The sequence below is a fragment of the Pseudophryne corroboree genome, unplaced genomic scaffold (assembly GCF_028390025.1).
Source record: "Pseudophryne corroboree isolate aPseCor3 unplaced genomic scaffold, aPseCor3.hap2 scaffold_1340, whole genome shotgun sequence".
In the NCBI taxonomy this organism is placed as follows: domain Eukaryota; kingdom Metazoa; phylum Chordata; class Amphibia; order Anura; family Myobatrachidae; genus Pseudophryne; species Pseudophryne corroboree.
Genome location: NW_026967966.1, coordinates 1 through 69904, shown reverse-complemented (window position 1 = coordinate 69904; position 69904 = coordinate 1). Strand labels below are relative to the sequence as shown.

The 69904-nt window shown below is 38.5% G+C and overlaps 31 non-coding genes and 2 pseudogenes across 31 annotated transcripts; all 33 read right to left on the bottom strand.

Annotated features, from left to right (window-relative positions):
- Nucleotides 1–29587: 29587 nt before the first annotated feature.
- On the bottom strand, nt 29588–29750 carry LOC134994936 (U1 spliceosomal RNA). Its single transcript, XR_010197864.1, has one exon. It is a non-coding gene; the product is annotated as a U1 spliceosomal RNA (small nuclear RNA).
- Nucleotides 29751–29902: 152 nt separating this feature from the next.
- LOC134994913 (U1 spliceosomal RNA) lies at nt 29903–30066 on the bottom strand. Its single transcript, XR_010197843.1, has one exon. It is a non-coding gene; the product is annotated as a U1 spliceosomal RNA (small nuclear RNA).
- A 671-nt stretch (nt 30067–30737) lies between these two features.
- On the bottom strand, nt 30738–30900 carry LOC134994927 (U1 spliceosomal RNA). The gene has a single exon (XR_010197856.1). It is a non-coding gene; the product is annotated as a U1 spliceosomal RNA (small nuclear RNA).
- A 152-nt stretch (nt 30901–31052) lies between these two features.
- Nucleotides 31053–31216, bottom strand: LOC134994921 (U1 spliceosomal RNA). Its single transcript, XR_010197850.1, has one exon. It is a non-coding gene; the product is annotated as a U1 spliceosomal RNA (small nuclear RNA).
- Nucleotides 31217–31887: 671 nt separating this feature from the next.
- Nucleotides 31888–32050, bottom strand: LOC134994930 (U1 spliceosomal RNA). The gene has a single exon (XR_010197859.1). It is a non-coding gene; the product is annotated as a U1 spliceosomal RNA (small nuclear RNA).
- A 152-nt stretch (nt 32051–32202) lies between these two features.
- LOC134994917 (U1 spliceosomal RNA) lies at nt 32203–32366 on the bottom strand. Its single transcript, XR_010197846.1, has one exon. It is a non-coding gene; the product is annotated as a U1 spliceosomal RNA (small nuclear RNA).
- Nucleotides 32367–33037: 671 nt separating this feature from the next.
- On the bottom strand, nt 33038–33200 carry LOC134994929 (U1 spliceosomal RNA). Its single transcript, XR_010197858.1, has one exon. It is a non-coding gene; the product is annotated as a U1 spliceosomal RNA (small nuclear RNA).
- Nucleotides 33201–33352: 152 nt separating this feature from the next.
- LOC134994912 (U1 spliceosomal RNA) lies at nt 33353–33516 on the bottom strand. Its single transcript, XR_010197842.1, has one exon. It is a non-coding gene; the product is annotated as a U1 spliceosomal RNA (small nuclear RNA).
- Nucleotides 33517–34187: 671 nt separating this feature from the next.
- Nucleotides 34188–34350, bottom strand: LOC134994933 (U1 spliceosomal RNA). The gene has a single exon (XR_010197862.1). It is a non-coding gene; the product is annotated as a U1 spliceosomal RNA (small nuclear RNA).
- Nucleotides 34351–34502: 152 nt separating this feature from the next.
- On the bottom strand, nt 34503–34666 carry LOC134994922 (U1 spliceosomal RNA). Its single transcript, XR_010197851.1, has one exon. It is a non-coding gene; the product is annotated as a U1 spliceosomal RNA (small nuclear RNA).
- Nucleotides 34667–35337: 671 nt separating this feature from the next.
- On the bottom strand, nt 35338–35500 carry LOC134994926 (U1 spliceosomal RNA). Its single transcript, XR_010197855.1, has one exon. It is a non-coding gene; the product is annotated as a U1 spliceosomal RNA (small nuclear RNA).
- Nucleotides 35501–35652: 152 nt separating this feature from the next.
- Nucleotides 35653–35816, bottom strand: LOC134994915 (U1 spliceosomal RNA). Its single transcript, XR_010197845.1, has one exon. It is a non-coding gene; the product is annotated as a U1 spliceosomal RNA (small nuclear RNA).
- Nucleotides 35817–36487: 671 nt separating this feature from the next.
- LOC134994928 (U1 spliceosomal RNA) lies at nt 36488–36650 on the bottom strand. Its single transcript, XR_010197857.1, has one exon. It is a non-coding gene; the product is annotated as a U1 spliceosomal RNA (small nuclear RNA).
- Nucleotides 36651–36802: 152 nt separating this feature from the next.
- On the bottom strand, nt 36803–36966 carry LOC134994918 (U1 spliceosomal RNA). The gene has a single exon (XR_010197847.1). It is a non-coding gene; the product is annotated as a U1 spliceosomal RNA (small nuclear RNA).
- A 671-nt stretch (nt 36967–37637) lies between these two features.
- Nucleotides 37638–37800, bottom strand: LOC134994924 (U1 spliceosomal RNA). The gene has a single exon (XR_010197853.1). It is a non-coding gene; the product is annotated as a U1 spliceosomal RNA (small nuclear RNA).
- A 152-nt stretch (nt 37801–37952) lies between these two features.
- On the bottom strand, nt 37953–38116 carry LOC134994919 (U1 spliceosomal RNA). The gene has a single exon (XR_010197848.1). It is a non-coding gene; the product is annotated as a U1 spliceosomal RNA (small nuclear RNA).
- A 692-nt stretch (nt 38117–38808) lies between these two features.
- LOC134994937 (U1 spliceosomal RNA) lies at nt 38809–38950 on the bottom strand (annotated as a pseudogene).
- Nucleotides 38951–39102: 152 nt separating this feature from the next.
- LOC134994920 (U1 spliceosomal RNA) lies at nt 39103–39266 on the bottom strand. Its single transcript, XR_010197849.1, has one exon. It is a non-coding gene; the product is annotated as a U1 spliceosomal RNA (small nuclear RNA).
- A 672-nt stretch (nt 39267–39938) lies between these two features.
- On the bottom strand, nt 39939–40101 carry LOC134994932 (U1 spliceosomal RNA). The gene has a single exon (XR_010197861.1). It is a non-coding gene; the product is annotated as a U1 spliceosomal RNA (small nuclear RNA).
- A 152-nt stretch (nt 40102–40253) lies between these two features.
- On the bottom strand, nt 40254–40417 carry LOC134994911 (U1 spliceosomal RNA). Its single transcript, XR_010197841.1, has one exon. It is a non-coding gene; the product is annotated as a U1 spliceosomal RNA (small nuclear RNA).
- Nucleotides 40418–41088: 671 nt separating this feature from the next.
- LOC134994925 (U1 spliceosomal RNA) lies at nt 41089–41251 on the bottom strand. Its single transcript, XR_010197854.1, has one exon. It is a non-coding gene; the product is annotated as a U1 spliceosomal RNA (small nuclear RNA).
- Nucleotides 41252–41403: 152 nt separating this feature from the next.
- LOC134994910 (U1 spliceosomal RNA) lies at nt 41404–41567 on the bottom strand. Its single transcript, XR_010197840.1, has one exon. It is a non-coding gene; the product is annotated as a U1 spliceosomal RNA (small nuclear RNA).
- A 665-nt stretch (nt 41568–42232) lies between these two features.
- On the bottom strand, nt 42233–42395 carry LOC134994931 (U1 spliceosomal RNA). Its single transcript, XR_010197860.1, has one exon. It is a non-coding gene; the product is annotated as a U1 spliceosomal RNA (small nuclear RNA).
- Nucleotides 42396–42547: 152 nt separating this feature from the next.
- On the bottom strand, nt 42548–42711 carry LOC134994939 (U1 spliceosomal RNA). The gene has a single exon (XR_010197866.1). It is a non-coding gene; the product is annotated as a U1 spliceosomal RNA (small nuclear RNA).
- Nucleotides 42712–43403: 692 nt separating this feature from the next.
- On the bottom strand, nt 43404–43545 carry LOC134994934 (U1 spliceosomal RNA; annotated as a pseudogene).
- A 152-nt stretch (nt 43546–43697) lies between these two features.
- LOC134994923 (U1 spliceosomal RNA) lies at nt 43698–43861 on the bottom strand. The gene has a single exon (XR_010197852.1). It is a non-coding gene; the product is annotated as a U1 spliceosomal RNA (small nuclear RNA).
- Nucleotides 43862–48508: 4647 nt separating this feature from the next.
- On the bottom strand, nt 48509–48582 carry TRNAN-AUU (transfer RNA asparagine (anticodon AUU)). The gene has a single exon. It is a non-coding gene; the product is annotated as a tRNA-Asn (tRNA).
- A 9287-nt stretch (nt 48583–57869) lies between these two features.
- On the bottom strand, nt 57870–57943 carry TRNAN-AUU (transfer RNA asparagine (anticodon AUU)). The gene has a single exon. It is a non-coding gene; the product is annotated as a tRNA-Asn (tRNA).
- A 1095-nt stretch (nt 57944–59038) lies between these two features.
- On the bottom strand, nt 59039–59112 carry TRNAN-AUU (transfer RNA asparagine (anticodon AUU)). Its single transcript has one exon. It is a non-coding gene; the product is annotated as a tRNA-Asn (tRNA).
- Nucleotides 59113–61376: 2264 nt separating this feature from the next.
- Nucleotides 61377–61450, bottom strand: TRNAN-AUU (transfer RNA asparagine (anticodon AUU)). Its single transcript has one exon. It is a non-coding gene; the product is annotated as a tRNA-Asn (tRNA).
- Nucleotides 61451–62545: 1095 nt separating this feature from the next.
- Nucleotides 62546–62619, bottom strand: TRNAN-AUU (transfer RNA asparagine (anticodon AUU)). Its single transcript has one exon. It is a non-coding gene; the product is annotated as a tRNA-Asn (tRNA).
- Nucleotides 62620–64884: 2265 nt separating this feature from the next.
- Nucleotides 64885–64958, bottom strand: TRNAY-AUA (transfer RNA tyrosine (anticodon AUA)). The gene has a single exon. It is a non-coding gene; the product is annotated as a tRNA-Tyr (tRNA).
- Nucleotides 64959–67219: 2261 nt separating this feature from the next.
- Nucleotides 67220–67293, bottom strand: TRNAN-GUU (transfer RNA asparagine (anticodon GUU)). The gene has a single exon. It is a non-coding gene; the product is annotated as a tRNA-Asn (tRNA).
- Between the last annotated feature and the right edge of the window lie 2611 nt (nt 67294–69904).

Genomic DNA, 69904 nt, shown 5'->3' with positions numbered 1-69904 from the left:
GAAATAATCCCATTAGACAGCGGACTCCCATCTAAGCCATGCATGGTGACACACCTACCCAAAGGTAACTGAGGAATGCCTAAGGCCTTAGCCCAAGTTAAATCCATAAAGTTTCCTGCAGCTCCACTGTCAACAAAAGCCGACACCAAAGAACTGAGGCTGCCAAAGGAAACTTTAACTGGGACTAAAAGGGAGTTATTCGAGGAGATAAGCTGCAGACCTAGGTGAACCCCCTCACAATTCACCTGGTCAAAGCGTTTCCCGACTTGTTCGGACAATTACGAGCAAAATGTCCCTTACCCCCACAGTACAGACAAAGACCAGAATTTTGCCTTCTGGCTCTTTCTTCAGGAGACAGCCGGGAGAGACCCATCTGCATGGTCTCCTCTACGTCTTCAGGAATGGAATATACACACGGACTTGTCCTTACAGGTGCTCCTTTTTCAGCCCTCCGCTCTCTGAGACGACGATCAATCTTAATAGAAAGCTCCATGAGTATATCGAGAGTCTCAGGAGCAGGGTACTGAAGGAGACTGTCTTTTATAGACTCTGATAAGCCGAGGCGAAACTGACTGCGCAGGGCTGGGTCATTCCAGCCACAGTCGTTCGACCAACGGCGAAACTCCGTACAATAAACCTCTGCAGGATTTCTACCCTGTCTGAGAGGGCGCAACTGACTTTCAGCGGACGCCTCTCTATCAGGGTCATCATACAAGAGCCCTAAAGACTCAAAAAAAGCGTCAATTGACAACAATGCCGGATCCTCTGCTCTTAAACCAAATGCCCAGGTCTGAGGATCCCCCTGGAGCAAAGAAATAATAAACCCGACCCGCTGAGATTCAGTACCCGAGGAAGTCGGTCTTAAACGAAAATAAAGTTTACAGGATTCTTTAAAATTAAAAAACTCTTTTCTATCACCAGAAAAACGGTCAGGCAAATGCATCTTTGGTTCAGGGACTACCCTTGGGGAAGCTCGCAAAAGATCTTCCTGCGACTTCACCCGAAGAGAAAGATCCTGAACCATCTGAGTAAGTTCTTGAATCTGGCTGACTAAGAGCTGACCAGGATTTGGCCCTAAACCTGTTGGATTCATGAGGCCGATAAACTCTCACAAAACTGAATGAGAAAAAATTAAACCCCGTTTAATTTTAAGTTTTGGTATGGCCGGTAATAATGTTATGATTCCAGCACTCTGGTCAGAGAAGATCTTATGGCAAGGACTGGAGCACTGGAACGGAATGCTGGGGAAGGGAGCAGGACAGGAAAATAGCCCCTGGCGCCCTAACTCTGTTGTCTCACCCGTGTTGTCAGAAATCCCCTGCAAGACTATGGTTTCTTGAGCCCTTGGCAGCCGCGTTTGAAGGGCGGATTATGTCTGCCCAACTTCGATGCCCCCCCGGTCTTAATGAGAGACAAAGGGAAACCTGAGACAGGGTGATAACAAGAGGCCCTCTAACTAAACAACCAGGCCAGGGGCTAAGCAAACTCAAAACTATAATATGTGCGGAGAAACCGCCAGGAAACAGGACAACCAAAATATCCACTTGTCCAATTCTCCTACCCGGCACCGCCAAGTACCAGAGAGGACTTGTGGAAGCGGAACCATCCGCAAATGCTCCAAACACAAAATATAAAAGGTAAAGCGGCTGAGCCGCAACACACGGCAGAGCCGCAACTCACGAACACCACTGGATATAAAACGGTGATCAGTCAGGACTCCAGGGAACCAAACGACCTCTTGGGATGAGATGACAACTCCCGAATACCGGACTTCTGCGGACTGGAATGACCGGATACAGCAGGACTGGAAACAGACTCTCAGCAAACAAAGGCAGCATGCAGGAAGCTATTACCGGCGTCTGTGAGAAGCCCTGGGAGTGTATTTAACAAGGAGTCCTCCAATCAGCTGCTAAAGGCTGATTAGAATAAATGCCGTGCAGCTGCCTTGCTGCACGGCCAGAGAGCAGGTGAATATCTTAATTTCCTAAAGCCTAGCAACGGGGAACGCGGTCCGCCAGTGGCGTCCCCGTTGCTAGGGTCCGTGCGGCTCAGCGCGCCCGGCGTCTAGCGTTGCTAGGGAGCCGGCGGCTGTACGTGCACGGCGTCTCTAGTTGCTAGGCGCCGGGCCGCGCAGACCATCAAGCGGACCCCGGCGCCTAACAGTATGACTCCCAAAAACAACAACCGCGTCATTGGGACCAACTGCGATTTTGGCAAGTTTAGGAGCCAACCATGTTGTTGAAGAACTGTCAGGGAGAGTGCAATGTTTTGCACCAACTGGTCCCTGGATCTCACCTTTATCAGGAAATCATCCAAGTACGGGATAATTGTGACTCCTTGCTTGCGAAGGAGAACCATAATTTCCGCCATCACCCTGGTGAAAATCCTCGGAGCCGTGGACAGACCAAACGGCAATGTCTGAAATTGGTAATGACAATCCTGAATTGCAAACCTTAGGTAGCTTGAGGCAGTGGCTAAATGGGAACATGTAAGTAGGCATCCTTTATGTCTACCAAAACCATGAAATCTCCGTCCTCCGGACTGGAGATCACTGCCCTGAGAAATTCCATCTTGAAATTTAATTTCTTTAGGAAGAAATTGAGGGATTTCAGATTTAAGATTGGTCTGACTGAGCCGTCCGGCTTCGGGACCACGAAGAGGCTTGAATAAAAACCTTCTCCCTGCTGACTAAGGCCAATTTGAACAATCGGTGAGGGGGAACGTCTTGAAACCCCAGTTTGTACCCTTGGGACACTATTTGTAAAACCCACGAGTCCAGGTCCGAATGAATCCAGAACTGACTGAAGAGTTTTAGACGTGCCCCCACTGGTGTGGGCTCCTGCAAGAAAGCCCCAGTGTCATGCAGTGGATTTGGCAGAAGCAGAGGACAATCTCTGGTCCTGCGATCTTGAAGAGGCTACAGACCTCTTCCTTTTCCTTCCTCTACCTGCAAAGAAAGGGGAATCTAAACTTCTTGCATATCTATTGGGCCAAAATGACTGCGGTAGATAATGATGCGTCTTCATCCGTTGACAGGGAACATAGGGCAAGAAGGTTGACTTACCATTGAAATGAGGATGCATCTTGCTGCCTTTCCAATGAAGCAAGTTTAATTTAGTAATAGGTGAAAAACCATCCTTACAAAGGTGTTAATCAGAGACTTGGCTTTGTGGACACTTTTCAGAGAACAAATTTGTTAGCATAAAAATAAAGCCAGAAAATGAAGAGCTGTTTAATCACTCAATTGGATTTTTCTGCCAGCATATTTTTTTTCTCTGCAACCCACTGCTAAATTGTGCTTCCTAGCTGTTTTTATAAAATCACTGAATCAAATCTAACTCTGATTACATCAGAGAAGGCCAGGTACCCTACACCATAACAGGGGGTTTGAAATTTTGACTTGTCTACTTAAAGATCACCAAAATCTGATAACAAGGTCAATTAGGTCCCTGGGTGGGATTGAACCACCAACCTTATGGTTAATAGCCGTACATACTAACTGATTGCGCCACAGAGACACTTTGCGAAAGACCATACTGACAAAGGCTAATAAGCATTCATCTAAAACGTTTCCTAGAAAAACTTTAAAAAGTCAATAATCTGGAGAGTTTTTGTAAGATGTTTCTTCCATCAACCAACGAAGAAACACATTGGTACTTTCCCATGATGAGTGAGTGCTTCAGGATCTCTTGCACTTACATGTGCAGCAGAGTACTGCAATGGAAGCATGCTGGGCCCATAACCCAGAGGTAGGCAGATTGAAACTATCCTCTGCTATTTGCATTTTTTTTTGTTAATTAAAGTAATCCAAAACTGGGATTGATATTTTGGCTCTTTTATTTTTACTTAAAGTACAATAACTTTAACCATTTTAATTTGTTTTAATAGTATATTGACAGTATTGTTTTCTTTCAAAAATCCACTTCATTTTCTTTACCCTATTATTAAAATGGTAATTGACAAAAACAAACTACATTGTCACCAGAAGAGCAATACAAAATGTACAAGTGATATATTAAAATCATCTTTCCAGCTTGAATTTCAATGATGCATTGGGGCAACGATTTTGTGAGAAACATCTTCACCCTTAAATAAAGATTTTCTTAATTCCTTACCTGTGTGCTAATTAGATATCACCTTGTTTTCACATTAAACAGACTTCCACATGAGAAAGCAGCAAGGATGCAGTGGCGTTAATGTTTCCTGGTGTCAACCTGTATTATTTCAGTAGACATTGAAATGAGGATGCATCTTGCTGCCTTTCCAATGAAGCAAGTTTAATTTAGTAATAGGTGAAAAACCATCCTTACAAAGGTGTTAATCAGAGACTTGGCTTTGTGGACACTTTTCAGAGAACAAATTTGTTAGCATAAAAATAAAGCCAGAAAATAAAGAGCTGTTTAATCACTCAATTGGATTTTTCTGCCAGCATATTTTTTTTCTCTGCAAACCACTGCTAAATTGTGCTTCCTAGCTGTTTTTATAAAATCACTGAATCAAATCTAACTCTGATTACATCAGAGAAGGCCAGGTACCCTACACCATAACAGGGGGTTTGAAATTTTGACTTGTCTACTTAAAGATCACCAAAATCTGATAACAAGGTCAATTAGGTCCCTGGGTGGGATTGAACCACCAACCTTTTGGTTAATAGCCGTACATACTAACTGATTGCGCCACAGAGACACTTTGCAAAAGTACATACTGACAAAGGCTAATAAGCATTCATCTAAAACGTTTCCTAGAAAAACTTTAAAAAGTCAATAATCTGGAGAGTTTTTGTAAGATGTTTCTTCCATCAACCAACGAAGAAACACATTGGTACTTTCCCATGATGAGTGAGTGCTTCAGGATCTCTTGCACTTACATGTGCAGCAGAGTACAGCAATGGAAGCATGCTGGGCCCATAACCCAGAGGTAGGCAGATTGAAACTATCCTCTGCTATATGCATTTTTTTGTTTGTTAATTAAAGTAATCCAAAACTGGGATTGATATTTTGGCTCTTTTATTTTTACTTAAAGTACAACAACTTTTACCATTTTAATTTATTTTAATAGTATATTGACAGTATTGTTTTCTTTCAAAAATCCACTTCATTTTCTTTACCCTATTATTAAAATGGTAATTGACAAAAACAAACTACATTGTCACCAGAAGAGCAATACAAAATGTACAAGTGATATATTAAAATCATATTTCCAGCTTGAATTTCAATGATGCATTGGGGCAACGATTTTGTGAGAAACATCTTCACCCTTAAATAAAGATTTTCTTAATTCCTTACCCGTGTGCTAATTAGATATCACCTTGTTTTCATATTAAACAGACTTCCACATGAGAAAGCAGCAAGGATGCAGTGGCGTTAATGTTTCCTGGTGTCAACTTGTATTATTTCAGTAGACATTGAAATGAGGATGCATCTTGCTGCCTTTCCAATGAAGCAAGTTTAATTTAGTAATAGGTGAAAAACCATCCTTACAAAGGTGTTAATCAGAGACTTGGCTTTGTGGACACTTTTCAGAGAACAAATTTGTTAGCATAAAAATAAAGCCAGAAAATGAAGAGCTGTTTAATCACTCAATTGGATTTTTCTGCCAGCATATTTTTTTTCTCTGCAACCCACTGCTAAATTGTGCTTCCTAGCTGTTTTTATAAAATCACTGAATCAAATCTAACTCTGATTACATCAGAGAAGGCCAGGTACCCTACACCGTAACAGGGGGTTTGAAATTTTGACTTGTCTACTTAAAGATCACCAAAATCTGATAACAAGGGAAATTAGGTCCCTGGGTGGGATTGAACCACCAACCTTATGGTAAATAGCCGTACATACTAACTGATTGCGCCACAGAGACACTTTGCAAAAGTCCTTACTGACAAAGGCTAATAAGCATTCATCTAAAACGTTTCCTAGAAAAACTTTAAAAAGTCAATAATCTGGAGAGTTTTTGTAAGATGTTTCTTCCATCAACCAATGAAGAAACACATTGGTACTTTCCCATGATGAGTGAGTGCTTCAGGATCTCTTGCACTTACATGTGCAGCAGAGTACTGCAATGGAAGCATGCTGGGCCCATAACCCAGAGGTAGGCAGATTGAAACTATCCTCTGCTATATGCATTTTTTTTTGTTAATTAAAGTAATCCAAAACTGGGACTGATATTTTGTCTTTTATTTTTACTTAAAGTACAATAACTTTTACCATTTTAATTTGTTTTAATAGTATATTGACAGTATTGTTTTCTTTCAAAAATCCACTTCATTTTCTTTACCCTATTATTAAAATGGTAATTGACAAAAACAAACTACATTGTCACCAGAAGAGCAATACAAAATGTACAAGTGATATTTTAAAATCATCTTTCCAGCTTGAATTTCAATGATGCATTGGGGCAACGATTTTGTGAGAAAACATCTTCACCCTTAAATAAAGATTTTCTTAATTCCTTACCTGTGTGCTAATTAGATATCACCTTGTTTTCACATTAAACAGACTTCCACATGAGAAAGCAGCAAGGATGCAGTGGCGTTAATGTTTCCTGGTGTCAACCTGTATTATTTCAGTAGACATTGAAATGAGGATACATCTTGCTGCCTTTCCAATGAAGCAAGTTTAATTTAGTAATAGGTGAAAAACCATCCCTACAAAGGTGTTAATCAGAGACTTGGCTTTGTGGACACTTTTCAGAGAACAAATTTGTTAGCATAAAAATAAAGCCAGAAAATGAAGAGCTGTTGAATCACGCAATTTGATTTTTTTGCCAGCATATTTCTTTTTCTCTGCAACCCACTGCTAAATTGTGCTTCCTAGCTGTTTTTATAAAATCACTGAATCAAATCTAACTCTGATTACATCAGAGAAGGCCAGGTACCCTACACCATAACAGGGGGTATGAAATTTGACTTGTCTACTTAAAGATCACCAAAATCTGATAACAAGGTCAATTACGTCCCTGGGTGGGATTGAACCACCAACCTTTTGGTTAATAGCCGTACACACTAACTGATTGCGCCACAGAGACACTTTTCAAAAGTACATACTGACAAATGCTAATAAGCATTCATCTAAAACGTTTCCTAGAAAAACTTAAAAAAGTCAATAATCTGGAGCGTTTTTGTAAGATGTTTCTTCTATCAACCAACGAAGAAACACATTGGTACTTTCCCATGATGAATGAGTGATTCAGGATCTCTTGCACTTACATGTGCAGCAGAGTACAGCAATGGAAGCATGCTGGGCCCATAACCCAGAGGTAGGCAGATTGAAACTATCCTCTGCTATATGCATTTTTTTTTTGTTAATTAAAGTAATCCAAAACTGGGATTGATATTTTGGCTCTTTTATTTTTACTTAAAGTACAATAACTTTTACCATTTTAATTTGTTTTAATAGTATATTGACAGTATTGTTTTCTTTCAAAAATCCACTTCATTTTCTTTACCCTATTATTAAAATGGTAATTGACAAAAACAAACTACATTGTCACCAGAAGAGCAATACAAAATGTACAAGTGATATATTAAAATCATCTTTCCAGCTTGAATTTCAATGATGCATTGGGTCAACAAATTTGTGAGAAACATCTTCACCCTTAAATAAAGATTTTCTTAATTCCTTACCTGTGTGCTAATTAGATATCACCTTGTTTTCACATTAAACAGACTTCCACATGAGAAAGCAGCAAGGAAGCAGTGGCGTTAATGTTTCCTGGTATCAACTTGTATTATTTCAGTAGACATTGAAATGAGGATGCATCTTGCTGCCTTTCCAATGAAGCAAGTTTAATTTAGTAATAGGTGAAAAACCATCCTTACAAAGGTGTTAATCAGAGACTTGGCTTTGTGGACACTTTTCAGAGAACAAATTTGTTAGCATAAAAATAAAGCCAGAAAATGAAGAGCTGTTTAATCACTGGATTGGATTTTTCTGCCAGCATATTTTTTTTCTCTGCAACCCACTGCTAAATTGTGCTTCCTAGCTGTTTTTTTTATAAAATCACTGAATAAAATCTAACTCTGATTACATCAGAGAAGGCCATGTACCCTACACCATAAGAGGGGGTTTGAAATTTTGACTTGTCTACTTAAATATCACCAAAATCTGATCACAAGTTTAATTACGTCCCTAGGTGGGATTGAACCACCAACCTTTCGGTTAATAGCCAAACACACTAACCGATTGCGCCACAGAGACACTTTGCAAAAAGTGCATACTGACAAAGGCTAATAAGCATACATCTAGAACGTTTCCTAGAAAAACATTAAAAAATCAATAATCTGGAGAGTTTTTGTAAGATGTTTCTTCTATCAACCAACGAAGAAACACATTGGTACTTTCCCATGATGAGTGAGTGCTTCAGGATCTCTTGCACTTACATGTGCAGCAGAGTACAGCAATGGAAGCATGCTGGGCCCATAACCCAGAGGTAGGCAGATTGAAACTATCCTCTGCTATATGCATTTTTTTTGTTAATTAAAGTAATCCAAAACTGGGATTGATATTTTGGCTCTTTTATTTTTACTTAAAGTACAATAACTTTTACCATTTTAATTTGTTTTAATAGTATATTGACAGTATTGTTTTCTTTCAAAAATCCACTTCATTTTCTTTACCCTATTATTAAAATGGTAATTGACAAAAACAAACTACATTGTCACCAGAAGAGCAATACAAAATGTACAAGTGATATATTAAAATCATCTTTCCAGCTTGAATTTCAATGATGCATTGGGGCAACGATTTTGTGAGAAACATCTTCACCCTTAAATAAAGATTTTCTTAATTCCTTACCTGTGTGCTAATTAGATATCACCTTGTTTTCACATTAAACAGACTTCCACATGAGAAAGCAGCAAGGATGCAGTGGCGTTAATGTTTCCTGGTGTCAACCTGTATTATTTCAGTAGACATTGAAATGAGGATGCATCTTGCTGCCTTTCCAATGAAGCAAGTTTAATTTAGTAATAGGTGAAAAACCATCCTTACAAAGGTGTTAATCAGAGACTTGGCTTTGTGGACACTTTTCAGAGAACAAATTTGTTAGCATAAAAATAAAGCCAGAAAATAAAGAGCTGTTTAATCACTCAATTGGATTTTTCTGCCAGCATATTTTTTTTCTCTGCAAACCACTGCTAAATTGTGCTTCCTAGCTGTTTTTATAAAATCACTGAATCAAATCTAACTCTGATTACATCAGAGAAGGCCAGGTACCCTACACCATAACAGGGGATTTGAAATTTTGACTTGTCTACTTAAAGATCACCAAAATCTGATAACAAGGTCAATTAGGTCCCTGGGTGGGATTGAACCACCAACCTTTTGGTTAATAGCCGTACATACTAACTGATTGCGCCACAGAGACACTTTGCAAAAGTACATACTGACAAAGGCTAATAAGCATTCATCTAAAACGTTTCCTAGAAAAACTTTAAAAAGTCAATAATCTGGAGAGTTTTTGTAAGATGTTTCTTCCATCAACCAACGAAGAAACACATTGGTACTTTCCCATGATGAGTGAGTGCTTCAGGATCTCTTGCACTTACATGTGCAGCAGAGTACAGCAATGGAAGCATGCTGGGCCCATAACCCAGAGGTAGGCAGATTGAAACTATCCTCTGCTATATGCATTTTTTTGTTTGTTAATTAAAGTAATCCAAAACTGGGATTGATATTTTGGCTCTTTTATTTTTACTTAAAGTACAACAACTTTTACCATTTTAATTTATTTTAATAGTATATTGACAGTATTGTTTTCTTTCAAAAATCCACTTCATTTTCTTTACCCTATTATTAAAATGGTAATTGACAAAAACAAACTACATTGTCACCAGAAGAGCAATACAAAATGTACAAGTGATATATTAAAATCATATTTCCAGCTTGAATTTCAATGATGCATTGGGGCAACGATTTTGTGAGAAACATCTTCACCCTTAAATAAAGATTTTCTTAATTCCTTACCCGTGTGCTAATTAGATATCACCTTGTTTTCATATTAAACAGACTTCCACATGAGAAAGCAGCAAGGATGCAGTGGCGTTAATGTTTCCTGGTGTCAACTTGTATTATTTCAGTAGACATTGAAATGAGGATGCATCTTGCTGCCTTTCCAATGAAGCAAGTTTAATTTAGTAATAGGTGAAAAACCATCCTTACAAAGGTGTTAATCAGAGACTTGGCTTTGTGGACACTTTTCAGAGAACAAATTTGTTAGCATAAAAATAAAGCCAGAAAATGAAGAGCTGTTTAATCACTCAATTGGATTTTTCTGCCAGCATATTTTTTTTCTCTGCAACCCACTGCTAAATTGTGCTTCCTAGCTGTTTTTATAAAATCACTGAATCAAATCTAACTCTGATTACATCAGAGAAGGCCAGGTACCCTACACCGTAACAGGGGGTTTGAAATTTTGACTTGTCTACTTAAAGATCACCAAAATCTGATAACAAGGGAAATTAGGTCCCTGGGTGGGATTGAACCACCAACCTTATGGTAAATAGCCGTACATACTAACTGATTGCGCCACAGAGACACTTTGCAAAAGTCCTTACTGACAAAGGCTAATAAGCATTCATCTAAAACGTTTCCTAGAAAAACTTTAAAAAGTCAATAATCTGGAGAGTTTTTGTAAGATGTTTCTTCCATCAACCAATGAAGAAACACATTGGTACTTTCCCATGATGAGTGAGTGCTTCAGGATCTCTTGCACTTACATGTGCAGCAGAGTACTGCAATGGAAGCATGCTGGGCCCATAACCCAGAGGTAGGCAGATTGAAACTATCCTCTGCTATATGCATTTTTTTTTGTTAATTAAAGTAATCCAAAACTGGGACTGATATTTTGTCTTTTATTTTTACTTAAAGTACAATAACTTTTACCATTTTAATTTGTTTTAATAGTATATTGACAGTATTGTTTTCTTTCAAAAATCCACTTCATTTTCTTTACCCTATTATTAAAATGGTAATTGACAAAAACAAACTACATTGTCACCAGAAGAGCAATACAAAATGTACAAGTGATATTTTAAAATCATCTTTCCAGCTTGAATTTCAATGATGCATTGGGGCAACGATTTTGTGAGAAAACATCTTCACCCTTAAATAAAGATTTTCTTAATTCCTTACCTGTGTGCTAATTAGATATCACCTTGTTTTCACATTAAACAGACTTCCACATGAGAAAGCAGCAAGGATGCAGTGGCGTTAATGTTTCCTGGTGTCAACCTGTATTATTTCAGTAGACATTGAAATGAGGATACATCTTGCTGCCTTTCCAATGAAGCAAGTTTAATTTAGTAATAGGTGAAAAACCATCCCTACAAAGGTGTTAATCAGAGACTTGGCTTTGTGGACACTTTTCAGAGAACAAATTTGTTAGCATAAAAATAAAGCCAGAAAATGAAGAGCTGTTGAATCACGCAATTTGATTTTTTTGCCAGCATATTTCTTTTTCTCTGCAACCCACTGCTAAATTGTGCTTCCTAGCTGTTTTTATAAAATCACTGAATCAAATCTAACTCTGATTACATCAGAGAAGGCCAGGTACCCTACACCATAACAGGGGGTATGAAATTTGACTTGTCTACTTAAAGATCACCAAAATCTGATAACAAGGTCAATTACGTCCCTGGGTGGGATTGAACCACCAACCTTTTGGTTAATAGCCGTACACACTAACTGATTGCGCCACAGAGACACTTTTCAAAAGTACATACTGACAAATGCTAATAAGCATTCATCTAAAACGTTTCCTAGAAAAACTTAAAAAAGTCAATAATCTGGAGCGTTTTTGTAAGATGTTTCTTCTATCAACCAACGAAGAAACACATTGGTACTTTCCCATGATGAATGAGTGATTCAGGATCTCTTGCACTTACATGTGCAGCAGAGTACAGCAATGGAAGCATGCTGGGCCCATAACCCAGAGGTAGGCAGATTGAAACTATCCTCTGCTATATGCATTTTTTTTTTGTTAATTAAAGTAATCCAAAACTGGGATTGATATTTTGGCTCTTTTATTTTTACTTAAAGTACAATAACTTTTACCATTTTAATTTGTTTTAATAGTATATTGACAGTATTGTTTTCTTTCAAAAATCCACTTCATTTTCTTTACCCTATTATTAAAATGGTAATTGACAAAAACAAACTACATTGTCACCAGAAGAGCAATACAAAATGTACAAGTGATATATTAAAATCATCTTTCCAGCTTGAATTTCAATGATGCATTGGGTCAACAAATTTGTGAGAAACATCTTCACCCTTAAATAAAGATTTTCTTAATTCCTTACCTGTGTGCTAATTAGATATCACCTTGTTTTCACATTAAACAGACTTCCACATGAGAAAGCAGCAAGGAAGCAGTGGCGTTAATGTTTCCTGGTATCAACTTGTATTATTTCAGTAGACATTGAAATGAGGATGCATCTTGCTGCCTTTCCAATGAAGCAAGTTTAATTTAGTAATAGGTGAAAAACCATCCTTACAAAGGTGTTAATCAGAGACTTGGCTTTGTGGACACTTTTCAGAGAACAAATTTGTTAGCATAAAAATAAAGCCAGAAAATGAAGAGCTGTTTAATCACTGGATTGGATTTTTCTGCCAGCATATTTTTTTTCTCTGCAACCCACTGCTAAATTGTGCTTCCTAGCTGTTTTTTTATAAAATCACTGAATAAAATCTAACTCTGATTACATCAGAGAAGGCCATGTACCCTACACCATAAGAGGGGGTTTGAAATTTTGACTTGTCTACTTAAATATCACCAAAATCTGATCACAAGTTTAATTACGTCCCTAGGTGGGATTGAACCACCAACCTTTCGGTTAATAGCCAAACACACTAACCGATTGCGCCACAGAGACACTTTGCAAAAAGTGCATACTGACAAAGGCTAATAAGCATACATCTAGAACGTTTCCTAGAAAAACATTAAAAAATCAATAATCTGGAGAGTTTTTGTAAGATGTTTCTTCTATCAACCAACGAAGAAACACATTGGTACTTTCCCATGATGAGTGAGTGCTTCAGGATCTCTTGCACTTACATGTGCAGCAGAGTACAGCAATGGAAGCATGCTGGGCCCATAACCCAGAGGTAGGCAGATTGAAACTATCCTCTGCTATATGCATTTTTTTTGTTAATTAAAGTAATCCAAAACTGGGATTGATATTTTGGCTCTTTTATTTTTACTTAAAGTACAATAACTTTTACCATTTTAATTTGTTTTAATAGTATATTGACAGTATTGTTTTCTTTCAAAAATCCACTTAATTTTCTTTACCCTATTATTAAAATGGTAATTGACAAAAACAAACTACATTGTCACCAGAAGAGCAATACAAAATGTACAAGTGATATATTAAAATCATCTTTCCAGCTTGAATTTCAATGATGCATTGGGGAAACGATTTTGTGAGAAACATCTTCACCCTTAAATAAAGATTTCTTAATTCCTTACCTGTGTGATAATTAGATATCACCTTGTTTTCGCATTAAACAGACTTCCACATGAGAAAGCAGCAAGGATGCAGTGGCGTTAATGTTTCCTGGTGTCAACTTGTATTATTTCAGTAGACATTGAAATGAGGATGCATCTTGCTGCCTTTCCAATGAAGCAAGTTTAATTTAGTAATAGGTGAAAAACCATCCTTACAAAGGTGTTAATCAGAGACTTGGCTTTGTGGACACTTTTCAGAGAACAAATTTGTTAGCATAAAAATAAAGCCAGAAAATGAAGAGCTGTTTAATCACTCAATTGAATTTTTCTGCCAGCATATTTTTTTTCTCTGCAAACCACTGCTAAATTGTGCTTCCTAGCTGTTTTTATAAAATCAATGAATCAAATCTAACTCTGATTACATCAGAGAAGGCCAGGTACCCTACACCATAAGAGGGGGTTTGAAATTTTGACTTGTCAATTTAAAGATCACCAAAATCTGATAACAAGATCAATTACATCCCTGGGTGGGATTTAACCACCAACCTTTTAGTTAATAGCCGTACACACTAACTGATTGTGCCACAGAGACACTTTGCGAAAGTGCATACTGACAAAGGCTAATAAGCATTCATCTAAAACGTTTCCTAGAAAAACTTTAAAAAGTCAATAATCTGGAGAGTTTTTGTAAGATGTTTCTTCCATCAACCAACGAAGAAACACATTGGTACTTTCCCATGATGAGTGAGTGCTTCAGGATCTCTTGCACTTACATGTGCAGCAGAGTACAGCAATGGAAGCATGCTGGGCTCATAACCCAGAGGTAGGCAGATTGAAACTATCCTCTGCTGTATGCTTTTTTTTTTAATTAAAGTAATCCAAAACTGGGATTGATATTTTGGCTCTTTTATTTTTACTTAAAGTACAATAACTTTTACCATTTTAATTTGTTTTAATAGTATATTGACAGTATTGTTTTCTTTCAAAAATACACTTAATTTTCTTTACCCTATTATTAAAATGGTAATTGACAAAAACAAACTACATTGTCACCAGAAGAGCAATACAAAATGTACAAGTGATATATTAAAATCATCTTTCCAGCTTGAATTTCAATGATGCATTGGGGCAACGATTTTGTGAGAAACATCTTCACCCTTAAATAAAGATTTTCTTAATTCCTTACCTGTGTGCTAATTAGATATCACCTTGTTTTCGCATTAAACAGACTTCCACATGAGAAAGCAGCAAGGATGCAGTGGCGTTAATGTTTCCTGGTGTCAACTTGTATTATTTCAGTAGACATTGAAATGAGGATGCATCTTGCTGCCTTTCCAATGAAGCAAGTTTAATTTAGTAATCGATGAAAAACCATCCCTACAAAGGTGTTAATCAGAGACTTGGCTTTGTGGACACTTTTCAGAGAACAAATTTGTTAGCATAAAAATAAAGCCAGAAAATGAAGAGCTGTTTAATCACTCAATTGGATTTGTTTTGCCAGCATATTTTTTTTCTCTGCAACCCACTGCTAAATTGTGCTTCCTAGCTGTTTTTTATAAAATCACTGAATCAAATCTAACTCTGATTACATCAAAGAAGGCCAGGTACCCTACACAATAAGAGGGGGTTTGAAATTTTGACTTGTCTACTTAAATATCACCAAAATCTGATCACAAGGTCAATTACGTTCCTGGGTGGGATTGAACCACCAACCTTTTGGTTATTAGCCTTACACACTAACCAATTGCACCACAGAGACACATTGCAAGAAGTACATACTGACAAAGGCTAATAAGCATTCATCAAGAACGTTTCCTAGAAAAACTTTAAAAAGTCAATAATCTGGAGAGTTTTTGTAAGATGTTTCTTCCATCAACCAACAAAGAAACACATTGGTACTTTCCCATGATAAGTGAGTGCTTCAGGATCTCTTGCACTTACATGTGCAGCAGAGTACTGCAATGGAAGCATGCTGGGCCCATAACCCAGAGATAGGCAGATTGAAACTATCCTCTGCTATATGCATTTTTTTTTTGTTAATTAAAGTAATCCAAAACTGGGATTGATATTTTGTCTCTTTTATTTTTACTTAAAGTACAATAACTTTTACCATTTTAATTTGTTTTAATAGTATATTGACAGTATTGTTTTCTTTCAAAAATCCACTTCATTTTCTTTACCCTATTATTAAAATGGTAATTGACAAAAACAAACTATATTGTCACCAGAAGAGCAATACAAAATGTACAAGTGATATATTAAATTCATCTTTCCAGCATGAATTTCAATGATGCATTGGGTCAACAATTTTGTGAGAAACATCTTCACCCTTAAATAAAGATTTTCTTAATTCCTTACCTGTGTGCTAATTAGATATCACCTTGTTTTCACATTAAACAGACTTCCACATGAGAAAGCAGCAAGGATGCAGTGGCGTTAATGTTTCCTGGTGTCAACTTGTATTATTTCAGTAGACATTGAAATGAGGATGCATCTTGCTGCCTTTCCAATGAAGCAAGTTTAATTTAGTAATAGGTGAAAAACCATCCTTACAAAGGTGTTAATCAGAGACTTGGCTTTGTGGACACTTTTCAGAGAACAAATTTGTTAGCATAAAAATAAAGCCAGAAAATGAAGAGCTGTTTAATCACTCAATTGGATTTTTCTGCCAGCATATTTTTTTTCTCTGCAACCCACTGCTAAATTGTGCTTCCTAGCTGTTTTTATAAAATCACTGAATCAAATCAAACTCTGATTACATCAGAGAAGGCCAGGTACCCTACACAATAAGAGGGGGTTTGAAATTTTGACTTGTCTACTTAAATATCACCAAAATCTGACCACAAGGTCAATTACGTCCCTGGGTGGGATTGAACCACCAACCTTTTGGTTAATAGCCGAACACACTAACCGATTGCGCCACAGAGACACTTTGTGAAAAGTTCATACTGACAAAGGCTAATAAGCATACATCTAGAACGTTTCCTAGAAAAACATTAAAAAATCAATAATCTGGAGAGTTTTTGTAAGATGTTTCTTCCATCAACCAACAAATAAACACATTGGTACTTTCCCATGATGAGTGAGTGCTTCAGGATCTCTTGCACTTACATGTGCAGCAGAGTACTGCAATGGAAGCATGCTGGACCCATAACCCAGAGGTAGGCAGATTGAAACTATTCTTTGCTATATGCATTTTTTTTTGTTAATTTAAGTAATCAAAACTGGGATTGATATTTTTGCTCTTTTATTTTTACTTAAAGTACAATAACTTTTACCATTTTAATTTGTTTTAATAGTATATTGACAGTATAGTTTTCTTTCAAAAATCCACTTAATTTTCTTTACCCTATTATTAAAATGGTAATTGACAAAAAAAACTACATTGTCACCAGAAGAGCAATACAAAATGTACAAGTGATATATTAAAATCATCTTTCCAGCTTGAATTTCAATGATGCATTGGGGCAACAATTTTGTGAGAAACATCTTCACCCTTAAATAAAGATTTTCGTAATTCCTTACCTGTGTGCTAATTAGATATCACCTTGTTTTCACATTAAACAGACTTCCACATGAGAAAGCAGCAAGGATGCAGTGGCGTTAATGTTTCCTGGTTTCAACCTGTATTATTTCAGTAGACATTGAAATGAGGATGCATCTTGCTGCCTTTCCAATGAAGCAAGTTTAATTTAGTAATAGGTGAAAAACCATCCCTACAAAGGTGTTAATCAGAGACTTGGCTTTGTGGACATTTTTCAGAGAACAAATTTGTTAGCATAAAAATAAAGCCAGAAAATGAAGAGCTGTTTAATCACGCAATTTGATTTTTTTGCCAGCATATTTCTTTTTCTCTGCAACCCACTGCTAAATTGTGCTTCCTAGATGTTTTTATAAAATCACTGAATCAAATCTAACTCTGATTACATCTGAGAAGGCCAGGTACCCTACACAATAACAGGGGGTATGAAATTTGACTTGTCTACTTAAAGATCACCAAAATCTGATAACAAGGTCAATTACGTCCCTGGGTGGGATTGAACCACCAACCTTTTGGTTAATAGCCGTACACACTAACTGATTGCGCCACAGATACACTTTGCAAAAGTACATACTGACAAATGCTAATAAGCATTCATCTAAAACGTTTCCTAGAAAAACTTAAAAAAGTCAATAATCTGGAGAGTTTTTGTAAGATGTTTCTTCTATCAACCAACGAAGAAACACATTGGTACTTTCCCATGATGAGTGAGTGCTTCAGGATCTCTTGCACTTACATGTGCAGCAGAGTACAGCAATGGAAGCATGCTGGGCCCATAACCCAGAGGTAGGCAGATTGAAACTATCCTCTGCTATATGCATTTTTTTTTGTTAATTAAAGTAATCCAAAACTGGGATTGATATTTTGGCTCTTTTATTTTTACTTAAAGTACAATAACTTTTACCATTTTAATTTGTTTTAATAGTATATTGACAGTATTGTTTTCTTTCAAAAATCCACTTCATTTTCTTTACCCTATTATTAAAATGGTAATTGACAAAAACAAACTACATTGTCACCAGAAGAGCAATACAAAATGTACAAGTGATATATTAAATTCATCTTTCCAGCATGAATTTCAATGATGCATTGGGTCAACAATTTTGTGAGAAACATCTTCACCCTTAAATAAAGATTTTCTTAATTCCTTACCCGTGTGCTAATTAGATATCACCTTGTTTTCACATTAAACAGACTTCCACATGAGAAAGCAGCAAGGATGCAGTGGCGTTAATGTTTCCTGGTGTCAACTTGTATTATTTCAGTAGACATTGAAATGAGGATGCATCTTGCTGCCTTTCCAATGAAGCAAGTTTAATTTAGTAATAGGTGAAAAACCATCCTTACAAAGGTGTTAATCAGAGACTTGGCTTTGTGCACACTTTTCAGAGAACAAATTTGTTAGCATAAAAATAAAGCCAGAAAATGAAGAGCTGTTTAATCACTCAATTGGATTTTTCTGCCAGCATATTTTTTTTCTCTGCAACCCACTGCTAAATTGTGCTTCCTAGCTGTTTTTTATAAAATCACTGAATCAAATCTAACTCTGATTACATCAGAGAAGGCCAGGTACCCTACACAATAAGAGGGGGTTTGAAATTTGACTTGTCTACTTAAATATCACCAAAATCTGACCACAAGGTCAATTACGTCCCTTGGTGGGATTGAACCACCAACCTTTTGGTTAATAGCCGAACACACTAACCGATTGCGCCACAGAGACACTTTGCGAAAAGTACATACTGACAAAGGCTAATAAGCATACATCTAGAACGTTTCCTAGAAAAACATTAAAAAATCAATAATCTGGAGAGTTTTTGTAAGATGTTTCTTCCATCAACCAACAAATAAACACATTGGTACTTTCCCATGATGAGTGAGTGCTTCAGGATCTCTTGCACTTACATGTGCAGCAGAGTACTGCAATGGAAGCATGCTGGACCCATAACCCAGAGGTAGGCAGATTGAAACTATTCTTTGCTATATGCATTTTTTTTTGTTAATTTAAGTAATCAAAACTGGGATTGATATTTTTGCTCTTTTATTTTTACTTAAAGTACAATAACTTTTACCATTTTAATTTGTTTTAATAGTATATTGACAGTATTGTTTTCTTTCAAAAATCCACTTCATTTTCTTTACCCTATTATTAAAATGGTAATTGACAAAAAAAACTACATTGTCACCAGAAGAGCAATACAAAATGTACAAGTGATATATTAAAATCATCTTTCCAGCTTGAATTTCAATGATGCATTGGGGCAACAATTTTGTGAGAAACATCTTCACCCTTAAATAAAGATTTTCGTAATTCCTTACCTGTGTGCTAATTAGATATCACCTTGTTTTCACATTAAACAGACTTCCACATGAGAAAGCAGCAAGGATGCAGTGGCGTTAATGTTTCCTGGTTTCAACCTGTATTATTTCAGTAGACATTGAAATGAGGATGCATCTTGCTGCCTTTCCAATGAAGCAAGTTTAATTTAGTAATAGGTGAAAAACCATCCATACAAAGGTGTTAATCAGAGACTTGGCTTTGTGGACACTTTTCAGAGAACAAATTTGTTAGCATAAAAATAAAGCCAGAAAATGAAGAGCTGTTTAATCACGCAATTTGATTTTTTTGCCAGCATATTTCTTTTTCTCTGCAACCCACTGCTAAATTGTGCTTCCTAGCAGTTTTTATAAAATCAATGAATCAAATCTAACTCTGATTACATCAGAGAAGGCCAGGTACCCTACACCATAAGAGGGGGTTTGAAATTTTGACTTGTCTACTGAAAGATCACCAAAATCTGATAACAAGATCAATTACATCTCTGGGTGGGATTGAACCACCAACCTTTTAGTTAATAGCCGTACACACTAACTGATTGCGCCACAGAGACACTTTGCGAAAGTGCGTACTGACAAAGGCTAATAAACATTCATCTAAAACGTTTCCTAGAAAAACTTTAAAAAGTCAATAATCTGGAGAGTTTTTGTAAGATGTTTCTTCCATCAACCAACGAAGAAACACATTGGTACTTTCCCATGATGAGTGAGTGCTTCAGGATCTCTTGCACTTACATGTGCAGCAGAGTACAGCAATGGAAGCATGCTGGGCTCATAACCCAGAGGTAGGCAGATTGAAACTATCCTCTGCTGTATGCTTTTTTTTTTTAATTTAAGTAATCCAAAACTGGGATTGATATTTTGGCTCTTTTATTTTTACTTAAAGTACAATAACTTTTACCATTTTAATTTGTTTTAATAGTATATTGACAGTATTGTTTTCTTTCAAAAATCCACTTAATTTTCTTTACCCTATTATTAAAATGGTAATTGACAAAAACAAACTACATTGTCACCAGAAGAGCAATACAAAATGTACAAGTGATATATTAAAATCATCTTTCCAGCTTGAATTTCAATGATGCATTGGGGCAACGATTTTGTGAGAAACATCTTCACCCTTAAATAAAGATTTTCTTAATTCCTTACCTGTGTGCTAATTAGATATCACCTTGTTTTCGCATTAAACAGACTTCCACATGAGAAAGCAGTAAGGATGCAGTGGCGTTAATGTTTCCTGGTGTCAACCTGTATTATTTCAGTAGACATTGAAATGAGGATGCATCTTGCTGCCTTTCCAATGAAGCAAGTTTAATTTAGTAATAGGTGAAAAACCATCCCTACAAAGGTGTTAATCAGAGACTTGGCTTTGTGGACACTTTTCAGAGAACAAATTTGTTAGCATAAAAATAAACCAGAAAATGAAGAGCTGTTTAATCACTCAATTGGATTTTTTTGCCAGCATATTTTTTTCTCTGCAACCCACTGCTAAATTGTGCTTCCTAGCTGTTTTTTATAAAATCACTGAATCAAATCTAACTCTGATAACATCAGAGAAGGCCAGGTACCCTACACAATAAGAGGGGGTTTGAAATTTTGACTTGTCTACTTAAAGATCACCAAAATCTGAACACAAGGTCAATTACGTCCCTGGGTGGGATTGAACCACCAACCTTTTGGTTAATAGCCTTACACACTAACCAATTGCGCCACAGAGACACTTTGCAAAAGTACATACTGACAAAATCTAATAAGCATTCATCTAGAACGTTTCCTAGAAAAACTTTAAAAAGTCAATAATCTGGAGAGTTTTTGTAAGATGTTTCTTCCATCAACCAATGAAGAAACACATTGGTACTTTCCCATGATGAGTGAGTGCTTCAGGATCTTTTGCACTTACATGTGCAGCAGAGTACTGCAATGGAAGCATGCTGGGCCCATAACCCAGAGGTAGGCAGATTGAAACTATCCTTTGCTTAATGCATTTTTTTTGTTAATTAAAGTAATCCAAAACTGGGATTGATATTTTGGCTCTTTTATTTTTACTTAAAGTACAATAACTTTTACCATTTTAATTTGTTTTGATAGTATATTGACAGTATTGTTTTCTTTCAAAAATCCACTTAATTTTCTTTACCCTATTATTAAAATGGTAATTGACAAAAACAAACTACATTGTCACCAGAAGAGCAATACAAAATGTACAAGTGATATATTAAAATCATCTTTCCAGCTTGAATTTCAATGATGCATTAGGGCAACGATTTTGTGAGAAACATCTTCACCCTTAAATAAAGATTTTCTTAATTCCTTACCTGTGTGATAATTAGATATCACCTTGTTTTCGCATTAAACAGACTTCCACATGAGAAAGCAGCAAGGATGCAGTGGCGTTAATGTTTCCTGGTGTCAACCTGTATTATTTCAGTAGACATTGAAATGAGGATGCATCTTGCTGCCTTTCCAATGAAGCAAGTTTAATTTAGTAATAGGTGAAAAACCATCCTTACAAAGGTGTTAATCAGAGACTTGGCTTTGTGGACACTTTTCAGAGAACAAATTTGTTAGCATAAAAATAAAGCCAGAAAATGAAGAGCTGTTTAATCACTCAATTGGATTTTTCTGCCAGCATATTTTTTTTCTCTGCAAACCACTGCTAAATTGTGCTTCCTAGCTGTTTTTATAAAATCAATGAATCAAATCTAACTCTGATTACATCAGAGAAGGCCAGGTACCCTACACAATAAGATGGGGTTTGAAATTTTGACTTGTCTACTTAAATATCACCAAAATCTGATCACAAGGTCAATTACGTCCCTGGGTGGGATTGAAACACCAACCTTTTGGTTAATAGCCTTACACACTAACCAATTGCGCCACAGAGACACTTTGCAAAAGTACATACTGACAAAGGCTAATAAGCATTCATCTAGAACGTTTCCTAGAAAAACTTTAAAAAGTCAATAATCTGGAGAGTTTTTGTAAGATGTTTCTTCCATCAACCAATGAAGAAACACATTGGTACTTTCCCATGATGAGTGAGTGCTTCAGGATCTCTTGCACTTACATGTGCAGCAGAGTACTGCAATAGAAGCATGCTGGGCCCATAACCCAGAGGTAGGCAGATTGAAACTATCCTTTGCTATATGCATTTTTTTTGTTAATTAAAGTAATCCAAAACTGGGATTGATATTTTGGCTCTTTTATTTTTACTTAAAGTACAATAACTTTTACCATTTTAATTTGTTTTGATAGTATATTGACAGTATTGTTTTCTTTCAAAAATCCACTTAATTTTCTTTACCCTATTATTAAAATGGTAATTGACAAAAACAAACTACATTGTCACCAGAAGAGCAATACAAAATGTACAAGTGATATATTAAAATCATCTTTCCAGCTTGAATTTCAATGATGCATTGGGGCAACGATTTTGTGAGAAACATCTTCACCCTTAAATAAAGATTTTCTTAATTCCTTACCTGTGTGCTAATTAGATATCACCTTGTTTTCACATTAAACAGACTTCCACATGAGAAAGCAGCAAGGATGCAGTGGCGTTAATGTTTCCTGGTGTCAACCTGTATTATATCAGTAGACATTGAAATGAGGATGCATCTTGCTGCCTTTCCAATGAAGCAAGTTTAATTTAGTAATAGGTGAAAAACCATCCCTACAAAGGTGTTAATCAGAGACTTGGCTTTGTGGACACTTTTCAGAGAACAAATTTGTTAGCATAAAAATAAAGCCAGAAAATGAAGAGCTGTTTAATCACTCAATTGTATTTTTTTGCCAGCATATTTTTTTTATCTGCAACCCACTGCTAAATTGTGCTTCCTAGCTGTTTTTTATAAAATCACTGAATCAAATCTAACTCTGATTACATCAGAGAAGGCCAGGTACCCTACACAATAAGAGGGGGTTTGAAATTTTGACTTGTCTACTTAAATATCACCAAAATCTGATCACAAGGTCAATTACATTCCTGGGTGGGATTGAACCACCAACCTTTTGTTAATAGCCTTACACACTAACCAATTGCGCCACAGAGACACTTTGCAAAAGTACATACTGACAAAGGCTAATAAGCATTCATCTAGAACGTTTCCTAGAAAAACTTTAAAAAGTCAATAATCTGGAGAGTTTTTTAAGATGTTTCTTCCATCAACCAACGAAGAAACACATTGGTACTTTCCCATGATGAGTGAGTGCTTCAGGATCTCTTGCACTTACATGTGCAGCAGAGTACTGCAATGGAAGCATGCTGGGCTCATAACCCAGAGGTAGGCAGATTGAAATTATCCTTTGCTATATGCATTTTTTTTTGTTAATTAAAGTAATCCAAAACTGGGATTGATATTTTTGCTCTTTTATTTTTACTTAAAGTACAATAACTTTTACCATTTTAATTTGTTTTAATAGTATATTGACAGTATTGTTTTCTTTCAAAAATCCACTTAATTTTCTTTACCCTATTATTAAAATGGTAATTGACAAAAACAAACTACATTGTCACCAGAAGAGCAATACAAAATGTACAAGTGATATATTAAAATCATCTTTCCAGCTTGAATTTCAGTGATGCATTGGGGCAACGATTTTGTGAGAAACATCTTCACCCTTAAATAAAGATTTTCTTAATTCCTTACCTGTGTGCTAATTAGATATCACCTTGTTTTCACATTAAACAGACTTCCACATGAGAAAGCAGCAAGGATGCAGTGGCGTTAATGTTTCCTGGTGTCAACCTGTATTATTTCAGTAGACATTGAAATGAGGATGCATCTTGCTGCCTTTCCAATGAAGCAAGTTTAATTTAGTAATAGGTGAAAAACCATCCCTACAAAGGTGTTAATCAGAGACTTGGCTTTGTGGACACTTTTCAGAGAACAAATTTGTTAGCATAAAAATAAACCAGAAAATGAAGAGCTGTTTAATCACTCAATTGGATTTTTTTGCCAGCATATTTTTTTTCTCTGCAACCCACTGCTAAATTGTGCTTCCTAGCTGTTTTTTATAAAACCACTGAATCAAATCTAACTCTGATAACATCAGAGAAGGCCAGGTACCCTACACAATAAGATGGGGTTTGAAATTTTGACTTGTCTACTTAAATATCACCAAAATCTGATCACAAGGTCAATTACGTCCCTGGGTGGGATTGAACCACCAACCTTTCGGTTAATAGCCTTACACACTAACCAATTGCGCCACAGAGACACTTTGCAAAAGTCCATACTGACAAAGGCTAATAAGCATTCATCTAGAACGTTTCCTAGAAAAACTTTAAAAAGTCAATAATCTGGAGAGTTTTTGTAAGATGTTTCTTCCATCAACCAATGAAGAAACACATTGGTACTTTCCCATGATGAGTGAGTGCTTCAGGATCTCTTGCACTTACATGTGCAGCAGAGTACTGCAATGGAAGCATGCTGGGCCCATAACCCAGAGGTAGGCAGATTGAAACTATCCTTTGCTATATGCATTTTTTTTTGTTAATTAAAGTAATCCAAAACTGGGATTGATATTTTTGCTCTTTTATTTTTACTTAAAGTACAATAACTTTTACCATTTTAATTTGTTTTAATAGTATATTGACAGTATTGTTTTCTTTCAAAAATCCACTTAATTTTCTTTACCCTATTATTAAAATGGTAATTGACAAAAACAAACTACATTGTCACCAGAAGAGCAATACAAAATGTACAAGTGATATATTAAAATCATCTTTCCAGCTTGAATTTCAATGATGCATTGGGGCAACGATTTTGTGAGAAACATCTTCACCCTTAAATAAAGATTTTCTTAATTCCTTACCTGTGTGCTAATTAGATATCACATTGTTTTCACATTAAACAAACTTCCACATGAGAAAGCAGCAAGGATGCAGTGGCGTTAATGTTTCCTGGTGTCAACCTGTATTATTTCAGTAGACATTGAAATGAGGATGCATCTTGCTGCCTTTCCAATGAAGCAAGTTTAATTTAGTAATAGGTGAAAAACCATCCCTACAAAGGTGTTAATCAGAGACATGGCTTTGTGGACACTTTTCAGAGAACAAATTTGTTAGCATAAAAATAAAGCCAGAAAATGAAGAGCTGTTTAATCACTCAATTGGATTTTTCTGCCAGCATATTTTTTTTATCTGCAACCCACTGCTAAATTGTGCTTCCTAGCTGTTTTTTATAAAATCACTGAATCAAATCTAACTCTGATTACATCAGAGAAGGCCAGGTACCCTACACAATAAGAGGGGGTTTGAAATTTTGACTTGTCTACTTAAATATCACCAAAATCTGATCACAAGGTCAATTACATTCCTGGGTGAGATTGAACCACCAACCTTTTGATTAATAGCCTTACACACTAACTAATTGCGCCACAGAGACACTTTGCAAAAGTACATACTGACAAAGGCTAATAAGCATTCATCTAAAACGTTTCCTAGAAAAACTTTAAAAAGTCAATAATCTGGAGAGTTTTTGTAAGATGTTTCTTCCATCAACCAACGAAGAAACACATTGGTACTTTCCCATGATGAGTGAGTGCTTCAGGATCTCTTGCACTTACATGTGCAGCAGAGTACTGCAATGGAAGCATGCTGGGCCCATAACCCAGAGGTAGGCAGATTGAAACTATCCTTTGCTATATGCATTTTTTTTTGTTAATTAAAGTAATCCAAAACTGGGATTGATATTTTTGCTCTTTTATTTTTACTTAAAGTACAATAACTTTTACCATTTTAATTTGTTTTAATAGTATATTGACAGTATTGTTTTCTTTCAAAAATCCACTTAATTTTCTTTACCCTATTATTAAAATGGTAATTGACAAAAACAAACTACATTGTCACCAGAAGAGCAATACAAAATGTACAAGTGATATATTAAAATCATCTTTCCAGCTTGAATTTCAATGATGCATTGGGGCAACGATTTTGTGAGAAACATCTTCACCCTTAAATAAAGATTTTCTTAATTCCTTACCTGTGTGCTAATTAGATATCACCTTGTTTTCACATTAAACAGACTTCCACATGAGAAAGCAGCAAGGATGCAGTGGCGTTAATGTTTCCTGGTGTCAACTTGTATTATTTCAGTAGACATTGAAATGAGGATGCATCTTGCTGCCTTTCCAATGAAGCAAGTTTAATTTAGTAATACGTGAAAAACCATCCCTACAAAGGTGTTAATCAGAGACTTGGCTTTGTGGACACTTTTCAGAGAACAAATTTGTTAGCATAAAAATAAAGCCAGAAATGAAGAGCTGTTTAATCACTCAATTGGATTTTTTTGCCAGCATATTTCTTTTTCTCTGCAACCCACTGCTAAATTGTGCTTCCTAGCTGTTTTTATAAAATCACTGAATCAAATCTAACTCTGATTACATCAGAGAAGGCTAGGTACCCTACACAATAAGAGGGGGTTTGAAATTTTGACTTGTCTACTTAAATATTACCAAAATCTGATCACAAGGTCAATTACGTCCCTGGGTAGGATTTAACCACCAACCTTTTGGTTAATAGCCGTACACACTAACCAATTGCGCCACAGAGACACTTTGCAAAAAGTACATACTGACAAAGGCTAATAAGCATTCATCTAGAACGTTTCCTAGAAAAACTTTGAAAAGTCAATAATCTGGAGAGTTTTTGTAAGATGTTTCTTCCATCAACCAACAAAGAAACACATTGGTACTTTCCCATGATGAGTGAGTGCTTCAGGATCTCTTGCACTTACATGTGCAGCAGAGTACTGCAATGGAAGCATGCTGGGCCCATAACCCAGAGGTAGGCAGATTGAAACTATCCTTTGCTATATGCATTTTTTTTGTTAATTAAAGTAATCCAAAACTGGGATGGATATTTTTGCTCTTTTATTTTTACTTAAAGTACAATAACTTTTACCATTTTAATTTGTTTTAATAGTATATTGACAGTATTGTTTTCTTTCAAAAATCCACTTAATTTTCTTTACCCTATTATTAAAATGGTAATTGACAAAAACAAACTACATTGTCACCAGAAGAGCAATACAAAATGTACAAGTGATATATTAAAATCATCTTTCCAGGTTGAATTTCAATGATGCATTGGGGCAACGATTTTGTGAGAAACATCTTCACCCTTAAATAAAGATTTTCTTAATTGCTTACCTGTGTGCTAATTAGATATCACCTTGTTTTCACATTAAACAGACTTCCACATGAGAAAGCAGCAAGGATGCAGTGCCGTTAATGTTTCCTGGTGTCAACCTGTATTATTTCAGTAGACATTGAAATGAGGATGCATCTTGCTGCCTTTCCAATGAAGCAAGTTTAATTTAGTAATAGGTGAAAAACCATCCTTACAAAGGTGTTAATCAGAGACTTGGCTTTGTGGACACTTTTCAGAGAACAAATTTGTTAGCATAAAAATAAAGCCAGAAATGAAGAGCTGTTTAATCACTCAATTGGATTTTTTTGCCAGCATATTTCTTTTTCTCTGCAACCCACTGCTAAATTGTGCTTCCTAGCTGTTTTTATAAAATCACTGAATCAAATCTAACTCTGATTACATCAGAGAAGGCTAGGTACCCTACACAATAAGAGGGGGTTTGAAATTTTGAGTTGTCTACTTAAATATTACCAAAATCTGATCACAAGGTCAATTACGTCCCTGGGTAGGATTTAACCACCAACCTTTTGGTTAATAGCCGTACACACTAACCAATTGCGCCACAGAGACACTTTGCAAAAAGTACATACTGACAAAGGCTAATAAGCATTCATCTAGAACGTTTCCTAGAAAAACTTTGAAAAGTCAATAATCTGGAGAGTTTTTGTAAGATGTTTCTTCCATCAACCAACAAAGAAACACATTGGTACTTTCCCATGATGAGTGAGTGCTTCAGGATCTCTTGCACTTACATGTGCAGCAGAGTACTGCAATGGAAGCATGCTGGGCCCATAACCCAGAGGTAGGCAGATTGAAACTATCCTTTGCTATATGCATTTTTTTTGTTAATTAAAGTAATCCAAAACTGGGATGGATATTTTTGCTCTTTTATTTTTACTTAAAGTACAATAACTTTTACCATTTTAATTTGTTTTAATAGTATATTGACAGTATTGTTTTCTTTCAAAAATCCACTTAATTTTCTTTACCCTATTATTAAAATGGTAATTGACAAAAACAAACTACATTGTCACCAGAAGAGCAATACAAAATGTACAAGTGATATATTAAAATCATCTTTCCAGGTTGAATTTCAATGATGCATTGGGGCAACGATTTTGTGAGAAACATCTTCACCCTTAAATAAAGATTTTCTTAATTGCTTACCTGTGTGCTAATTAGATATCACCTTGTTTTCACATTAAACAGACTTCCACATGAGAAAGCAGCAAGGATGCAGTGCCGTTAATGTTTCCTGGTGTCAACCTGTATTATTTCAGTAGACATTGAAATGAGGATGCATCTTGCTGCCTTTCCAATGAAGCAAGTTTAATTTAGTAATAGGTGAAAAACCATCCTTACAAAGGTGTTAATCAGAGACTTGGCTTTGTGGACACTTTTCAGAGAACAAATTTGTTAGCATAAAAATAAAGCCAGAAAATGAAGAGCTGTTTATTCACTCAATTGGATTTTTCTGCCAGCATATTTTTTTTTTCTCTGCAACCTACTGCTAAATTGTGCTTCCTAGCTGTTTTTATAAAATCACTGAATCAAATCTAACTCTGATTACATCAGGGAAGGCCAGGTACCCACACCATAACAGGGGGTTTGAAATTTTGACTTGTCTACTTTAAGATCACCAAAATCTGATCACAAGGTAAATTACGTCCCTGGGTGGGATTGAACCACCAACCTTTTAGATAATAACCGAACACGCTAACTGATTGCGCCACAGAGACACTTTGCAAACTTACATTCTGACAAACGCTAATAAGCATTCATCTAGAACGTTTCCTAGAAAAACTTTAAAAAGTCAATAATCTGGAGAGTTTTTGTAAGATGTTTCTTCCATCAATCAACGAAGAACATTCATGCTGATTTCTTGCAGCAGCTGGGCACTGTAACAGCTCCAGAGCTGCTCTGTAAGGCAACTAAAAGGGTGTGGGCCCTGCAGCACTACCTGTAGTTCGCATTGTGCGCTGGAAGGCACAAAGTAAGCAGACGGGAGAAGTCAGGATAGTGCGCAAGGGCATAGAAGGGAGCGGCTCAAGAAAAGAGAAGTGGAAACTGACAGCAAACTAGGCTGGAGAGAGACCTGAGACAAAGAGATCTGAATTATACGAGAGCCGACCAGGGGAAACACAAATTATGCAGTCGAGTTTCCCACATTTGGGGAAATAGCTGGAGCAGCACACACAGAGTGCAATGGGTGAGCCTTGCCCTGGGAGAAGCACCTTCATGATCATAGTATCTCACCTGGCAGGTAAGTAGGAGTTGGGCAAGAGCTGAGGAGGGTCGCTGCTCGGGCACCCCCCTGTCAAGTGAAGGAGATCCAACTGAGGCAGCACAAGAGAACTCTCGAAAGAAGAACAAGGCTAGAGGAAGATCTGAGACACAGAAATCTGGCTTTTACCAGAGCTGACCAGAGGAAAGCACAAACACAGTCCCCCACTACCACAAATAATGCAGTCGAGTTTCCCACATTTGGGGAAATCACAGGGGTCAGCATACCCAGAATGCAATGAATGAACCTCACCCTGGGAGAACAATCTTCATGACCATGGTATCTCCTATGCAAAATAAGTATGATTTGGGATAGGGCTGGGGAGGGCCGCTGCTCAGGCACATCTCTGTCAAGTAAAGGAGATTCAACTGAGGCAGCACAAGGGAACTCTCATCTGGGGACAACAACTGCAGGGAGAACACATATTTTCAGATGAACATGGGAGGGCAGAAGGCTGCCTAATACTGAAGCACCCCCAAACAACAAACCAAATGCAACAACTAGTGCAAGCATTCCTGGGGGAAGGCCTGCAGCAGATGGATTTGCATATGGTGATGTCATCCAAGCAGTGGGTCAAAGTTGGCTTCAACCCTCGTCTGCATATGAAAAGAAAAAAGGGATGTGCAGGGCATGGCGGCCTTTTGCGGCGCTTGCATGACCCCTAATTCGCATTAAACACCTCCACCCTCCTTAGGTGTGGGGCTCATGTTGGCTATGCCCCAGCACCTGAAGCATTCAAGCTGATTTCTTGCAGCAGCTGGGCACTGTAACAGCTCCAGAGCTGCTCTGTAAGGCAAGTAAAAGGGTGTGGGCCCTGCAGCACTACCTGTAGTTCGCATTGTGCGTTGGAAGGCACAAAGTAAGCAGACGGGAGAAGTCAGGATAGTGCGCAAGGGCATAGAAGGGAGCGGCTCAAGAAAAGAGAAGTGGAAACAGACAGCAAACTAGGCTGGAGAGAGACCTGAGACAAAGAGATCTGAATTATACGAGAGCCGACCAGAGGAAACACAAATTATGCAGTCAAGTGTCCCACATTTGGGGAAATCGCAGGAGCAGCACACCCAGAGTGCAATGGGTGAGCCTTGCCCTGGGAGAAGCACCTTCCTGATCATAGTATCTCACCTGGCAGGTAAGTAGGAGTTGGGCTAGAGCTGGGGAGGGTCGCTGCTCGGGCACCCCCCTGTCAAGTGAAGGAGATCCAACTGAGGCAGCACAAGGGAACTCTCGAAAGAAGAACAAGGCTAGAGGAAGATCTGAGACAAAGAAATCTGACTTTTACCAGAGCTGACCAGAGGAAAGCACAAACACAGTCCCCCTCTACCACAAATAATGCAGTCGAGTTTCCCACATTTGGGGAAATCACAGGGGTCATCATACCCAGAATGCAATGAATGAACCTCACCCTGGGAGAACAATCTTCATGACCATGATATCTCCTATGCAAAATAAGTATGATTTGGGATAGGGCTGGGGAGGGCCGCTGCTCAGGCACATCTCTGTCAAGTAAAGGCGATTCAACTGAGGCAGCACAAGGGAACTCTCATCTGGGGACAACAACTGCAGGGAGAACACATATTTTCAGATGAACATGGGAGGGCAGAAGGCTGCCTAATACTGAAGCACCCCCAAACAACAAACCAAATGCAACAACTAGTGCAAGCATTCCTGGGGGAAGGCCTGCAGCAGATGGATTTGCATATGGTGATGTCATCCAAGCAGTGGGTCAAAGTTGGCTTCAACCCTCGTCTGCATATGAAAAGAAAAAAGGGATGTGCAGGGCATGGCGGCCTTTTGCGGCGCTTGCATGACCCCTAATTCGCATTAAACACCTCCACCCTCCTTAGGTGTGGGGCTCATGTTGGCTATGCCCCAGCACCTGAAGCATTCAAGCTGATTTCTTGCAGCAGCTGGGCACTGTAACAGCTCCAGAGCTGCTCTGTAAGGCAACTAAAAGGGTGTGGGCCCTGCAGCACTACCTGTAGTTCGCATTGTGCGTTGGAAGGCACAAAGTAAGCAGACAGGAGAAGTCAGGATAGTGCGCAAGGGCATAGAAGGGAGCGGCTCAAGAAAAGAGAAGTGGAAACAGACAGCAAACTAGGCTGGAGAGAGACCTGAGACAAAGAGATCTGAATTATACGAGAGCCGACCAGAGGAAACACAAATTATGCAGTCAAGTGTCCCACATTTGGGGAAATCGCAGGAGCAGCACACCCAGAGTGCAATGGGTGAGCCTTGCCCTGGGAGAAGCACCTTCCTGATCATAGTATCTCACCTGGCAGATAAGTAGGAGTTGGGCTAGAGCTGGGGAGGGTCGCTGCTCGGGCACCCCCCTGTCAAGTGAAGGAGATCCAACTGAGGCAGCACAAGGGAACTCTCGAAAGAAGAACAAGGCTAGAGGAAGATCTGAGACAAAGAAATCTGACTTTTACCAGAGTTGACCAGAAGAAAGCACAAACACAGTCCCCCACTACCACAAATAATGCAGTCGAGTTTCCCACATTTGGGGAAATCACAGGGGTCAGCATACCCAGAATGCAATGAATGAACCTCACCCTGGGAGAACAATCTTCATGACCATGGTATCTCCTATGCAAAATAAGTATGATTTGGGATAGGGCTGGGGAGGGCCGCTGCTCAGGCACATCTCTGTCAAGTAAAGGAGATTCAACTGAGGCAGCACAAGGGAACTCTCATCTGGGGACAACAACTGCAGGGAGAACACATATTTTCAGATGAACATGGGAGGGCAGAAGGCTGCCTAATACTGAAGCACCCCCAAACAACAAACCAAATGCAACAACTAGTGTAAGCATTCCTGGGGGAAGGCCTGCAGCAGATGGATTTGCATATGGTGATGTCATCCAAGCAATGGGTCAAAGTTGGCTTCAACCCTCGTCTGCATATGAAAAGAAAAAAGGGATGTGCAGGGCATGGCGTCCTTTTGTGGCGCTTGGATGACCCTTAATTCGCATTAAACATCTCCACCCTCCTTCGGTGTGGGGCTCATGTTGGCTATGCCCCAGCCCCTGAAGCATTCAAGATGATTTCTTGCAGCAGCTGGGCACTGTAACAGCTCCAGAGCTGTTCTTTAAAGCATGTAAAAGGGTGTGGGCCCTGCAGCACTACCTGTAGTATGCATTGTGCGTTGGAAGGCACAAAGTAAGCAGACGGGAGAGGTCAGGATAGTGCGCAAGGGCATAGAAGGGAGCGGCTCAAGAAAAGAGAAGTGGAAACAGACAGCAAACTAGGCTGGAGAAAGACCTGAGACAAAGAGATCTGAATTATACGAGAGCCGACCAGAGGAAACACAAATTATGCAGTCAAGTTTCCCACATTTGGGGAAATCGCAGTAGCAGCACACCCAGAGTGCAATGGGTGAGCCTTGCCCTGGGAGAAGCACCTTCCTGATCATAGTATCTCACCTGGCAGGTAAGTAGGAGTTGGGCTAGAGCTGGGGAGGGTCGCTGCTCGGGCACCCCCCTGTCAAGTGAAGGAGATCCAACTGAGGCAGCACAAGGGAACTCTCGAAAGAAGAACAAGGCTAGAGGAAGATCTGAGACAAAGAAATCTGACTTTTACCAGAGCTGAGCAGAGGAAAGCACAAACACAGTCCCCCACTACCACAAATAATGCAGTCGAGTTTCCCACATTTGGGGAAATCACAGGGGTCAGCATACCCAGAATGCAATGAATGAACCTCACCCTGGGAGAACAATCTTCATGACCATGGTATCTCCTATGCAAAATAAGTATGATTTGGGATAGGGCTGGGGAGGGCCGCTGCTCAGGCACATCTCTGTCAAGTAAAGGAGATTCAACTGAGGCAGCACAAGGGAACTCTCATCTGGGGACAACAACTGCAGGGAGAACACATATTTTCAGATGAACATGGGAGGGCAGAAGGCTGCCTAATACCGAAGCACCCCCAAACAACAAACCAAATGCAACAACTAGTGCAAGCATTCCTGGGGGAAGGCCTGCAGCAGATTGATTTGCATATGGTAATGCCATCCAAGCAGTGGGTCAAAGTTGGCTTCAACCCTCGTCTGCATATGAAAAGAGAAAAGGGGCGTGCAGGGCATGGCGGCCTTTTGCGGCGCTTGGGTGACCCTTAGTTCGCATTAAACACCTCCACCCTCCTTCGGTGTGGGGCTCATGTTGGCAATGCCCCAGCCCCTGAAGCATTCAAGCTGATTTCTTGCAGCAGCTGGGTACTGTAACAGCTCCAGAGCTGCTCTGTGAGGCAAGTAAAAGGGTGTGGGCCCTGCAGCACTACCTGTAGTTTGCATTGTGTGTTGGAAGGCACAAAGTAAGCAGACGGGAGAAGTCAGGATAGTGCGCAAGGGCATAGAAGGGAGCGGCTCAAGAAAAGAGAAGTGGAAACAGACAGCAAACTAGGCTGGAGAGAGACCTGAGACAAAGAGATCTGAATTATACGAGAGACGACCAGGGGAAACACAAATTATGCAGTCAAGTTTCCCACATTTGGGGAAATCACAGGGGCAGCACACCCAGAGTGCAATGGGTGAGCCTTGCCCTGGGAGAAGCACCTACATGATCATAGTATCTCACCTGGCAGGTAAGTAGGAGTTGGGCTAGAGCTGGGGAGGGTCGCTGCTCGGGTACCCCCCTGTCAAGTGAAGGAGATCCAACTGAGGCAGCACAAGGGAACTCTCGAAAGAGGAACAAGGCTAGAGGAAGATCTGAGACAAAGAAATCTGATTTTTACCAGAGTTGACCAGAAGAAAGCACAAACACAGTCCCCCACTACCACAAATAATGCAGTCGAGTTTCCCACATTTGGGGAAATCACAGGGGTCATCATACCCAGAATGCAATGAATGAACCTCACCCTGGGAGAACAATCTTCATGACCATGGTATCTCCTATGCAAAATAAGTATGATTTGGGATAGGGCTGGGGAGGGCCGCTGCTCAGGCACATCTCTGTCAAGTAAAGGAGATTCAACTGAGGCAGCACAAGGGAACTCTCATCTGGGGACAACAACTGCAGGGAGAACACATATTTTCAGATGAACATGGGAGGGCAGAAGGCTGCCTAATACTGAAGCACCCCCAAACAACAAACCAAATGCAACAACTAGTGCAAGCATTCCTGGGGGAAGGCCTGCAGCAGATGGATTTGCATATGGTGATGTCATCCAAGCAGTGGGTCAAAGTTGGCTTCAACCCTCGTCTGCATATGAAAAGAAAAAAGGGATGTGCAGGGCATGGCGGCCTTATTCGGCGCTTGCATGACCCCTAATTCGCATTAAACACCTCCACCCTCCTTAGGTGTGGGGCTCATGTTGGCTATGCCCCAGCACCTGAAGCATTCAAGCTGATTTCTTGCAGCAGCTGGGCACTGTAACAGCTCCAGAGCTGCTCTGTAAGGCAACTAAAAGGGTGTGGGCCCTGCAGCACTACCTGTAGTTCGCATTGTGCGTTGGAAGGCACATAGTAAGCAGACGGGAGAAGTCAGGATAGTGCGCAAGGGCATAGAAGGGAGCGGCTCAAGAAAAGAGAAGTGGAAACAGACAGCAAACTAGGCTGGAGAGAGACCTGAGACAAAGAGATCTGAATTATACGAGAGCCGACCAGAGGAAACACAAATTATGCAGTCAAGTGTCCCACATTTGGGGAAATCGCAGGAGCAGCACACCCAGAGTGCAATGGGTGAGCCTTGCCCTGGGAGAAGCACCTTCCTGATCATAGTATCTCACCTGGCAGGTAAGTAGGAGTTGGGCTAGAGCTGGGGAGGGTCGCTGCTCGGGCACCCCCCTGTCAAGTGAAGGAGATCCAACTGAGGCAGCACAAGGGAACTCTCGAAAGAAGAACAAGGCTAGAGGAAGATCTGAGACAAAGAAATCTGACTTTTACCAGAGTTGACCAGAAGAAAGCACAAACACAGTCCCCCACTACCACAAATAATGCAGTCGAGTTTCCCACATTTGGGGAAATCACAGGGGTCAGCATACCCAGAATGCAATGAATGAACCTCACCCTGGGAGAACAATCTTCATGACCATGGTATCTCCTATGCAAAATAAGTATGATTTGGGATAGGGCTGGGGAGGGCCGCTGCTCAGGCACAGCTCTGTCAAGTAAAGGAGATTCAACTGAGGAAGCACAAGGGAACTCTCATCTGGGGACAACAACTGCAGGGAGAACACATATTTTCAGATGAACATGGGAGGGCAGAAGGCTGCCTAATACTGAAGCACCCCCAAACAACAAACCAAATGCAACAACTAGTGTAAGCATTCCTGGGGGAAGGCCTGCAGCAGATGGATTTGCATATGGTGATGTCATCCAAGCAGTGGGTCAAAGTTGGCTTCAACCCTCGTCTGCATATGAAAACAAAAAAGGGATGTGCAGGGCATGGCGTCCTTTTGTGGCGCTTGGATGACCCTTAATTCGCATTAAACATCTCCACCCTCCTTCGGTGTGGGGCTCATGTTGGCTTTGCCCCAGCCCCTGAAGCATTCAAGATGATTTCTTGCAGCAGCTGGGCACTGTAACAGCTCCAGAGCTGTTCTGTAAAGCATGTGAAAGGGTGTGGGCCCTGCAGCACTACCTGTAGTATGCATTGTGCGTTGGAAGGCACAAAGTAAGCAGACGGGAGAGGTCAGGATAGTGCGCAAGGGCATAGAAGGGAGCGGCTCAAGAAAAGAGAAGTGGAAACAGACAGCAAACTAGGCTGGAGAAAGACCTGAGACAAAGAGATCTGAATTATACGAGAGCCGACCAGAGGAAACACAAATTATGCAGTCAAGTTTCCCACATTTGGGGAAATCACAGGAGCAGCACACCCAGAGTGCAATGGGTGAGCCTTGCCCTGGGAGAAGCACCTTCCTGATCATAGTATCTCACCTGGCAGGTAAGTAGGAGTTGGGCTAGAGCTGGGGTGGGTCGCTGCTCGGGCACCCCCCTGTCAAGTGAAGGAGATCCAACTGAGGCAGCACAAGGGAACTCTCGAAAGAAGAACAAGGCTAGAGGAAGATCTGAGACAAAGAAATCTGACTTTTACCAGAGCTGAGCAGAGGAAAGCCCAAACACAGTCCCCCACTACCACAAATAATGCAGTCGAGTTTCCCACATTTGGGGAAATCACAGGGGTCAGCATACCCAGAATGCAATGAATGAACCTCACCCTGGGAGAACAATCTTCATGACCATGGTATCTCCTATGCAAAATAAGTATGATTTGGGATAGGGCTGGGGAGGGCCGCTGCTCAGGCACATCTCTGTCAAGTAAAGGAGATTCAACTGAGGCAGCACAAGGGAACTCTCATCTGGGGACAACAACTGCAGGGAGAACACATATTTTCAGATGAACATGGGAGGGCAGAAGGCTGCCTAATACTGAAGCACCCCCAAACAACAAACCAAATGCAACAACTAGTGTAAGCATTCCTGGGGGAAGGCCTGCAGCAGATGGATTTGCATATGGTGATGTCATCCAAGCAGTGGGTCAAAGTTGGCTTCAACCCTCGTCTGCATATGAAAAGAAAAAAGGGATGTGCAGGGCATGGCGTCCTTTTGTGGCGCTTGGATGACCCTTAATTCGCATTAAACATCTCCACCCTCCTTCGGTGTGGGGCTCATGTTGGCTATGCCCCAGCCCCTGAAGCATTCAAGATGATTTCTTGCAGCAGCTGGGCACTGTAACAGCTCCAGAGCTGTTCTGTAAAGCATGTAAAAGGGTGTGGGCCCTGCAGCACTACCTGTAGTATGCATTGTGCGTTGGAAGGCACAAAGTAAGCAGATGGGAGAAGTCAGGATAGTGCGCAAGGGCATAGAAGGGAGCGGCTCAAGAAAAGAGAAGTGGAAACAGACAGCAAACTAGGCTGGAGAGAGACCTGAGACAAAGAGATCTGAATTATACGAGAGCCGACCAGAGGAATCACAAATTATGCAGTCAAGTGTCCCACATTTGGGGAAATTGCAGGAGCAGCACACCCAGAGTGCAATGGGTGAGCCTTGCCCTGGGAGAAGCACCTTCATGATCATAGTATCTCACCTGGCAGGTAAGTAGGAGTTGGGCTAGAGCTGGGGAGGGTCGCTGCTCGGGAACCCCCCTGTCAAGTGAAGGAGATCCAACTGAGGCAGCACAAGGGAACTCTCGAAAGAGGAACAAGGCTAGAGGAAGATCTGAGACAAAGAAATCTGACTTTTAACAGAGCTGACCAGAGGAAAGCACAAACATAGTCCCCCTCTACCACAAATAATGCAGTCGAGTTTCCCACATTTGGGGAAATCACAGGGGTCAGCATACTCAGAATGCAATGAATGAACCTCACCCTGGGAGAACAATCTTCATGACCATGGTATCTCCTATGCAAAATAAGTATGATTTGGGATAGGGCTGGGGAGGGCCGCTGCTCAGGCACATCTCTGTCAAGTAAAGGAGATTCAACTGAGGCAGCACAAGGGAACTCTCATCTGGGGACAACAACTGCAGGGAGAACACATATTTTCAGATGAACATGGGAGGGCAGAAGGCTGCCTAATACTGAAGCACCCCCAAACAACAAACCAAATGCAACTACTAGTACAAGCATTCCTGGGGGAAGGCCTGCAGCAGATGGATTTGCATATGGTGATGTCATCCAAGCAGTGGGTCAAAGTTGGCTTCAACCCTCATCTGCATATGAAAAGAGAAAAGGGGCGTGCAGGGCATGGCGGCCTTTTGCGGCGCTTGGATGACCCCTAGTTCGCATTAAACACCTCCACCCTCCTTCGGTGTGGGGCTCATGTTGGCTATGCCCCAGCCCCTGAAGCATTCAAGCTGATTTCTTGCAGCAGCTGGGCACTGTAACAGCTCCAGAGCTGCTCTGTAAGGCAAGTAAAAGGGTGTGGGCCCTGCAGCACTACCTGTAGTTCGCATTGTGCGTTGGAAGGCACAAAGTAAGCAGATGGGAGAAGTCAGGATAGTGCGCAAGGGCATAGAAGGGAGCGGCTCAAGAAAAGAGAAGTGGAAACAGACAGCAAACTAGGCTGAAGAGAGACCTGAGACAAAGAGATCTGAATTATATGAGAGCCGACCAGGGGAAACACAAATTATGCAGTCAAGTTTCCCACATTTGGGGAAATCAAAGGGGCAGCACACCCAGAGTGCAATGGGTGAGCCTTGCCCTGGGAGAAGCACCTACATCATCATAGTATCTCACCTGGCAGGTAAGTAGGAGTTGGGCTAGAGCTGGGGAGGGTCGCTGCTCGGGCACCCCCCTGTCAAGTGAAGGAGATCCAACTGAGGCAGCACAAGGGAACTCTCGAAAGAAGAACAAGGCTAGAGGAAGATCTGAGACAAAGAAATCTGACTTTTACCAGAGCTGACCAGAGGAAAGCACAAACACAGTCCCCCACTACCACAAATAATGCAGTCGAGTTTCCCACATTTGGGGAAATCACAGGGGTCATCATACCCAGAATGCAATGAATGAACCTCACCCTGGGAGAACAATCTTCATGACCATGATATCTCCTATGCAAAATAAGTATGATTTGGTATAGGGCTGGGGAGGGCCGCTGCTCAGGCACATCTCTGTCAAGTAAAGGCGATTCAACTGAGGCAGCACAAGGGAACTCTCATCTGGGGACAACAACTGCAGGGAGAACACATATTTTCAGATGAACATGGGAGGGCAGAAGGCTGCCTAATACTGAAGCACCCAAAAAACAACAAACCAAATGCAACAACTAGTGCAAGCATTCCTGGGGGAAGGCCTGCAGCAGATGGATTTGCATATGGTGATGTCATCCAAGCAGTGGGTCAAAGTTGGCTTCAACCCTCGTCTGCATATGAAAAGAAAAAAGGGATGTGCAGGGCATGGCGGCCTTTTGCGGCGCTTGCATGACCCCTAATTCGCATTAAACACCTCCACCCTCCTTCGGTGTGGGGCTCATGTTGGCTATGCCCCAGCACCTGAAGCATTCAAGCTGATTTCTTGCAGCAGCTGGGCACTGTAACAGCTCCAGAGCTGCTCTGTAAGGCAAGTAAAAGGGTGTGGGCCCTGCAGCACTACCTGTAGTTCGCATTGTGCGTTGGAAGGCACAAAGTAAGCAGACGGGAGAAGTCAGGATAGTGCGCAAGGGCATAGAAGGGAGCGGCTCAAGAAAAGAGAAGTGGAAACAGACAGCAAACTAGGCTGGAGAGAGACCTGAGACAAAGAGATCTGAATTATACGAGAGCCGACCAGAGGAAACACAAATTATGCAGTCAAGTGCCCCACATTTGGGGAAATCGCAGGAGCAGCACACCCAGAGTGCAATGGGTGAGCCTTGCCCTGGGAGAAGCACCTTCCTGATCATAATATCTCACCAGGCAGGTAAGTAGGAGTTGGGCTAGAGCTGGGGAGGGTCGCTGCTAGGGCACCCCCCTGTCAAGTGAAGGAGATCCAACTGAGGCAGCACAAGGGAACTCTCGAAAGAAGAACAAGGCTAGAGGAAGATCTGAGACAAAGAAATCTGACTTTTACCAGAGCTGAGCAGAGGAAAGCACAAACACAGTCCCCCACTACCACAAATAATGCAGTCGAGTTTCCCACATTTGGGGAAATCACAGGGGTCAGCATACCCAGAATGCAATGAATGAACCTCACCCTGGGAGAACAATCTTCATGACCATGGTATCTCCTATGCAAAATAAGTATGATTTGGGATAGGGCTGGGGAGGGCCGCTGCTCAGGCATATATCTGTCAAGTAAAGGAGATTCATCTGAGGCAGCACAAGGGAACTCTCATCTGGGGACAACAACTGCAGGGAGAACACATATTTTCAAATGAACATGGGAGGGCAGAAGGCTGCCTAATACTGAAGCACCCCCAAACAACAAACCAAATGCAACAACTAGTACAAGCATTCCTGGGGGAAGGTCTGCAGAAGACGGATTTGCATACAGTGATGTCATCCAAGCAGTGGGCCAAAGTTGGCTGGAACCCTCATCTGCATATGAAAAGAGAAAAGGGGTATGCAGGGCATGGCGGCCTTTTGCGGCGCTTGGATGACCCTCAGTTCGCATTAAACACCCCCACCCTCCTTCGGTGTGGGGCTCATGTTGGCAATGCCCCAGCCCCTGAAGCATTCCAGCTGATTTCTTGCAGCAGCTGGGCACTGTAACAGCTCCAGAGCTGCTCTGTAAGGCAACTAAAAGGGTGTGGGCCCTGCAGCACTACCTGTAGTTCGCATTGTGCGTTGGAAGGCACAAAGTAAGCAGACGGGAGAAGTCAGGATAGTGCGCAAGGGCATAGAAGGGAGCGGCTCAAGAAAAGAGAAGTGGAAACAGACAGCAAACTAGGCTGGAGAGAGACCTGAGACAAAGAGATCTGAATTATACGAGAGCCGACCAGAGGAAACACAAATTATGCAGTCAAGTGTCCCACATTTGGGGAAATCGCAGGAGCAGCACACCCAGAGTGCAATGGGTGAGCCTTGCCCTGGGAGAAGCACCTTCCTGATCATAGTATCTCACCTGGCAGGTAAGTAGGAGTTGGGCTAGAGCTGGGGAGGGTCACTGCTCGGGCACCCCCCTGTCAAGTGAAGGAGATCCAACTGAGGCAGCACAAGGGAACTCTCGAAAGAAGAACAAGGCTAGAGGAAGATCTGAGACAAAGAAATCTGACTTTTACCAGAGCTGACCAGAGGAAAGCACAAACACAGTCCCCCACTACCACAAATAATGCAGTCGAGTTTCCCACATTTGGGGAAATCACAGGGGTCAGCATACCCAGAATGCAATGAATGAACCTCACCCTGGGAGAACAATCTTCATGACCATGGTATCTCCTATGCAAAATAAGTATGATTTGGGATAGGGCTGGGGAGGGCCGCTGCTCAGGCATATCTCTGTCAAGTAAAGGAGATTCAACTGAGGCAGCACAAGGGAACTCTCATCTGGGGACAACAACTGCAGGGAGAACACATATTTTCAAATGAACATGGGAGGGCAGAAGGCTGCCTAATACTGAAGCACCCCCAAACAACAAACCAAATGCAACAACTAGTACAAGCATTCCTGGGGGAAGGTCTGCAGAAGACGGATTTGCATACAGTGATGTCATCCAAGCAGTGGGCCAAAGTTGGCTGGAACCCTCATCTGCATATGAAAAGAGAAAAGGGGTATGCAGGGCATGGCGGCCTTTTGCGGCGCTTGGATGACCCTTAGTTCGCATTAAACACCCCCACCATCCTTCGGTGTGGGGCTCATATTGGCAATGCCCCAGCATTCAAGCTGATTTCTTGCAGCAGCTTGGCACTGTAACAGCTCCAGAGCTGCTCTGTAAGGCAAGTAAAAGGTTGTGGGCCCTGCAGCACTACCTGTAGTTTGCATTGTGCATTGGAAGGCACAAAGTAAGCAGACAGGAGTAGAAGTCAGGATAGTGCACAAGGGTATAGAAGGGAGGGGCTCAAAAAAAAAGAAGTGGAAACAGACAGCAAACTAGGCTGGAGAGAGACCTGAGACAAAGAGATCTGAATTATATGAAAGCCGACCAGTGGAAACACAAATTATGCAGTCAAGTTTCCCACATTTGGGGAAATCACAGGAGCAGCACACCCAGAGTGCAATGGATGAGCCTTGCCCTGGGAGAAGCACCTTCATGATCATAGTATCTCACCTGGCAGGTAAGTAGGAGTTGGGCTAGAGCTGGGGAGGGTCGCTGCTCGGGCACCCCCCTGTCAAGTGAAGGAGATCCAACTGAGGCAGCACAAGGGAACTCTCGAAAGAAGAACAAGGCTAGAGGAAGATCTGAGACAAAGAAATCTGACTTTTACCAGAGCTGACCAGAGGAAAGCACAAACACAGTCCCCCACTACCACAAATAATGCAGTCGAGTTTCCCACATTTGGGGAAATCACAGGGGTCAGCATACCCAGAATGCAATGAATGAACCTCACCCTGGGAGAACAATCTTCATGACCATGGTATCTCCTATGCAAAATAAGTATGATTTGGGATAGGGCTGGGGAGGGCCGCTGCTCAGGCACATCTCTGTCAAGTAAAGGAGATTCAACTGAGGCACCACAAGGGAACTCTCATCTGGGGACAACAACTGCAGGGAGAACACATATTTTCAGATGAACATGGGAGGGCAGAAGGCTGCCTAATACTGAAGCACCCCCAAACAACAAACCAAATGCAACAACTAGTGCAAGCATTCCTGGGGGAAGGCCTGCAGCAGATGGATTTGCATATGGTGATGTCATCCAAGCAGTGGGTCAAAGTTGGCTTCAACCCTCGTCTGCATATGAAAAGAGAAAAGGGGCATGCAGGGCATGGCGGCCTTTTGCGGCGCTTGGATGACCCCTAGTTCGCATTAAACACCTCCACCCTCCTTCGGTGTGGGGCTCATGTTGGCTATGCCCCAGCCCCTGAAGCATTCAAGCTGATTTCTTGCAGCAGCTGGGCACTGTAACAGCTCCAGAGCTGCTCTGTAAGGCAAGTAAAAGGGTGTGGGCCCTGCAGCACTACCTGTAGTTCGCATTGTGCGTTGGAAGGCACAAAGTAAGCAGATGGGAGAAGTCAGGCTAGTGTGCAAGGGCATAGAAGGGAGCGGCTCAAGAAAAGAGAAGTGGAAACAGACAGCAAACTAGGCTGAAGAGAGACCTGAGACAAAGAGATCTGAATTATATGAGAGCCGACCAGGGGAAACACAAATTATGCAGTCAAGTGTCCCACATTTGGGGAAATCAAAGGGGCAGCACACCCAGAGTGCAATGGGTGAGCCTTGCCCTGGGAGAAGCACCTTCCTGATCATAGTATCTCACCTGGCAGGTAAGTAGGAGTTGGGCTAGAGCTGGGGAGGGTCGCTGCTCGGGCACCCCCCTGTCAAGTGAAGGAGATCCAACTGAGGCAGCACAAGGGAACTCTCGAAAGAAGAACAAGGCTAGAGGAAGATCTGAGACAAAGAAATCTGACTTTTACCAGAGCTGACCAGAGGAAAGCACAAACACAGTCCCCCACTACCACAAATAATGCAGTCGAGTTTCCCATATTTGGGGAAATCACAGGGGTCATCATACCCAGAATGCAATGAATGAACCTCACCCTGGGAGAACAATCTTCATGACCATGATATCTCCTATGCAAAATAAGTATGATTTGGGATAGGGCTGGGGAGGGCCGCTGCTCAGGCACATCTCTGTCAAGTAAAGGCGATTCAACTGAGGCAGCACAAGGGAACTCTCATCTGGGGACAACAACTGCAGGGAGAACACATATTTTCAAATGAACATGGGAGGGCAGAAGGCTGCCTAATACTGAAGCACCCCCAAACAACAAACCAAATGCAACAACTAGTACAAGCATTCCTGGGGGAAGGTCTGCAGAAGACGGATTTGCATACAGTGATGCTGGGCCCATAACCCAGAGGTAGGCAGATTGAAACTATCCTCTGCTATATGCATTTTTTTTGTGTTAATTAAAGTAATCCAAAACTGGGATTGATATTTTGTCTCTTTTATTTTTACTTAAAGTACAATAACTTTTACCATTTTAATTTGTTTTAATAGTATATTGACAGTATTGTTTTCTTTCAAAAATCCACTTCATTTTCTTTACCCTATTATTAAAATGGTAATTGACAAAAACAAACTACATTGTCACCAGAAGAGCAATACAAAATGTACAAGTGATATATTAAAATCATCTTTCCAGCTTGAATTTCAATGATGCATTGGGGCAACGATTTTGTGAGAAACATCTTCACCCTTAAATAAAGATTTTCTTAATTCCTTACCTGTGTGCTAATTAGATATCACCTTGTTTTCACATTAAACAGACTTCCACATGAGAAAGCAGCAAGGATGCAGTGGCGTTAATATTTCCTGGTGTCAACCTGTATTATTTCAGTAGACATTGAAATGAGGATGCATCTTGCTGCCTTTCCAATGAAGCAAGTTTAATTTAGTAATAGGTGAAAAACCATCCTTACAAAGGTGTTAATCAGAGACTTGGCTTTGTGGACACTTTTCAGAGAACAAATTTGTTAGCATAAAAATAAAGCCAGAAAATAAAGAGCTGTTTAATCACTCAATTGGATTTTTCTGCCAGCATATTTTTTTTCTCTGCAACCCACTGCTAAATTGTGCTTCCTAGCTGTTTTTATAAAATCACTGAATCAAATCTAACTCTGATTACATCAGAGAAGGCCAGGTACCCTACACCATAAAAGGGGGTATGAAATTTTGACTGTCTACTTAAAGATCACCAAAATCTGATAACAAGGTCAATTAGGTCCCTGGGTGGGATTGAACCACCAACCTTTTGGTTAATAGCCGTACATACTAACTGATTGCGCCACAGAGACACTTTGCAAAAGTCCATACTGACAAAGGCTAATAAGCATTCATCTAAAACGTTTCCTAGAAAAACTTTAAAAAGTCAATAATCTGGAAAGTTTTTGTAAGATGTTTCTTCCATCAACCAACGAAGAAACACATTGGTACTTTCCCATGATGAGTGAGTGCTTCAGGATCTCTTGAACTTACATGTGCAGCAGAGTACTGCAATGGAAGCATGCTGGGCCCATAACCCAGAGGTAGGCAGATTGAAACTATCCTCTGCTATATGCATTTTTTTGTTTGTTAATTAAAGTAATCCAAAACTGGGATTGATATTTTGTCTGTTTTATTTTTACTTAAAGTACAATAACTTTTACCATTTTAATTTGTTTTAATAGTATATTGACAGTATTGTTTTCTTTCAAAAATCCACTTCATTTTCTTTACCCTATTATTAAAATGGTAATTGACAAAAACAAACTACATTGTCACCAGAAGAGCAATACAAAATGTACAAGTGATATATTAAAATCATCTTTCCAGCTTGAATTTCAATGATGCATTGGGTCAACAATTTTGTGAGAAACATCTTCACCCTTAAATAAAGATTTTCTTAATTCCTTACCTGTGTGCTAATTAGATATCACCTTGTTTTCACATTAAACAGACTTCCACATGAGAAAGCAGCAAGGATGCAGTGGCGTTAATGTTTCCTGGTGTCAACCTGTATTATTTCAGTAGACATTGAAATGAGGATACATCTTGCTGCCTTTCCAATGAAGCAAGTTTAATTTAGTAATAGGTGAAAAACCATCCCTACAAAGGTGTTAATCAGAGACTTGGCTTTGTGGACACTTTTCAGAGAACAAATTTGTTAGCATAAAAATAAAGCCAGAAAATGAAGAGCTGTTTAATCACGCAATTTGATTTTTTTGCCAGCATATTTCTTTTTCTCTGCAACCCACTGCTAAATTGTGCTTCCTAGATGTTTTTATAAAATCACTGAATCAAATCTAACTCTGATTACATCAGAGAAGGCCAGGTACCCTACACCATAACAGGGGGTATGAAATTTGACTTGTCTACTTAAAGATCACCAAAATCTGATAACAAGGTCAATTACGTCCCTGGGTGGGATTGAACCACCAACCTTTTGGTTAACAGCCGTACACACTAACTGATTGCGCCACAGAGACACTTTGCAAAAGTACATACTGACAAATGCTAATAAGCATTCATCTAAAACGTTTCCTAGAAAAACTTAAAAAAGTCAATAATCTGGAGAGTTTTTGTAAGATGTTTCTTCTATCAACCAACGAAGAAACACATTGGTACTTTCCCATGATGAGTGAGTGCTTCAGGATCTCTTGCACTTACATGTGCAGCAGAGTACAGCAATGGAAGCATGCTGGGCCCATAACCCAGAGGTAGGCAGATTGAAACTATCCTCTGCTATATGCATTTTTTTGTTTGTTAATTAAAGTAATCCAAAACTGGGATTGATATTTTGGCTCTTTTATTTTTACTTAAAGTACAATAACTTTTACCATTTTAATTTGTTTTAATAGTATATTGACAGTATTGTTTTCTTTCAAAAATCCACTTAATTTTCTTTACCCTATTATTAAAATGGTAATTGACAAAAACAAACTACATTGTCACCAGAAGAGCAATACAAAATGTACAAGTGATATATTAAAATCATCTTTCCAGCTTGAATTTCAATGATGCATTGGGGCAACGATTTTGTGAGAAACATCTTCACCCTTAAATAAAGATTTTCTTAATTCCTTACCTGTGTGCTAATTAGATATCACCTTGTTTTCACATTAAACAGACTTACACAAGAGAAAGCAGCAAGGATGCAGTGGCGTTAATGTTTCCTGGTGTCAACCTGTATTAATTCAGTAGACATTGAAATGAGGATGCATCTTGCTGCCTTTCCAATGAAGCAAGTTTAATTTAGTAATAGGTGAAAAACCATCCTTACAAAGGTGTTAATCAGAGACTTGGCTTTGTGGACACTTTTCAGAGAACAAATTTGTTAGCATAAAAATAAAGCCAGAAAATAAAGAGCTGTTTAATCACTCAATTGGATTTTTCTGCCAGCATATTTTTTTTCTCTGCAACCCACTGCTAAATTGTGCTTCCTAGCTGTTTTTATAAAATCACTGAATCAAATCTAACTCTGATTACATCAGAGAAGGCCAGGTACCCTACACCATAACAGGGGGTTTGAAATTTTGACTTGTCTACTTAAAGATCACAAAAATCTGATAACAAGGTCAATTAGGTCCCTGGGTGGGATTGAACCACCAACCTTATGGTTAATAGCCGTACATACTAACTGATTGCGCCACAGAGACACTTTGCAAAAGTCCATACTGACAAAGGCTAATAAGCATTCATCTAAAACGTTTCCTAGAAAAATTTTCAAAAGTCAATAATCTGGAGAGTTTTTGTAAGATGTTTCTTCCATCAACCAACGAAGAAACACATTGGTACTTTCCCATGATGAGTGAGTGCTTCAGGATCTCTTGAACTTACATGTGCAGCAGAGTACTGCAATGGAAGCATGCTGGGCCCATAACCCAGAGGTAGGCAGATTGAAACTATCCTCTGCTATATGCATTTTTTTTTTTGTTAATTAAAGTAATCCAAAACTGGGATTGATATTTTGTCTCTTTTATTTTTACTTAAAGTACAATAACTTTTACCATTTTAATTTGTTTTAATAGTATATTGACAGTATTGCTTTCTTTCAAAAATCCACTTCATTTTCTTTACCCTATTATTAAAATGGTAATTGACAAAAACAAACTACATTGTCACCAGAAGAGCAATACAAAATGTACAAGTGATATATTAAAATCATCTTTCCAGCTTGAATTTCAATGTTGCATTGGGTCAACAATTTTGTGAGAAACATCTTCACCCTTAAATAAAGATTTTCTTAATTCCTTACCTGTGTGCTAATTAGATATCACCTTGTTTTCACATTAAACAGACTTCCACATGAGAAAGCAGCAAGGATGCAGTGGCATTAATGTTTCCTGGTGTCAACTTGTATTATTTCAGTAGACATTGAAATGAGGATGCATCTTGCTGCCTTTCCAATGAAGCAAGTTTAATTTAGTAATAGGTGAAAAACCATCCTTACAAAGGTGTTAATCAGAGACTTGGCTTTGTGGACACTTTTCAGAGAACAAATTTGTTAGCATAAAAATAAAGCCAGAAAATGAAGAGCTGTTTAATCACTCGATTGGATTTTTCTGCCAGCATATTTTTTTTCTCTGCAACCCACTGCTAAATTGTGCTTCCTAGCTGTTTTTTATAAAATCACTGAATCAAATCTAACTCTGATTACATCAGAGAAGGCCATGTACCCTACACCATAAGAGGAGGTTTGAAATTTTGACTTGTCTACTTAAATATCACCAAAATCTGATCACAAGGTTAATTACGTCCCTGGGTGGGATTGAACCACCAACCTTTTGGTTAATAGCCAAACACACTAACCGATTGCGCCACAGAGACACTTTGCAAAAGTCCATACTGACAAAGGCTAATAAGCATTCATCTAAAACGTTTCCTAGAAAAACTTTAAAAAGTCAATAATCTGGAGAGTTTTTGTAAGATGTTTCTTCCATCAACCAACGAAGAAACACATTGGTACTTTCCCATGATAAGTGAGTGCTTCAGGATCTCTTGCACTTACATGTGCAGCAGAGTACTGCAATGGAAGCATGCTGGGCCCATAACCCAGAGGTAGGCAGATTGAAACTATCCTCTGCTATATGCATTTTTTTGTTTGTTAATTAAAGTAATCCAAAACTGGGATTGATATTTTGGCTCTTTTATTTTTACTTAAAGTACAATAACTTTTACCATTTTAATTTGTTTTAATAGTATATTGACAGTATTGTTTTCTTTCAAAAATCCACTTAATTTTCTTTACCCTATAATAAAATGGTAATTGACAAAAACAAACTACATTGTCACCAGAAGAGCAATACAAAATGTACAAGTGATATATTAAAATCATCTTTCCAGCTTGAATTTCAATGATGCATGGGGGCAACGATTTTGTGAGAAACATCTGCACCCTTAAATAAAGATTTTCTTAATTCCTTACCTGTGTGCTAATTAGATATCACCTTGTTTTCACATTAAACAGACTTCCACATGAGAAAGCAGCAAGGATGCAGTGGCGTTAATGTTTCCTGGTGTCAACCTGTATTATTTCAGTAGACATTGAAATGAGGATGCATCTTGCTGCCTTTCCAATGAAGCAAGTTTTATTTAGTAATAGGTGAAAAACCATCCTTACAAAGGTGTTAATCAGAGACTTGGCTTTGTGGACACTTTTCAGAGAACAAATTTGTTAGCATAAAAATAAAGCCAGAAAATAAAGAGCTGTTTAATCACTCAATTGGATTTTTCTGCCAGCATATTTTTTTTCTCTGCAACCCACTGCTAAATTGTGCTTCCTAGCTGTTTTTATAAAATCACTGAATCAAATCTAACTCTGATTACATCAGAGAAGGCCAGGTACCCTACACCATAACAGGGGGTTTGAAATTTTGACTTGTCTACTTAAAGATCACCAAAATCTGATAACAAGGTCAATTAGGTCCCTGGGTGGGATTGAACCACCAACCTTTTGGTTAATAGCCGTACATACTAACTGATTGCGCCACAGAGACACTTTGCAAAAGTCCATACTGACAAAGGCTAATAAGCATTCATCTAAAACGTTTCCTAGAAAAACTTTAAAAAGTCAATAATCTGGAGAGTTTTTGTAAGATGTTTCTTCCATCAACCAACGAAGAAACACATTGGTACTTTCCCATGATGAGTGAGTGCTTCAGGATCTCTTGAACTTACATGTGCAGCAGAGTACTGCAATGGAAGCATGCTGGGCCCATAACCCAGAGGTAGGCAGATTGAAACTATCCTCTGCTATATGCATTTTTTTTTTGTTAATTAAAGTAATCCAAAACTGGGATTGATATTTTGTCTCTTTTATTTTTACTTAAAGTACAATAACTTTTACCATTTTAATTTGTTTTAATAGTATATTGACAGTATTGTTTTCTTTCAAAAATCCACTTCATTTTCTTTACCCTATTATTAAAATGGTAATTGACAAAAACAAACTACATTGTCACCAGAAGAGCAATACAAAATGTACAAGTGATATATTAAAATCACATTTCCAGCTTGAATTTCAATGATGCATTGGGGCAACGATTTTGTGAGAAACATCTTCACCCTTAAATAAAGATTTTCTTAATTCCTTACCTGTGTGCTAATTAGATATCACCTTGTTTTCATATTAAACAGACTTCCACATGAGAAAGCAGCAAGGATGCAGTGGCGTTAATGTTTCCTGGTGTCAACTTGTATTATTTTAGTAGACATTGAAATGAGGATGCATCTTGCTGCCTTTCCAATGAAGCAAGTTTAATTTAGTAATAGGTGAAAAACCATCCCTACAAAGGTGTTAATCAGAGACTTGGCTTTGTGGACACTTTTCAGAGAACAAATTTGTTAGCATAAAAATAAAGCCAGAAAATGAAGAGCTGTTTAATCACTCAATTGGATTTTTCTGCCAGCATATTTTTTTTCTCTGCAACCCACTGCTAAATTGTGCTTCCTAGCTGTTTTTATAAAATCACTGAATCAAATCTAACTCTGATTACATCAGAGAAGGCCAGGTACCCTACACCATAACAGGGGGTATGAAATTTGACTTGTCTACTTAAAGATCACCAAAATCTGATAACAAGGTCAATTAGGTCCCTGGGTGGGATTGAACCACCAACCTTTTGGTTAATAGCCGTACACACTAACTGATTGCGCCACAGAGACACTTTTTCAAAAGCACATACTGACAAAGGCTAATAAGCATTCATCTAAAACGTTTCCTAGAAAAACTTTCAAAAGTTAATAATCTGGAGAGTTTTTGTAAGATGTTTCTTCCATCAACCAACGAAGAAACACATTGGTACTTTCCCATGATGAGTGAGTGCTTCAGGATCTCTTGCACTTACATGTGCAGCAGAGTACAGCAATGGAAGCATGCTGGGCCCATAACCCAGAGGTAGGCAGATTGAAACTATCCTCTGCTATATGCATTTTTTTGTTTGTTAATTAAAGTAATCCAAAACTGGGATTGATATTTTGGCTCTTTTATTTTTACTTAAAGTACAATAACTTTTACCATTTTAATTTGTTTTAATAGTATATTGACAGTATTGTTTTCTTTCAAAAATCCACTTAATTTTCTTTACCCTATTATTAAAATGGTAATTGACAAAAACAAACTACATTGTCACCAGAAGAGCAATACAAAATGTACAAGTGATATATTAAAATCATCTTTCCAGCTTGAATTTCAATGATGCATTGGGGCAACGATTTTGTGAGAAACATCTTCACCCTTAAATAAAGATTTTCTTAATTCCTTACCTGTGTGCTAATTAGATATCACCTTGTTTTCACATTAAACAGACTTCCACAAGAGAAAGCAGCAAGGATGCAGTGGCGTTAATGTTTCCTGGTGTCAACCTGTATTAATTCAGTAGACATTGAAATGAGGATGCATCTTGCTGCCTTTCCAATGAAGCAAGTTTAATTTAGTAATAGGTGAAAAACCATCCTTACAAAGGTGTTAATCAGAGACTTGGCTTTGTGGACACTTTTCAGAGAACAAATTTGTTAGCATAAAAATAAAGCCAGAAAATAAAGAGCTGTTTAATCACTCAATTGGATTTTTCTGCCAGCATATTTTTTTTCTCTGCAACCCACTGCTAAATTGTGCTTCCTAGCTGTTTTTATAAAATCACTGAATCAAATCTAACTCTGATTACATCAGAGAAGGCCAGGTACCCTACACCATAACAGGGGGTTTGAAATTTTGACTTGTCTACTTAAAGATCACAAAAATCTGATAACAAGGTCAATTAGGTCCCTGGGTGGGATTGAACCACCAACCTTATGGTTAATAGCCGTACATACTAACTGATTGCGCCACAGAGACACTTTGCAAAAGTCCATACTGACAAAGGCTAATAAGCATTCATCTAAAACGTTTCCTAGAAAAACTTTCAAAAGTCAATAATCTGGAGAGTTTTTGTAAGATGTTTCTTCCATCAACCAACGAAGAAACACATTGGTACTTTCCCATGATGAGTGAGTGCTTCAGGATCTCTTGAACTTACATGTGCAGCAGAGTACTGCAATGGAAGCATGCTGGGCCCATAACCCAGAGGTAGGCAGATTGAAACTATCCTCTGCTATATGCATTTTTTTTTTTGTTAATTAAAGTAATCCAAAACTGGGATTGATATTTTGTCTCTTTTATTTTTACTTAAAGTACAATAACTTTTACCATTTTAATTTGTTTTAATAGTATATTGACAGTATTGCTTTCTTTCAAAAATCCACTTCATTTTCTTTACCCTATTATTAAAATGGTAATTGACAAAAACAAACTACATTGTCACCAGAAGAGCAATACAAAATGTACAAGTGATATATTAAAATCATCTTTCCAGCTTGAATTTCAATGTTGCATTGGGTCAACAATTTTGTGAGAAACATCTTCACCCTTAAATAAAGATTTTCTTAATTCCTTACCTGTGTGCTAATTAGATATCACCTTGTTTTCACATTAAACAGACTTCCACATGAGAAAGCAGCAAGGATGCAGTGGCGTTAATGTTTCCTGGTGTCAACTTGTATTATTTCAGTAGACATTGAAATGAGGATGCATCTTGCTGCCTTTCCAATGAAGCAAGTTTAATTTAGTAATAGGTGAAAAACCATCCTTACAAAGGTGTTAATCAGAGACTTGGCTTTGTGGACACTTTTCAGAGAACAAATTTGTTAGCATAAAAATAAAGCCAGAAAATGAAGAGCTGTTTAATCACTCGATTGGATTTTTCTGCCAGCATATTTTTTTTCTCTGCAACCCACTGCTAAATTGTGCTTCCTAGCTGTTTTTTATAAAATCACTGAATCAAATCTAACTCTGATTACATCAGAGAAGGCCATGTACCCTACACCATAAGAGGAGGTTTGAAATTTTGACTTGTCTACTTAAATATCACCAAAATCTGATCACAAGGTTAACTACGTCCCTGGGTGGGATTGAACCACCAACCTTTTGGTTAATAGCCAAACACACTAACTGATTGCGCCACAGAGACACTTTGCAAAAGTCCATACTGACAAAGGCTAATAAGCATTCATCTAAAACGTTTCCTAGAAAAACTTTAAAAAGTCAATAATCTGGAGAGTTTTTGTAAGATGTTTCTTCCATCAACCAACGAAGAAACACATTGGTACTTTCCCATGATAAGTGAGTGCTTCAGGATCTCTTGCACTTACATGTGCAGCAGAGTACTGCAATGGAAGCATGCTGGGCCCATAACCCAGAGGTAGGCAGATTGAAACTATCCTCTGCTATATGCATTTTTTTGTTTGTTAATTAAAGTAATCCAAAACTGGGATTGATATTTTGGCTCTTTTATTTTTACTTAAAGTACAATAACTTTTACCATTTTAATTTGTTTTAATAGTATATTGACAGTATAGTTTTCTTTCAAAAATCCACTTAATTTTCTTTACCCTGTTATTAAAATGGTAATTGACAAAAAAACTACATTGTCACCAGAAGAGCAATACAAAATGTACAAGTGATATATTAAAATCATCTTTCCAGCTTGAATTTCAATGATGCATTGGGGCAACAATTTTGTGAGAAACATCTTCACCCTTAAATAAAGATTTTCGTAATTCCTTACCTGTGTGCTAATTAGATATCACCTTGTTTTCACATTAAACAGACTTCCACATGAGAAAGCAGCAAGGATGCAGTGGCTTTAATGTTTCCTGGTGTCAACCTGTATTATTTCAGTAGACATTGAAATGAGGATGCATCTTGCTGCCTTTCCAATGAAGCAAGTTTAATTTAGTAATAGGTGAAAAACCATCCTTACAAAGGTGTTAATCAGAGACTTGGCTTTGTGGACACTTTTCAGAGAACAAATTTGTTAGCATAAAAATAAATTCCAGAAAATGAAGAGCTGTTTAATCACTCAATTGGATTTTTCTGCCAGCATATTTTTTTTCTCTGCAACCCACTGCTAAATTGTGCTTCCTAGCTGTTTTTTTATAAAATCACTGAATCAAATCTAACTCTGATTACATCAGAGAAGGCCAGGTACCCTACACAATAAGAGGGGGTTTGAAATTTTGACTTGTCTACTTAAATATCACCAAAATCTGATCACAAGGTCAATTACGTCCCTGGGTGGGATTGAACCACCAACCTTTTGGTTAATAGCCAAACACACTAACCGATTGCGCCACCGAGACACTTTGCAAAAAGTACATACTGACAAAGGCTAATAAGCATACATCTAGAACGTTTCCTAGAAAAATATTAAAAAATCAATAATCTGGAGAGTTTTTGTAAGATGTTTCTTCCATCAACCAATGAATAAACACATTGGTACTTTCCCATGATGAGTGAGTGCTTCAGGATCTCTTGCACTTACATGTGCAGCAGAGTACTGCAATGGAAGCATGCTGGACCCATAACCCAGAGGTAGGCAGATTGAAACTATCCTTTGCTATATGCATTTTTTTTTGTTAATTTAAGTAATCAAAACTGGGATTGATATTTTTGCTCTTTTATTTTTACTTAAAGTACAATAACTTTTACCATTTTAATTTGTTTTAATAGTATATTGACAGTATAGTTTTCATTCAAAAATCCACTTAATTTTCTTTACCCTATTATTAAAATGGTAATTGACAAAAACAAACTACATTGTCACCAGAAGAGCAATACAAAATGTACAAGTGATATATTAAAATCATCTTTCCAGCTTGAATTTCAATGATGCATTGGGGCAACAATTTTGTGAGAAACATCTTCACCCTTAAATAAAGATTTTCGTAATTTCTTACCTGTGTGCTAATTAGATATCACCTTGTTTTCACATTAAACAGACTTCCACATGAGAAAGCAGCAAGGATGCAGTGGCTTTAATGTTTCCTGGTGTCAACCTGTATTATTTCAGTAGACATTGAAATGAGGATGCATCTTGCTGCCTTTCCAATGAAGCAAGTTTAATTTAGTAATAGGTGAAAAACCATCCTTACAAAGGTGTTAATCAGAGACTTGGCTTTGTGGACACTTTTCAGAGAACAAATTTGTTAGCATAAAAATAAATTCCAGAAAATGAAGAGCTGTTTAATCACTCAATTGGATTTTTCTGCCAGCATATTTTTTTTCTCTGCAACCCACTGCTAAATTGTGCTTCCTAGCTGTTTTTTTATAAAATCACTGAATCAAATCTAACTCTGATTACATCAGAGAAGGCCAGGTACCCTACACAATAATAGGGGGTTTGAAATTTTGACTTGTCTACTTAAATATCACCAAAATCTGATCACAAGGTCAATTACATCCCTGGGTGGGATTGAACCACCAACCTTTTGGTTAATAGCCAAACACACTAACCGATTGCGCCACCGAGACACTTTGCAAACAGTACATACTGACAAAGGCTAATAAGCATACATCTAGAACGTTTCCTAGAAAAATATTAAAAAATCAATAATCTGGAGAGTTTTTGTAAGATGTTTCTTCCATCAACCAATGAATAAACACATTGGTACTTTCCCATGATGAGTGAGTGCTTCAGGATCTCTTGCACTTACATGTGCAGCAGAGTACTGCAATGGAAGCATGCTGGACCCATAACCCAGAGGTAGGCAGATTGAAACTATCCTTTGCTATATGCATTTTTTTTTGTTAATTTAAGTAATCAAAACTGGGATTGATATTTTTGCTCTTTTATTTTTACTTAAAGTACAATAACTTTTACCATTTTAATTTGTTTTAATAGTATATTGACAGTATAGTTTTCTTTCAAAAATCCACTTAATTTTCTTTACCCTATTATTAAAATGGTAATTGACAAAAAAAACTACATTGTCACCAGAAGAGCAATACAAAATGTACAAGTGATATATTAAAATCATCTTTCCAGCTTGAATTTCAATGATGCATTGGGGCAACAATTTTGTGAGAAACATCTTCACCCTTAAATAAAGATTTTCGTAATTTCTTACCTGTGTGCTAATTAGATATCACCTTGTTTTCACATTAAACAGACTTCCACATGAGAAAGCAGCAAGGATGCAGTGGCGTTAATGTTTCCTGGTGTCAACCTGTATTATTTCAGTAGACATTGAAATGAGGATGCATCTTGCTGCCTTTCCAATGAAGCAAGTTTAATTTAGTAATAGGTGAAAAACCATCCCTACAAAGGTGTTAATCAGAGACTTGGCTTTGTGGACACTTTTCAGAGAACAAATTTGTTAGCATAAAAATAAAGCCAGAAAATGAAGAGCTGTTTAATCACGCAATTTGATTTTTTTGCCAGCATATTTCTTTTTCTCTGCAACCCACTGCTAAATTGTGCTTCCTAGATGTTTTTATAAAATCACTGAATCAAATCTAACTCTGATTACATCAGAGAAGGCCAGGTACCCTACACCATAACATGGGGATATGAAATTTGACTTGTCTACTTAAAGATCACCAAAATCTGATAACAAGGTCAATTAGGTCCCTGGGTGGGATTGAACCACCAACCTTTTGGTTAATAGCTGTACATACTAACTGATTGCGCCACAGAGACACTTTGCAAAAGTCCATACTGACAAAGGCTAATAAGCATTCATCTAAAACGTTTCCTAGAAAAACTTTAAAAAGTCAATAATCTGGAGAGTTTTTGTAAGATGTTTCTTCCATCAACCAACGAAGAAACACATTGGTACTTTCCCATGATGAGTGAGTGCTTCAGGATCTCTTGAACTTACATGTGCAGCAGAGTACTGCAATGGAAGCATGCTGGGCCCATAACCCAGAGGTAGGCAGATTGAAACTATCCTCTGCTATATGCATTTTTTTTTTTTGTTAATTAAAGTAATCCAAAACTGGGATTGATATTTTGTCTCTTTTATTTTTACTTAAAGTACAATAACTTTTACCATTTTAATTTGTTTTAATAGTATATTGACAGTATTGTTTTCTTTCAAAAATCCACTTCATTTTCTTTACCCTATTATTAAAATGGTAATTGACAAAAACAAACTACATTGTCACCAGAAGAGCAATACAAAATGTACAAGTGATATATTAAAATCATCTTTCCAGCTTGAATTTCAATGTTGCATTGGGTCAACAATTTTGTGAGAAACATCTTCACCCTTAAATAAAGATTTTCTTAATTCCTTACCTGTGTGCTAATTAGATATCACCTTGTTTTCACATTAAACAGACTTCCACATGAGAAAGCAGCAAGGATGCAGTGGCGTTAATGTTTCCTGGTGTCAACTTGTATTATTTCAGTAGACATTGAAATGAGGATGCATCTTGCTGCCTTTCCAATGAAGCAAGTTTAATTTAGTAATAGGTGAAAAACCATCCTTACAAAGGTGTTAATCAGAGACTTGGCTTTGTGGACACTTTTCAGAGAACAAATTTGTTAGCATAAAAATAAAGCCAGAAAATGAAGAGCTGTTTAATCACTCGATTGGATTTTTCTGCCAGCATATTTTTTTTCTCTGCAACCCACTGCTAAATTGTGCTTCCTAGCTGTTTTTTATAAAATCACTGAATCAAATCTAACTCTGATTACATCAGAGAAGGCCATGTACCCTACACCATAAGATGAGGTTTGAAATTTTGACTTGTCTACTTAAATATCACCAAAATCTGATCACAAGGTTAATTATGTCCCTGGGTGGGATTGAACCACCAACCTTTTGGTTAATAGCCAAACACACTAACCGATTGCACCACAGAGACACTTTGCAAAAGTCCATACTGACAAAGGCTAATAAGCATTCATCTAAAACGTTTCCTAGAAAAACTTTAAAAAGTCAATAATCTGGAGAGTTTTTGTAAGATGTTTCTTCCATCAACCAACGAAGAAACACATTGGTACTTTCCCATGATGAGTGAGTGCTTCAGGATCTCTTGCACTTACATGTGCAGCAGAGTACTGCAATGGAAGTATGCTGGGCCCATAACCCAGAGGTAGGCAGATTGAAACTATCCTCTGCTATATGCATTTTTTTGTTTGTTAATTAAAGTAATCCAAAACTGGGATTGATATTTTGGCTCTTTTATTTTTACTTAAAGTACAATAACTTTTACCATTTTAATTTGTTTTAATAGTATATTGACAGTATAGTTTTCTATCAAAAATCCACTTAATTTTCTTTACCCTGTTATTAAAATGGTAATTGACAAAAAAACTACATTGTCACCAGAAGAGCAATACAAAATGTACAAGTGATATATTAAAATCATCTTTCCAGCTTGAATTTCAATGATGCATTGGGGCAACAATTTTGTGAGAAACATCTTCACCCTTAAATAAAGATTTTCTTAATTCCTTACCTGTGTGCTAATTAGATATCACCTTGTTTTCACATTAAACAGACTTCCACATGAGAAAGCAGCAAGGATGCAGTGGCGTTAATGTTTCCTGGTGTCAACTTGTATTATTTCAGTAGACATTGAAATGAGGATGCATCTTGCTGCCTTTCCAATGAAGCAAGTTTAATTTAGTAATAGGTGAAAAACCATCCTTACAAAGGTGTTAATCAGAGACTTGGCTTTGTGGACACTTTTCAGAGAACAAATTTGTTAGCATAAAAATAAAGCCAGAAAATGAAGAGCTGTTTAATCACTCGATTGGATTTTTCTGCCAGCATATTTTTTTTCTCTGCAACCCACTGCTAAATTGTGCTTCCTAGCTGTTTTTTATAAAATCACTGAATCAAATCTAACTCTGATTACATCAGAGAAGGCCATGTACCCTACATCATAAGATGAGGTTTGAAATTTTGACTTGTCTACTTAAATATCACCAAAATCTGATCACAAGGTTAATTATGTCCCTGGGTGGGATTGAACCACCAACCTTTTGGTTAATAGCCAAACACACTAACCGATTGCACCACAGAGACACTTTGCAAAAGTCCATACTGACAAAGGCTAATAAGCATTCATCTAAAACGTTTCCTAGAAAAACTTTAAAAAGTCAATAATCTGGAGAGTTTTTGTAAGATGTTTCTTCCATCAACCAACGAAGAAACACATTGGTACTTTCCCATGATGAGTGAGTGCTTCAGGATCTCTTGCACTTACATGTGCAGCAGAGTACTGCAATGGAAGTATGCTGGGCCCATAACCCAGAGGTAGGCAGATTGAAACTATCCTCTGCTATATGCATTTTTTTGTTTGTTAATTAAAGTAATCCAAAACTGGGATTGATATTTTGGCTCTTTTATTTTTACTTAAAGTACAATAACTTTTACCATTTTAATTTGTTTTAATAGTATATTGACAGTATAGTTTTCTATCAAAAATCCACTTAATTTTCTTTACCCTGTTATTAAAATGGTAATTGACAAAAAAACTACATTGTCACCAGAAGAGCAATACAAAATGTACAAGTGATATATTAAAATCATCTTTCCAGCTTGAATTTCAATGATGCATTGGGGCAACAATTTTGTGAGAAACATCTTCACCCTTAAATAAAGATTTTCGTAATTCCTTACCTGTGTGCTAATTAGATACCACCTTGTTTTCACATTAAACAGACTTCCACATGAGAAAGCAGCAAGGATGCAGTGGCGTTAATGTTTCCTGGTGTCAACCTGTATTATTTCAGTAGACATTGAAATGAGGATACATCTTGCTGCCTTTCCAATGAAGCAAGTTTAATTTAGTAATAGGTGAAAAACCATCCCTACAAAGGTGTTAATCAGAGACTTGGCTTTGTGGACACTTTTCAGAGAACAAATTTGTTAGCATAAAAATAAAGCCAGAAAATAAAGAGCTGTTTAATCACTCAATTGGATTTTTCTGCCAGCATATTTTTTTTCTCTGCAACCCACTGCTAAATTGTGCTTCCTAGCTGTTTTTATAAAATCACTGAATCAAATCTAACTCTGATTACATCAGAGAAGGCCAGGTACCCTACACCATAACAGGGGGTTTGAAATTTTGACTTGTCTACTTAAAGATCACCAAAATCTGATAACAAGGTCAATTAGGTCCCTGGGTGGGATTGAACCACCAACCTTTTGGTTAATAGCCGTACATACTAACTGATTGCGCCACAGAGACACTTTGCAAAAGTCCATACTGACAAAGGCTAATAAGCATTCATCTAAAACGTTTCCTAGAAAAACTTTAAAAAGTCAATAATCTGGAGAGTTTTTGTAAGATGTTTCTTCCATCAACCAACGAAGAAACACATTGGTACTTTCCCATGATGAGTGAGTGCTTCAGGATCTCTTGAACTTACATGTGCAGCAGAGTACTGCAATGGAAGCATGCTGGGCCCATAACCCAGAGGTAGGCAGATTGAAACTATCCTCTGCTATATGCATTTTTTTTTTGTTAATTAAAGTAATCCAAAACTGGGATTGATATTTTGTCTCTTTTATTTTTACTTAAAGTACAATAACTTTTACCATTTTAATTTGTTTTAATAGTATATTGACAGTATTGTTTTCTTTCAAAAATCCACTTCATTTTCTTTACCCTATTATTAAAATGGTAATTGACAAAAACAAACTACATTGTCACCAGAAGAGCAATACAAAATGTACAAGTGATATATTAAAATCATCTTTCCAGCTTGAATTTCAATGTTGCATTGGGTCAACAATTTTGTGAGAAACATCTTCACCCTTAAATAAAGATTTTCTTAATTCCTTACCTGTGTGCTAATTAGATATCACCTTGTTTTCACATTAAACAGACTTCCACATGAGAAAGCAGCAAGGATGCAGTGGCGTTAATGTTTCCTGGTGTCAACTTGTATTATTTCAGTAGACATTGAAATGAGGATGCATCTTGCTGCCTTTCCAATGAAGCAAGTTTAATTTAGTAATAGGTGAAAAACCATCCTTACAAAGGTGTTAATCAGAGACTTGGCTTTGTGGACACTTTTCAGAGAACAAATTTGTTAGCATAAAAATAAAGCCAGAAAATGAAGAGCTGTTTAATCACTCGATTGGATTTTTCTGCCAGCATATTTTTTTTCTCTGCAACCCACTGCTAAATTGTGCTTCCTAGCTGTTTTTTATAAAATCACTGAATCAAATCTAACTCTGATTACATCAGAGAAGGCCATGTACCCTACACCATAAGATGAGGTTTGAAATTTTGACTTGTCTACTTAAATATCACCAAAATCTGATCACAAGGTTAATTATGTCCCTGGGTGGGATTGAACCACCAACCTTTTGGTTAATAGCCAAACACACTAACCGATTGCACCACAGAGACACTTTGCAAAAGTCCATACTGACAAAGGCTAATAAGCATTCATCTAAAACGTTTCCTAGAAAAACTTTAAAAAGTCAATAATCTGGAGAGTTTTTGTAAGATGTTTCTTCCATCAACCAACGAAGAAACACATTGGTACTTTCCCATGATGAGTGAGTGCTTCAGGATCTCTTGCACTTACATGTGCAGCAGAGTACTGCAATGGAAGTATGCTGGGCCCATAACCCAGAGGTAGGCAGATTGAAACTATCCTCTGCTATATGCATTTTTTTGTTTGTTAATTAAAGTAATCCAAAACTGGGATTGATATTTTGGCTCTTTTATTTTTACTTAAAGTACAATAACTTTTACCATTTTAATTTGTTTTAATAGTATATTGACAGTATAGTTTTCTATCAAAAATCCACTTAATTTTCTTTACCCTGTTATTAAAATGGTAATTGACAAAAAAACTACATTGTCACCAGAAGAGCAATACAAAATGTACAAGTGATATATTAAAATCATCTTTCCAGCTTGAATTTCAATGATGCATTGGGGCAACAATTTTGTGAGAAACATCTTCACCCTTAAATAAAGATTTTCTTAATTCCTTACCTGTGTGCTAATTAGATATCACCTTGTTTTCACATTAAACAGACTTCCACATGAGAAAGCAGCAAGGATGCAGTGGCGTTAATGTTTCCTGGTGTCAACTTGTATTATTTCAGTAGACATTGAAATGAGGATGCATCTTGCTGCCTTTCCAATGAAGCAAGTTTAATTTAGTAATAGGTGAAAAACCATCCTTACAAAGGTGTTAATCAGAGACTTGGCTTTGTGGACACTTTTCAGAGAACAAATTTGTTAGCATAAAAATAAAGCCAGAAAATGAAGAGCTGTTTAATCACTCGATTGGATTTTTCTGCCAGCATATTTTTTTTCTCTGCAACCCACTGCTAAATTGTGCTTCCTAGCTGTTTTTTATAAAATCACTGAATCAAATCTAACTCTGATTACATCAGAGAAGGCCATGTACCCTACACCATAAGATGAGGTTTGAAATTTTGACTTGTCTACTTAAATATCACCAAAATCTGATCACAAGGTTAATTATGTCCCTGGGTGGGATTGAACCACCAACCTTTTGGTTAATAGCCAAACACACTAACCGATTGCACCACAGAGACACTTTGCAAAAGTCCATACTGACAAAGGCTAATAAGCATTCATCTAAAACGTTTCCTAGAAAAACTTTAAAAAGTCAATAATCTGGAGAGTTTTTGTAAGATGTTTCTTCCATCAACCAACGAAGAAACACATTGGTACTTTCCCATGATGAGTGAGTGCTTCAGGATCTCTTGCACTTACATGTGCAGCAGAGTACTGCAATGGAAGTATGCTGGGCCCATAACCCAGAGGTAGGCAGATTGAAACTATCCTCTGCTATATGCATTTTTTTGTTTGTTAATTAAAGTAATCCAAAACTGGGATTGATATTTTGGCTCTTTTATTTTTACTTAAAGTACAATAACTTTTACCATTTTAATTTGTTTTAATAGTATATTGACAGTATAGTTTTCTATCAAAAATCCACTTAATTTTCTTTACCCTGTTATTAAAATGGTAATTGACAAAAAAACTACATTGTCACCAGAAGAGCAATACAAAATGTACAAGTGATATATTAAAATCATCTTTCCAGCTTGAATTTCAATGATGCATTGGGGCAACAATTTTGTGAGAAACATCTTCACCCTTAAATAAAGATTTTCGTAATTCCTTACCTGTGTGCTAATTAGATACCACCTTGTTTTCACATTAAACAGACTTCCACATGAGAAAGCAGCAAGAATGCAGTGGCGTTAATGTTTCCTGGTGTCAACCTGTATTATTTCAGTAGACATTGAAATGAGGATACATCTTGCTGCCTTTCCAATGAAGCAAGTTTAATTTAGTAATAGGTGAAAAACCATCCCTACAAAGGTGTTAATCAGAGACTTGGCTTTGTGGACACTTTTCAGAGAACAAATTTGTTAGCATAAAAATAAAGCCAGAAAATAAAGAGCTGTTTAATCACTCAATTGGATTTTTCTGCCAGCATATTTTTTTTCTCTGCAACCCACTGCTAAATTGTGCTTCCTAGCTGTTTTTATAAAATCACTGAATCAAATCTAACTCTGATTACATCAGAGAAGGCCAGGTACCCTACACCATAACAGGGGGTTTGAAATTTTGACTTGTCTACTTAAAGATCACCAAAATCTGATAACAAGGTCAATTAGGTCCCTGGGTGGGATTGAACCACCAACCTTTTGGTTAATAGCCGTACATACTAACTGATTGCGCCACAGAGACACTTTGCAAAAGTCCATACTGACAAAGGCTAATAAGCATTCATCTAAAACGTTTCCTAGAAAAACTTTAAAAAGTCAATAATCTGGAGAGTTTTTGTAAGATGTTTCTTCCATCAACCAACGAAGAAACACATTGGTACTTTCCCATGATGAGTGAGTGCTTCAGGATCTCTTGAACTTACATGTGCAGCAGAGTACTGCAATGGAAGCATGCTGGGCCCATAACCCAGAGGTAGGCAGATTGAAACTATCCTCTGCTATATGCATTTTTTTGTTTGTTAATTAAAGTAATCCAAAACTGGGATTGATATTTTGTCTCTTTTATTTTTACTTAAAGTACAATAACTTTTACCATTTTAATTTGTTTTAATAGTATATTGACAGTATTGTTTTCTTTCAAAAATCCACTTCATTTTCTTTACCCTATTATTAAAATGGTAATTGACAAAAACAAACTACATTGTCACCAGAAGAGCAATACAAAATGTACAAGTGATATATTAAAATCATCTTTCCAGCTTGAATTTCAATGTTGCATTGGGTCAACAATTTTGTGAGAAACATCTTCACCCTTAAATAAAGATTTTCTTAATTCCTTACCTGTGTGCTAATTAGATATCACCTTGTTTTCACATTAAACAGACTTCCACATGAGAAAGCAGCAAGGATGCAGTGGCGTTAATGTTTCCTGGTGTCAACTTGTATTATTTCAGTAGACATTGAAATGAGGATGCATCTTGCTGCCTTTCCAATGAAGCAAGTTTAATTTAGTAATAGGTGAAAAACCATCCTTACAAAGGTGTTAATCAGAGACTTGGCTTTGTGGACACTTTTCAGAGAACAAATTTGTTAGCATAAAAATAAAGCCAGAAAATGAAGAGCTGTTTAATCACTCGATTGGATTTTTCTGCCAGCATATTTTTTTTCTCTGCAACCCACTGCTAAATTGTGCTTCCTAGCTGTTTTTTATAAAATCACTGAATCAAATCTAACTCTGATTACATCAGAGAAGGCCAGGTACCCTACACAATAAGAGGGGGTTTGAAATTTTGACTTGTCTACTTAAATATCACCAAAATCTGATCACAAGGTCAATTACGTCCCTGGGTGGGATTGAACCACCAACCTTTTGGTTTATAGCCGAACACACTAACCGATTGCGCCACCGAGACACTTTGTAAACAGTACATACTGACAAAGGCTAATAAGCATACATCTAGAACGTTTCCTAGAAAAATATTAAAAAATCAATAATCTGGAGAGTTTTTGTAAGATGTTTCTTCCATCAACCAATGAATAAACACATTGGTACTTTCCCATGATGAGTGAGTGCTTCAGGATCTCTTGCACTTACATGTGCAGCAGAGTACTGCAATGGAAGCATGCTGGACCCATAACCCAGAGGTAGGCAGATTGAAACTATCCTTTGCTATATGCATTTTTTTTGTTAATTTAAGTAATCAAAACTGGGATTGATATTTTTGCTCTTTTATTTTTACTTAAAGTACAATAACTTTTACCATTTTAATTTGTTTTAATAGTATATTGACAGTATAGTTTTCTTTCAAAAATCCACTTAATTTTCTTTACCCTATTATTAAAATGGTAATTGACAAAAAAAACTACATTGTCACCAGAAGAGCAATACAAAATGTACAAGTGATATATTAAAATCATCTTTCCAGCTTGAATTTCAATGATGCATTGGGGCAACGATTTTGTGAGAAACATCTTCACCCTTAAATAAAGATTTTCTTAATTCCTTACCTGTGTGCTAATTAGATATCACCTTGTTTTCATATTAAACAGACTTTTACATGAGAAAGCAGCAAGGATGCAGTGGCGTTAATGTTTCCTGGTGTCAACCTGTATTATTTCAGTAGACATTGAAATGAGGATGCATCTTGCTGCCTTTCCAATGAAGCAAGTTTAATTTAGTAATAGGTGAAAAACCATCCTTACAAAGGTGTTAATCAGAGACTTGGCTTTGTGGACACTTTTCAGAGAACAAATTTGTTAGCATAAAAATAAAGCAAGAAAATAAAGAGCTGTTTAATCACTCAATTGGATTTTTCTGCCAGCATATTTTTTTTCTCTGCAACCCACTGCTAAATTGTGCTTCCTAGCTGTTTTTATAAAATCACTGAATCAAATCTAACTCTGATTACATCAGAGAAGGCCAAGTACCCTACACCATAACAGGGGGTTTGAAATTTTGACTTCTCTACTTAAAGATCACCAAAATCTGATAACAAGGTCAATTAGGTCCCTGGGTGGGATTAAACCACCAACCTTTTGGTTAAAAGCCATACATACTAACTGATTGCGCCACAGAGACACTTTGCAAATTTCCATACTGACAAAGGCTAATAAGCATTCATCTAAAACGTTTCCTAGAAAAACTTTAAAATGTCAATAATCTGGAGAGTTTTTGTAAGATGTTTCTTCCATCAACCAACGAAGAAACACATTGGTACTTTCCCATGATGAGTGAGTGCTTCAGGATCTCTTGCACTTACATGTGCAGCAGAGTACTGCAATGGAAGCATGCTGGGCCCATAACCCAGAGGTAGGCAGATTGAAACTATCCTCTGCTATATGCATTTTTTTTTGTTAATTAAAGTAATCCAAAACTGGGATTGATATTTTGTCTCTTTTATTTTTACTTAAAGTACAATAACTTTTACCATTTTAATTTGTTTTAATAGTATATTGACAGTATTGTTTTCTTTCAAAAATCCACTTCATTTTCTTTACCCTATTATTAAAATGGTAATTGACAAAAACAAACTACATTGTCACCAGAAGAGCAATACAAAATGTACAAGTGATATATTAAAATCATCTTTCCAGCTTGAATTTCAATGATGCATTGGGTCAACAATTTTGTGAGAAACATCTTCACCCTTAAATAAAGATTTTCTTAATTCCTTACCTGTGTGCTAATTAGATATCACCTTGTTTTCACATTAAACAGACTTCCACATGAGAAAGCAGCAAGGATGCAGTGGCGTTAATGTTTCCTGGTGTCAACTTGTATTATTTCAGTAGACATTGAAATGAGGATGCATCTTGCTGCCTTTCCAATGAAGCAAGTTTAATTTAGTAATAGGTGAAAAACCATCCTTACAAAGGTGTTAATCAGAGACTTGGCTTTGTGGACACTTTTCAGAGAACAAATTTGTTAGCATAAAAATAAAGCCAGAAAATGAAGAGCTGTTTAATCACTCGATTGGATTTTTCTGCCAGCATATTTTTTTTCTCTGCAACCCACTGCTAAATTGTGCTTCCTAGCTGTTTTTTATAAAATCACTGAATCAAATCTAACTCTGATTACATCAGAGAAGGCCATGTACCCTACACCATAAGAGGAGGTTTGAAATTTTGACTTGTCTACTTAAATATCACCAAAATCTGATCACAAGGTTAATTACGTCCCTGGGTGGGATTGAACCACCAACCTTTTGGTTAACAGCCAAACACACTAACCGATTGCGCCACAGAGACACTTTGCAAAAAGTACATACTGACAAAGGCTAATAAGCATACATCTAGAACGTTTCCTAGAAAAACATTAAAAAATCAATAATCTGGAGAGTTTTTGTAAGATGTTTCTTCCATCAACCAACGAATAAACACATTGGTACTTTCCCATGATGAGTGAGTGCTTCAGGATCTCTTGCACTTACATGGGCAGCAGAGTACTGCAATGGAAGCATGCTGGACCCATAACCCAGAGGTAGGCAGATTGAAACTATCCTTTGCTATATGCATTTTTTTTGTTAATTTAAGTAATCAAAACTGGGATTGATATTTTTGCTCTTTTATTTTTACTTAAAGTACAATAACTTTTACCATTTTAATTTGTTTTAATAGTATATTGACAGTATAGTTTTCTTTCAAAAATCCACTTAATTTTCTTTACCCTGTTATTAAAATGGTAATTGACAAAAAAACTACATTGTCACCAGAAGAGCAATACAAAATGTACAAGTGATATATTAAAATCATCTTTCCAGCTTGAATTTCAATGATGCATTGGGGCAACAATTTTGTGAGAAACATCTTCACCCTTAAATAAAGATTTTCGTAATTCCTTACCTGTGTGCTAATTAGATATCACCTTGTTTTCACATTAAACAGACTTCCATGTGAGAAAGCAGCAAAGATGCAGTGGCGTTAATGTTTCCTGGTGTCAACCTGTATTATTTCAGTAGACATTGAAATGAGGATGCATCTTGCTGCCTTTCCAATGAAGCAAGTTTAATTTAGTAATAGGTGAAAAACCATCCTTACAAAGGTGTTAATCAGAGACTTGGCTTTGTGGACACTTTTCAGAGAACAAATTTGTTAGCATAAAAATAAATTCCAGAAAATGAAGAGCTGTTTAATCACTCAATTGGATTTTTCTGCCAGCATATTTTTTTTCTCTGCAACCCACTGCTAAATTGTGCTTCCTAGCTGTTTTTTATAAAATCACTGAATCAAATCTAACTCTGATTACATCAGAGAAGGCCAGGTACCCTACACAATAAGAGGGGGTTTGAAATTTTGACTTGTCTACTTAAATATCACCAAAATCTGATCACAAGGTCAATTACGTCCCTGGGTGGGATTGAACCACCGACCTTTTGGTTAATAGCCGAACACACTAACCGATTGCGCCACCAAGACACTTTGCAAACAGTACATACTAACAAAGGCTAATAAGCATACATCTAGAACGTTTCCTAGAAAAATATTAAAAAATCAATAATCTGGAGAGTTTTTGTAAGATGTTTCTTCCATCAACCAATGAATAAACACATTGGTACTTTCCCATGATGAGGGAGTGCTTCAGGATCTCTTGCACTTACATGTGCAGCAGAGTACTGCAATGGAAGCATGCTGGACCCATAACCCAGAGGTAGGCAGATTGAAACTATCCTTTGCTATATGCATTTTTTTTTGTTAATTTAAGTAATCAAAACTGGGATTGATATTTTTGCTCTTTTATTTTTACTTAAAGTACAATAACTTTTACCATTTTAATTTGTTTTAATAGTATATTGACAGTATAGTTTTCTTTCAAAAATCCACTTAATTTTCTTTACCCTATTATTAAAATGGTAATTGACAAAAAAAACTACATTGTCACCAGAAGAGCAATACAAAATGTACAAGTGATATATTAAAATCATCTTTCCAGCTTGAATTTCAATGATGCATTGGGGCAACAATTTTGTGAGAAACATATTCACCCTTAAATAAAGATTTTCGTAATTTCTTACCTGTGTGCTAATTAGATATCACCTTGTTTTCACATTAAACAGACTTCCACATGAGAAAGCAGCAAGGATGCAGTGGCGTTAATGTTTCCTGGTGTCAACCTGTATTATTTCAGTAGACATTGAAATGAGGATGCATCTTGCTGCCTTTCCAATGAAGCAAGTTTAATTTAGTAATAGGTGAAAAACCATCCCTACAAAGGTGTTAATCAGAGACTTGGCTTTGTGGACACTTTTCAGAGAACAAATTTGTTAGCATAAAAATAAAGCCAGAAAATGAAGAGCTGTTTAATCACGCAATTTGATTTTTTTGCCAGCATATTTCTTTTTCTCTGCAACCCACTGCTAAATTGTGCTTCCTAGATGTTTTTATAAAATCACTGAATCAAATCTAACTCTGATTACATCAGAGAAGGCCAGGTACCCTACACCATAACAGGGGGTATGAAATTTGACTTGTCTACTTAAAGATCACCAAAATCTGATAACAAGGTCAATTAGGTCCCTGGGTGGGATTGAACCACCAACCTTTTGGTTAATAGCCGTACATACTAACTGATTGCGCCACAGAGACACTTTGCAAAAGTTCATACTGACAAAGGCTAATAAGCATTCATCTAAAACGTTTCCTAGAAAAACTTTAAAAAGTCAATAATCTGGAGAGTTTTTGTAAGATGTTTCTTCCATCAACCAACGAAGAAACACATTGGTACTTTCCCATGATGAGTGAGTGCTTCAGGATCTCTTGCACTTACATGTGCAGCAGAGTACTGCAATGGAAGCATGCTGGGCCCATAACCCAGAGGTAGGCAGATTGAAACTATCCTCTGCTATATGCATTTTTTTTTGTT